General features: G+C 41.3%; 1 long non-coding RNA gene across 1 annotated transcript; it reads right to left on the reverse strand.

Annotated features, from left to right (window-relative positions):
- Positions 1 to 5255: 5255 nt before the first annotated feature.
- LOC133098970 (uncharacterized) lies at positions 5256 to 54366 on the reverse strand. Its single transcript, XR_009702277.1, has 4 exons — positions 54316 to 54366; positions 52353 to 52595; positions 48851 to 48937; positions 5256 to 5302 (listed from the first exon to the last, which is right to left on the reverse strand). It is a non-coding gene; the product is annotated as an uncharacterized LOC133098970 (long non-coding RNA).
- Positions 54367 to 72089: the final 17723 nt, after the last annotated feature.

The raw sequence follows: 72089 nt of genomic DNA on the forward strand, positions 1-72089 counted from the left end.
CCAAATATTTGTTCTCCCCCTTTCACAGTGCCCTGAGAAGTGACTGCCTGGTGTCTACATTTCCCAGCCCCACTTGCATCTGGGCAGAGCCATGGACTAGTTCTTACCAATGATCTGTTTGCAGTAGGCATGTCTATTCTTGGCCAGAGTGTTTAAGAAGATTTCTTCAACTGAAATCAGAGGACTTGAGCTTTTAGGATGCTAGAGCCACAATGTGGAAGGAGTCTGGGTCTCTGAAGTTCCACTGGAGTAAGGATGTCCACTCACCAAGATGCTTGTCTTATATATCACATGATTAAGAAATAAGAAGCTATTATCTTAAATCACTGAAATTTTATAGTTTGTCTAAATAGCAGGCATTACCCTAGCCTAGATAATAAATTCTGGTCCCTAATTCATTCTCAGTTGGCTGAACACTAATGCCCAGAGGTAAGTCAGGAGATTATGATCAAGCTTCCTCCCGCCAGAAGGATTGGTATTTTACTTGAGGCAACTGCCCACCCTTCTCCCCGGCAAAGAACACCATGTGCATGGCTGTACGCACTCAGCCCATGGGGTTGACCCCCCCCCCCCCACCATCATGACAAGGAGAAAGTAGTGCTGTTTGGAGTCAGAGTTCCTGGGTCTGAGTTCTAATAATTTAGTGCTTAGCTGGTCCTGAGCAGGTCACTTAACTTTCTGATCAGGAAAATGGGGGAGGGGATATATTGTCATGTTTAAGAAGTTGCGATCTCACAGTCCCCAGTTTGTGATCTACAAGATCTTGGCCAATTCCTTGCCCTTTTCAAGCCTTGGTTTTCTCATCTGCAAAACGCAGATAAGAACACTTTCCTCACAGGTTTGTTGACTCATTCATTCATTCACTCATTCATTTATTCATTCATTCAAAAAGTATTTACTGAGAACCTGCTTTGTGCCAAACACAACTCTCAGTGTGTTTACAGGGGATACAGCTGTGAATAAGACAAGGTCCTGTTTTGTATTTGAGGGGACATGGAGGATAGTAAACAATAGACCTCTATTCAGCTAGTGTGGCAAGGATGAAACAGGCTGATATCTATAAATTGCTTCTGCAATGCCTGATACATAGTAAACACTAAGAAATGGGAGCTATTATTATTAGCTATAAATATGAAAATGCATAAAATAGTAATTGCAATAGCATCTAATAGGGCTATTGTGAGGATTAGATGAAACGTGTATTTATGAGTTATTTATTATTATCTAATTACTTGATGATTAACTGAAGCAAATATAAAAAAGAATACATTAAGGTCCCGCTCACCATTTCTGTGAGGTTGGGATATTTTCTGTCAGCAGAAGCTGTTTGCATCTTGAGAGCAGAGAAACGAGTCACAATCCCCCCAATCCTCCCATGCTAATCTAAGTAATCTTACTGAACAGCCTTGCGGGGGATATATCTGACCTCCAGCAGAGATCATTAGCTTTGGTTAAGTTGAATGAGAGAAACCAGGGACGCTCAAATGGCCTCCACATTCTGTCATTGGCAAAAAGGAGACCAGCCCCTGGACCCTAAACGGAGGCTCTGACCTGGCTTGTACCAGTGTCCATCTGTTGGAGAGTGTCCCTCAAAACCCTAGTGTGGAAAAACTCTGTGCACTGGCCCTGAGTAAAAATTCATTTGAAATGTGTGTACAGGAAGAGAAGTGTGTGAGAACATGCAGGTAAAAATACGTGCAAGGCACACTCTGTTTTTAAAATTCTTATTGTGCTATTTTCCTCAAAACAGGTAAGCAGAGCACACTTTAGCTAATGGTTTGAGTTGCATAAGTAGGGTGACCATAAAATTTATCATCCAATCTGGGACACTTTTGAGAGTGAAAGGAGATAGTATTAATAATTATAAGCGGAACAGCAGGAGTAAATCAGGACTGTTCTAGGGGGCAAAACACTACACATGTTCACCCTGGGCACAGATTGCTAGGAATATTGTTTTTATTTATTTTAATGCTCATGTTTCTTTTGGAGGACAGGACTGTGTTTATAAAAATGTCTCAGGGGCTTCCCTGGTGGCGCAGTGGTTGAGAATCTGCCTGCCAATGCAGGGGACATGGGTTCGGGCCCTGGTCTGGGAGGATCCCACATGCCGCGGAGCGACTGGGCCCGTGAGCCACAATTACTGAGCCTGCGCGTCTGGAGCCTGTGCTCCGCAACAAGAGAGGCCGCGATAGTGAGAGGCCCGCGCACCGCGATGAAGAGTGGCCCCCACTTGCCGCAACTGGAGAAAGCCCTCACACAGAAACGAAGACCCAACACAGCCATAAATAAATAAATAAACCCAAAAGTTAAAAAAAAAAAAAGTCTCAGAAGTAACAATGGGCTAGTATTCCTCTGTAATGGTGACAGCAATATACCAAATATTTTGGATCCTCTCTGCATTATGTGAAAGCACTTGTACCAGGCCTTATGGGGGCTATGAGGTTGTCCAAGACATGACCCCAGGCCTCAAGGAACTTGTCATTTAGGAGACGAGAGAAGCCGTGTACGGTCAAGCTGGACAAAGGCTCATAGACGAAAAGCCCTGCTGGGATTAGGGAGTGACGAGCAGCTGAGTGCTGTTGGGTGGAAGTGTTTGTGGATGAGAATGAAGGTGGAGATACGGGTCAGGCCGGATGGTGGGCAGTTGTGAATGCCACAGCTTTGCACGTGGAGGATTTGGATTGCTTCCTGTCCCTGCGATCTCAGAGGATGGGTGAGGAAAGTTCTGCTACACGGCCCAGGGCAGGTCTTATGCCCAAGCAGACTATGTGGCCAAGTTTTCAGGAGGGTACCCATCCTGGTAGCACTGAAGATAATTTTCAGTCCAGACATGACATTAAAAGCAGATCCTTTTTCCTCTAAATGAGTTGGCTTTTACATAAGGATGCAAACATGGTGAGTGGGGAAAAATACAAGAGAGCCTTTTGATGCTTTGGATCCTCCAAAGACCTAGTGGAGAAGAAGGCGAGGTTCTAACCTGAGAGGGGAGTGAATGGTCATGGGTTATAATTTCTCACCACCAGCACAGGGATTAGCACGTAATGTTGGCATAGAAGGGGCATGAATAGAATATTCCCAGTAGGGTCCCCTGGAAACTGCACTGGATGAAGTACAGATCTTTTCATCTGAGAGGAACCAAAAGGGCATCCTGTTGCCTTGGGCTATTCCCGAATGGTCGCTATGCCGCCCTCTCTCTTATGGGGCTGGCTGTGGGTGGTCCTAACTCTTATCTGGAGGAGCCAGGTGTCTTAGTCTGGTTGTCCTGGAAACAGACTTGGAAATGGTGATTTGCATGCAGGAAGTTTATTGGGCTGTGCCCTAGATAGATGCCTGTGACGGAGCAAGAGCAGCAGGCTTGGGTGGAGGGAGGGGTTGAACAGCGATACAGTCATGACCAAGTCCTCAGTGGTTTCCATGGGGAGCTCTGGACTGGGATGGACCTTCAAAGTTGTCCCAAGTTAAGGAAAGGGGGTCAAGACTTTGGATGCCCCCTTCTTACCTCCATAGACCAATCAGGAATACAGGATACCCCAGAAAAGAAGTTTGACCTTGGATAAGGTGACTCTCTTCAGGAGAAGGACTCAGCTGAGAGCTGGCAGCTGCCAAACTCCCAGAGTTTGAGGGAATGAGTCCTGAAGTACTGTCCTGAAGGGGGAATCTGGGCCAGCTACCATGGCATACTCTACACCGTTGGTTCTCGAACTTTGACATGGTACATCAGAGTCATCTGGAGGGCTTGTTAAAATGCAGATTCCTGGGCTCCAACCCTAGAATTTCTGATCCATTAAGTCTGGAGTGGGGCCCAAGAATTTACACTGCTAGCGAGTTCCCTGGCAATGCTGGCCTGGAACCCCACTTTGAGAACCACTGCACTACATCAGTCATTCAGGGACTCCTGCTCAGGCACAGATAGCTCATCAATACTTTTAAAACATGTAGCGAACAGCCACTCAACTGGGCACATTTCAAAACTGAATCAGGCGGCTTTGATTATCTGTAACATCTCAGTTTTCTACTCATTTAGGTAACAGTTTGGTGACCAAATAAAAAAGTCCTGTTGCAACAAGACATGTATTTGGAGGGCTCTAGGTCTTCATGTCATGCATCTCCATTCTCTATAGACCAGCAGTTGCTATTTGAAATTGTCATTAGCAATTCATTCCTCTACTTCAAGAAAATAGACAGAATCTATCGGCCTACCTTACAAGACTTCTCCCCAAAGTCGTGCCTGTGCTACCTCCATCCATTCTTCTGGAGGTCCACTCCTCTTGCCCCTGCTGTCACCATGTAGTCCAGTTCAGAGGGATTGAGCCCTCGCTAAGCTCTAGCCACCACACCTGGTTGAAGGGTGAACAGGGGGCCCAACTGGACCCCCCTGAGTCCTTCCCCAGGACTTCTATTTGGAGCTGAGAGATAAGAGCCCCTTCCTCTCTGGAAATGAGGATATGAGCCTGTAGGTGCCAGTGACCATGGCTTTTGTGCAGTGAGGAAGCCTATAGGCAGAGGAAGGAGATGAGACCAATTGATAGAGAGAAATAGAGATGAGAGGCAATCGTCCTTAGCTACCTTCCTGCGCTTCTTGATTACAGAAGCCAATAAATGCCCCCTTTCCTTAGCTAATTCAAGTTAGGTTGCTGCCACTTGCAATCAAATGAGTCCTGTCTAATGCTCCCTTTAAATGCAAATGCCATGGGAAGGAGAATACATGGACCCAATCCTAACAACTTAACTGTCAAGGGCAGAGTAGCTAGAGTAGCCCTTGGTCAGGCCTGGGGAACACCTGCAGCAGGAACCCTTTGGAGCTAAGTTTGCTCAGAGACCACTGGGGAGTGGGATGGGGGTGAGATGGGAGGCAAATAGGCCACGGTGAATGCTCACTATGTACCAGGTGTCTTGCTACATGTGTAACATGCTTTATTCCATTTAGTCTGGCATGATAGGTAACACAGATAGCATGGTAGATAAGACAGATACCTCATTAGGTACAGAGAGGTTAAGTGCATTTCCCAAGGGCACAAAACTAGTAAGTGACAAAGCCATGATTCAAACAAAACCTCTTTCTGGTTGCAAGCAGTATGGACTTAACCAGTGCCTTATATATTACCTGTTCCAAAAGCAGAGGCTACAACAGAGGAAGGTGCGGGTTATAGTGGCAAGAAGGGAAAATTTACCCATTTCACAGCTTTGTTAAAGATTATCCCAGAGACTGAGATCTGGGACCCTTCCGATGATCCAAGAGCAATGTTGAGGGATCCAGGTACATTTCTTAAAAGTCATAAAATCCAGGAATCCAAGCTTAACCCTGAAGAACATTAGAGCAAAGCATATCATATTGAGGTTATATTTATATTGAAATTTACATTTATATTCTTTTGAGCAGTTCATCCAGAGATGAAATGATGGATTTCATCATTTTGTTGTTTGTTACCAAGATGTCCCACACTCCATGGTCAAGATACTCTACAGAACTCTTTCACTCAAACATCGTCAATTCATGCTCCATTAACTTGAGCTCTTTCTCTAATTCAGACAATGTCTATGTAATACTTATTTAGCAAAAGGTTTGAAATTTTATTTTATCAATTCCTGGATCTTCCTCTCAAGTAGAGAATGTAGTCTAAGAAAAGTATAGCTTTTACAAACAGGGACTCAGAAACGATGAATTTCTTCATGACACTTTCACCAATGCATCCAGTAACCAAGTCTTGAATATTAGAAAAGTTTTATGTTTAGGAGGCACTAATATATAGGACAAGCTGTGAATAATAACTTTTTCATGAATGCTCCTCATTTAATCTATTAGTACTCATTTATGTCTTCATTTATAGTATAGACAACACTTAAAAATATAAAACTCCATTTTTTTGAAAAGCATTCTGCAATTGAAGCTTTTCTCTAAGTCACAAAAGCCTTTCCACCATCTTTGAATCTGCCGGGCTTCACTCTTTGTTACCAATGTATTGAAATCAATTGGATGGTTTGGAAATAAGTCTTGCCTGAATTATCTAGACAAGCGGTTCCCTAATTTGCCTCATCATAAGATTTACCTCTAAGATTCTGATTCAGCAGGTCTTGATTAGAACCTGAGAAGTATTTTCAACAAGTATCCCAGGGGATTCTAACATAGGCAGTCCATGGGCTATGCTTTGAGAAACACAGAATTAGATGATACCAAAGTTCTTTATTTCCTTTAGACATGAGTGTGAACTAGGTCCAAAGAATGTAGTGCAGATAAAAGTACGTATTTATATTACCCCATATGTGAAGATATGTGTGGTTGACATGTAGCATATACTATGGTTAGAGACTTAGAGAAGAATTCTTTTGTAAAAAGGTACAATTCCTTTATACAGAGAGAATTTATGGTGATTTTTCTCATTCTTACTCATTTCTTTCAAGGTAAGATTTAATCTTCCATGACAATCATTTCATCAAGTGACACACACTCACAAACACATAATTTTCCTTTGAAAAATTCAATATACAGTTCACCTCTGGGGCCTTTTCTTTGCAGTGGAATGATTTGTATAATTTCACACCTTAGTTGCATTCTTTGAATTCTTATTGATAATTGCGTGTGATTTGTTACAAAGACAAACACACATTGATAGGAACATTGAGTTGTGTAAAACATAAACAAAGTAAAACAATTGTCTATCTCTGCTACCTTGTCTGCAAACACATTTTATATACCACTTCTTTGACTTTGAAAATGAAACTAGGTTTTAATCAATTATTCAGTCATTTTGAGACAGATTTGAATGTGGCCTTTCTTCAATTTATTAGTTTTGAAATTATAGTGCCAATTAAATAAAAATATTTTAAAAGACCACTGCCTCTTGCTCTCTAATTTTCATAGTACACAATTGCTATAGGAGAAGGTTATTAATGCCTCTTTGCCAATTCATAAACTTGCTCATTTTCCCCTGACACCTCTTGGTTTCTAACAAAAGTTTAATGAACAAATTTGGGAGGACTGTGCTTTTCTAAGATGAAAGGTTTACAAAATACACCACAAGACATTTACTAGGAAGCAATACATATTATCATTAGTAATTAAAACTACATTATCCTTGTCAAAATGAATGAAAAAGTGAGTCGTATGGTGTGGTACTCTTGTATTTTACCATGTTTGTTTCTCATCTGCCTATCGGGGTGTTCCATGGGGTCTCCCACTGCAGTTTCCACATAACCTGGTAGCAGTATTAGAGAGCAACATGAAAAAGTATAATAAATTCTTCCCTTGTTTATGCACCAGGGACCCACTGTGCAAAATCTCATAATCTGAGGTGGGTGTCCCCATTGTCATTAGTGAATAAGCAAAGTTCTGCTTTCCTTATCACTTTAGAAAATTTTTCAAATTTCTACTCTCTGCTTTCTTTCTCCTTCAATTTTTGTTGCACCTATATCTCTCCATCGTTCATGAGATGTTTTTCCTGAAAGGGATGGTGATGTAATGGAGGCAAAGAATATGGTAGGTAGTCTTTCCTTTCTATAATCATGCTTCCTATTTATTCAACCAATACTTACTGAGTATCTACCATGTGCCAAATGCTGGGTAGACAGGAGAGAGAGAAGATTAAAAGCAATAAGATAGTTCCCACCCTCCAGGAATTCACAGTCTACTTAAAAGACCAACACATACACAAATTTATTAAAATAGAATGTGGCAAAGGCAATGATATATACATGCAGCCCATACATAGGACACACCCCGTGACACACAGGCATGACAGTGCTAAAGTAGTGCACGGAGTTGGGGGGGTGTCTAACTCAAAAGATGTCCATGCCTAAAACTTCATGGTGTTACAGCCATTGAGTTGGGACTTGAAGTACAAGCAGAGAATAAAGAATAGAGTACATTGCAAGGCGAGGGAATCTGAAAAAGCATGGCTTATGGGGTTGGGCTGAGGTAGGCCCAGTGGCCAAATGTAAGGGGGATGGGGAAGAGAGTGACCATGCTGCAGAATGGGAAAAGCTCCATGTTATGCACTGAACTGTGTCCCCCCAACATTCATGGGTTGACATCCCTACCCCTACTGTGACTGTATTTGGAGACAGGGATTTTATGTAGGTAATTAAAGTTAAACGAGGTCTTAAAGATGGGGCTCTCATCCAATAGGGCTGGTGTCCTTATAAGAAGATGAAGAAACACCAGAGGTCTCTCTCCATGAGTACACAAAGCAGAGGTCTTGTGAGCCCACAGTGAGATGGCAACCACCTACTAGCCAAGAGGAGAGGCCTCAGAATGAAACCAACCTTACCATCACCTTGATCTTGGACGTCCCAACCTCCAGAATTGTGAGAAAATTAATTTCTGTAGCTTAAGCTACCCAGTCTATGGTATTTTGTTATGGCAGCCTGAGCAGACTTGTACACTCTGTGAGGTGGGATTAAAAGGGCTTTGCCTGCAGTGCTAAGGAGTTTGGACTAGAGGTGATAGATGGCTACTTAGCAGAGCAATGTCATGATCAGATTTGGGCTTTTGGAAGACTGCTGTGTCGGCAGTGGGAAGGGCAGGTGGGGGAAGACAGACTGAGGCCATAAAACATGCAAGGAACAAAAGCAGCAGGACCGATCAAAGAGCCCTGTCCCAGGAGCTGGCGGGGAGGGTGGGGCCGTATCTTAGTCCAGCTCTTCCACTACTAGCTACGTGGCCTTGGGGCAGTCGCGTCACCTTTCTGGGCCCCTGCTTCCACTTGTGTAAAATGAAGAGAGTTGACTCAAGGGTGGTCACTATCTGCCTCCTACTAGATATCTTTCTTTGAAAACTCTCTCTTCCCCTCCCCACACTGTGTTTGGACCTCATGACCCTGCCTCACAGGCTAGAGCAGAGTGGATCAAAGTGATCACCTGACTCAGACTGGATCAGTCCGGCTCCTTCTTTCAAACCTTTGGGCTGAGAGTCAGTCTGGGATTGGGAACCGAGTCACATTAACAGCAAGAGAAAGATTTTGAAATCCTACTCCTGCATCCCCAGAGCGGTCCCTGTTCTCCTTCTTTCTGAAACTTGATTGTTCAACTTTTTCTTGGTTCTCCTTGAGTTCTTGCCTCCGTATATTAATACTTAAAGTACTTTTTTTCCTTAGGCTAGATTATCAGTTTCCATTATTTATAACCAAAAATGTATCATCCAAACTACTCCCTGATCTAGCTTTTCCTGAGTCTGAGACAAGGACATGACACACGCTTGTAGCTGGTCTAGGGCCAGCCACATCCAGTCTAGGAAGGTGGAGTGGTTGTTGGGTTATTATAAGATCCTCAGTCCTCCTGTAAGATTTCTCCACTCATCTGCTGATGTGTCTGAAATTTCCATAGCCATGTCTATGGATAAGAATGTCTCTACAGGGTCAGTGTCAAAAACAGTCTTGGATAATCTGATTCACTAGTTATTCATCTATTGGTAGCTGTAGATATTTTTGAAGGGGAAGATTTTGAGGATGGAGAGAGTTAGAAAATATCTGGATCAAAAACAGGGCAAGAATGAGATTCCAGGGCTACTGGTGATAGTTATGAAGTCCAAATGACCCTAGAGGTGGGGAAGCCCACACCATCAGTGAAACCATCCAAAACATACTTTACCATTTTACTGTGGGTCAACCTTGGGCCTGTGAGGGGTTCTGTGAGTGTCTGGCTTGGGTCTTCTTCATGGTCTCCATGTCCTATCCAATTCGTATGAGTAGGGGGCCCTTCTAGAAAGCCTAACTGAGCAGGTTCCAGGCAAGGTTTTGGCAAGAGCATGTGCTTGAGTCTCCAGTGCTGGTTCTACCACTTACCGACCCTAAGGCTTTAGCCAAGCCACTTAACCTCCTGAATTCAGTTCCATTTCTTACAGGCTGTGAGCAGAAATTAAGTAGAGGCCATATAGAAAGATGTTTAGTAAATGTTCACACTGAAAGAAAAGAAAGATATCTGTAGCTACCAAATTGAAATCTTTCTCACAGGCAAAACCCTTCATCAAGATGCTGTTAAATAAGTGCAAATTAAGAAGTTTGTATAGCATAGATTTGTTAGATTTTATGTTTTGCTCCAAACTGTGATTTCAAGAATTCATCTGAGAATAGGCATATCTCAGAAAAGCTGTTGTACTGCTACCCTATCATTTTTATATCTCTGCCTACTGACATTTTATTGGTTATTTAAGCAAAGTGGCTGTGGCTCGAAACTCAGAGCATGTGTTAGAATTCATCACCTGCTGTGTACTTTGAAGCAGATGGTTGACCTCTCTGTGCTGTAGCTTCTTCTTCATGTCTGAAAACAGAGTCAAGGCTGCTGCACTATCTTATGGGTTCTCCGTGGGAAATAAGTAATAAAAGTGATACCTAAGCACTCTTCTGTCAATCAAGTGATAGGTAATTCAGTTCTAGATTTTTAACCATACAGTGTTTTTAACCAACCTGAGAAACAGACACTCACCTCCTCACTCAAGCTGATTAAAAATGTGCCAACAGAATGGAAAAGCGTGCTGATTCTGTTCATTTCTCTCATTAACTTGGTTCCACAAGGAAGACACTGGGTTGTTTACAAACGTGTGAGATCGTTTGAATGATATAGATACTTCCCTTCATTTAAAGAGGGTACTGTGCACAGTGGATAAAGTCATGTTCAGCCTGGTGCTTTTCATCTACACTTTTGTATAATTTTTAGGTGTTTAAGGAAGAACTCATTGACAAAAACAGGAATCATTTTATTTGCAAAGTGTGGTCGCACGCTGGCGCTACTGCTGTCCAATGCTCGCCAGCACCCCAGTACCCCAGCACCCCAGTACTCTCTCAGTTGCGTCAACAAAGTCCTGTCCATCCAGAGCCTCAAAGGCTTCCCCCTGGCATTGTGTTGCTCAGAAACACTGTGGTAACAACCGTCCAGGCTCTTCAGGGATGCTGAGTTGGCCACAGGTCTTTATCAAAACCTCGAGCACACCCAGCAGCCATCCTCCGGTGTTTGTATTCACAGAGGTGGCTATTGACCCTGGGCAGTGCTTCATGTGTCCTCCTTAGAACAGAGTGACAGCCCTGAGTAACTCATACCATGTCAGGATACAGAGGCAGAGTTAGGATCCAGTACTTCTGTGTCTCTGTTGATGTAATAAAGATCCTAGAGTCTAGTAGAAAGAGTTGGGCTCACTTCTCACAATGGACCTGATTGAAAATCCTAACTCAGTCACTAACTCCACTTTCACTCCATGACTGTGAGCAAATTGTTCAATCTTTCTGAGCCTCAGTTTCCTCACCAGTAAGACAGATAATTCAAAACAGGGTAGTAATAAATACATCGCCTGGCTCAAGTTAAGGGACTCAACAAATGTTCATTTTCTCATTAATTATAAAGCCATTAGATTTAGTCAGAGTTAGGTGCAGTTGCTAAGTTAGTTCTTTCCATGAAGCAAGTGACATTAACCACAGTAAAATGTTCTTCTTTATTGACTGGACAGAGATTCACTAACCTAGACAATGAAAGCACATTTGGGGGATGATCCTTGCCAAGTCCACTTTGATGTTTTTGTTATAAAAGAGCAAAGCCAGATGGAAGTGATAAAATGGCTAAGCTGGGTGCAAAAATATGAGACAGAGGTATGTTTTCCCCCACTGAAATATTCTGCACCCTCCCCAGGTTACAGGAGAAGAGTGCTTCTACTCAAAGTCTACAGATCACAGAGCCCCTAGCCAGACCCCAAAAGTCCTTCAGCAAAATCTGCCTTTGAGTTAAAAGTAGAAATAGATTCTGAGCATCTGCTTTGGAGGCCTCAGATAACACCCTTGCTTATCAAGCCTTGATCAGAGAGGATGCCAGAAACACATGGAAAGGTCTCACCCCTCTGACCTTTCCACCATAATATTTGGAAACGAGAGGACTGAGGGCACTTTAGGAGGGGCCTGGAAGAGCGGTTATGGTGCCTAAGCTTAGTTCCACACACATTTATCAAACCCATCCCTAGTGCCAGACGTGGCAGGAGCCAGGGTGGAATTAGGAACATCACAGAGACCAGAAGGCACTTAGCCTCTGCAGTCAGAATTGCTCCAGGGTACCAGCACCTTGGTAAATTCACATCAGACATTTGATTTCATGGTATGTTCTCTCTATATGTTGCAAAACTGGTCCAGCAAAAATACAGGCATTATTAATTTTTGTTGTTTTCTATGCACTGTGAACTTTCACAGTGTTCTAGACGTTCCACAGAACATAATCACCATACTTTCAAATTCAGTATTGCATCAGATCTGAGACCTCAGTTGCCCAGTTTAATAATAGTCTAAAGTATGTGATAAATAATGCTGCAGAAGATGATACATAGTAGAAATTTGTAATATCTGAATCGAGGGACTGATTTGAGGAGTAAATGGAACGATTCGTGAAAAGCACCTGATTTAGTGCCCAGCCCATTGTGGGTCCCTTGATTCACATCGGGCATCACCAAGATTTGTATCAAATCAGCAAATGGTTGCTCCAAACAAGCCTGCAAGATCATGAATATAGTTAGGCAATAATTGATAAACTTATTCAATCATTGGGTTGGAAGGGATTTTGAAAGTTCATCCAATCTCTCCTTAGAGCCTACCGAAATCTCTCAGCCTTAGTTGTAAACCTAGTTTTCTTGCCCTGTCTAAACATGTCTAGGATGAATCAACTTTTGATTGTATTCTTCATGAGTGCCTAAAATCAGAATTACACCTAGCATTATTGGTTTATTTATTTATTTTTCAAATAAGCTACATGTGCTCGCCAGGGAAAGATGTTTTTCCTCTAACTTCACAGGCAAACTTCAAACAGAAAGTGTCTTTATGGAAAGACTGGCCAGATGCAGGTATATATCTCTGGGAGTTGTCCTGGTTTCTTTTCAAATTAGGCAATGAATATACTTCTTGACATGCACACACAAGATTTGTGGCAAAAACACCTTTCTTTCATGTAACTGATTTTCCTTGAATCCCAACCTTAATGTAGATCATTCTTGATGCATAATCTCCAATGGGCTTTGAACTAGCGAATGCTAACTTTGAATAATGAAGAAAGAAATGACAGTTTACTTTATAGCTGGGTTTAGGAGACATGGGGTTGAGGGGCAATGGCGGTATAACTATTCACCTTTCACCTGGCACAAGCAGGTAAAGTGCTGAAAGGAAGTGATTAGGAAGACGTGACAATAAGTTAAAACCCTGAGGCTGAGTGTTCCTGATGCATTTGCATTCCTTGGTTTGTAAGGCCCTGTTTAAAATTAAAAAAAGTCACCAAGACAGGAAAACTGCTGTAGTTAGATCACAGCACACTGAGTTGCAAACCTTTTAATGAAAGACATAATTCTTGGGTTGTCTATGTCATACTATAGTCTCATGCAATACACTTGAATGCCTGGTATAAATAACTTTAGACTTTCTTAGCATTATTGCATTTATTTTTTAATATTATAATACCTCTATTTTATATTGATTTTTCTTGTCTCCTTATTCTTTTTAAAATTTATTTATTTATTTTATTTTTTGGCTGTGTTGGGTCTTTGTTTCTGTGCGAGGGCTTTCTCTAGTTGCGGCAAGCGGGAGCCACTCTTCATCGCGGTGCACAGGCCTCTCACTATCGCGGCCTCTCTTGCTGCGGAGCACAGGCTCCAGACGCGCAGGCTCAGTAGTTGTGGCTCACGGGCCCAGTTGCTCCGCGGCATGTGGGATCTTCCCAGACCAGGGCTCGAACCCGTGTCCCCTGCATTGGCAGGCAGACTCTCAACCACTGCACCACCAGGGAAGCCGTGTATTGCATTTTTTAATCATGGGTGTTCAGTTCGATTTTCCATTTGGAGTCCAGGAGAGCAATATCCAAATGAAGGCAGAGGAGTTCCCCTCCTGCAGCCTCGCCTTCTCTGGTCCTGCTCTCCTCCTTGCCCCCTTCTTTTCCTCCTCACCTCTCCTCTACCCACCCCATACCCACACCTCTAGGACAACTACAGTTCCTGGTACATGCTCAGTTAGAGGCTATAATCTGGTGCTTGGTCAGAAAAGTTAACAAATGCACCCTTTCCCTGGATGGGGCATTACATCATCAGAAATGCTGCAGCTCACCCTGCACCAGGTCTATCTGCAGAGAGATGAAGCTTGCCCCTCAGAGCTCTACCCTCTTCACGGCAGGGTATGTTAGAATGGTCACAAAGAATCTCCGCATACCCATCTACCTTCGGAGAAAGACACAGCTGCAGGAATTTTAAAATATTCATGCAAAATGCCAGGGTGTAGAGTAGGTGCACAGAATGTACTGCCTGCCTGACTCTGCACTGCTGCTGTGGTCGTCTCTCTAAAACACCAATTAGACCAAACCTTTTCTCGGCGTGTACCCCCCATCTTCCACTTCTCCTTCTAAGGCAGAATTAATCATTCATATATACCCCTACAGCACTGTCCATATACCTTCATTATAGCAAGTGACACAGCGAACTGTAGTTGGTGGACAACATCTTCCTTGACAATCTCTAAGCACTTCTGGGGCCCAGATTCATTCGCCTAAGAATCCCAGGGCATAGCACAGTGCTGGTACGTAATAGTAGGTGCTCAAAGTTTGCTGGATAAATAAATGATATGTCTTACGGAGAAAGATGTCAGATTTATACACTGCCATTTAAATCATGTATATTTTTGTTTCACAGTCTCCCAATTGTGTAATGAAAGTAGGAAATACCCTGTGTCTGGAAAATATGTAATGATAGTAAAACATTGCCATGTTTATCCATTTTTAATTCAGGAGATTGGCAACATGGCTGTATTTGAGATTTTGGGAGGGAGGGAGTGAACATTTAATATATCCTCTGCAGTATTCCCCTTTTTTCCCTAATGGAAAAAAGTGCAGCTTTTACTTATTTATCTATAACATTTTCAGGGCTCTATTTTTTCAGCTGGTTTTTCCTATTCAGGTTCAGCGTCTACACAGGGGGCTGGCCCAAGGTTAGCTAAGCACCGGATGAGATGAGTGTTGGCATCTGTCCCTGTGACTATTGATTCTGGGGCTCTGCCAGGTCCCTGGGGATTGGAAAGATTCCCTATCTGAGGCTACTTGGCTCCTGAAACCCTTTCTCCAGCCCTTGCCAACTAAAACACAGTAGGAACAAATGTTGTATGGCAACTGGGTATAAACACAACAGTTGGAATGCTTCAGAAAGAAGTCTGGATTTCCTGGTTAAGTGTATTCAATGTTAAAACAACAATAACAGTGTTAAAAACACATTTGGGGATTGTTAGAATGCCTTACCCACTGATTCTCATTATTACTCTTACAGACCCATTGGATGCACTGATGTCTCTGAGAAATATTTCCTCAGGGATTATCTTAGAAGCTATGTCTAAGCTTACCTTACACAGACAAGGTAAGGTGAAGATTAAAGCAGCCCTCCAAGTAAGGTAAATGCAATGTTTGTTAAACCAACACCTTACCTCATATTACTTGGAATAGTGAAAGGAGAGTAGAGACATGGGTTCTACTTTTGGCTGTGACTCTTCAAGCTCTGAAGTCTCAGGTACATCATGCATCTGGCTCTCAGCTTCCTTATCTGTAAAGTGGGTAGGTTGCTCATAGAGATCTCTGAAGTTATTGAAGCTTGGTGAGCATTGTTGCTCTCAGAAATTGAGCAAATGTCCTTAGCCCAGCATGGTTTATGTTTGAGTAGAGAGTGAAGGCTCTTAGTTTTTAAATTGAGGTGTTGGCACAAGGACAGAGAATCTCATGAATTTTGTACCCAGGGAGTACCTAGTGGGGAAGAACCCCTGGTATGGGTTGAATTACATCCCCTCAAAAAAGATGTTGAAGTTCTAACTCTCAATCTGAGAAATGTCACCTTATTTGGAAATAGGGCCTTTGCAGATTTAAGCGACTTAAGATGAGGTCATTAGGGTGCGCCCTAACACAGGAAGACCGGTGTCCTCATAACATGGAGAAATTTGGACACAGACAGATACAGAGCGAAGATGTGGGAAAAGACACAGGGAGAGCACTATGTGAAGATGGGGGCAGAGATTATGCTGCCTGAGCCAAGGAACGTCTGGGACCGTCGGAAGCTGGAAGATCCCTGCCCTACAGGTTTCAGAGGGCACGTGGCCCTGCCAACACTTTGACCTCAGACTTCCAGCCTCCAGAACCGGGAGCCGTGGCGCTACATTGCTACAGCAGCCCTAGGAAACGAATAGGCTCGCCTCAAATCTCCTGAGCCCGGGCCCCACCTGGCTTCTTTGCAGGAGGGAGTGGATATTTTGCCCTGTGCGTGTGTGTGTGTGTGTTATTTGACGTTTACCAGATGAAAGAATGGACAAAAGACGAGAAGAGAAGGGGAGAAAAAGGGAAAGAAGAAAAATTAAATGGTAACTTGTTTTGAAAATGGAGACGGCTGGGATCAGGGCTGATATTTAAGTGGTACACACAGGTACAGCCTAACAGCTAAAGTATTTCTGTGTAAATAGCCATTGCCCAAACCCCCTGGGTGGGCCATTGCCAGGTTGCCACCTGGTTGCTCTGTCCCTTCCCGGGGGCCCCTCCAGGATTTCCCCTCAGAGTCCAACAAGTGAAGGATTGACTTCTGGCCTGCAGGGGTCTCTGGATTCTGCCCCAGAGCTACCTCTGCCACAGACCCTTCTGACTGGTCAGTACCAGTCGGTAATAATATTTCTGATTGAGAGCCTTGTACATTTGAGTTGCGGCACTGGGCTCCTGCAAATGATGGGAGAACATGCAATGAAAGGAGGTGAAATCAGAGGCTGCTGGAAGGAGGTGAAGAGAAACAGACATATAAGAGATCAGAGCAGTAGGAGGAAAAACAGAGCCAGGTAAAGACGGTTTAGGGTATTTGTCAATTTGTGGCCCACAGATTTACATGTGACCTACCAGGAATATATTATGTCAGAGTTTTATATAGTAAAAGAGGCTGAGGAAGTTCATTATTAAACTTCTAAAGAGAAGTTAAAGCTTTAAATTTCACTTTCAGAGATGAAGAAGGCTGGACCTTCAAAGCTGCATTATGATTTGGAGTCTCAGACTCGAAACTGGACTCTGGGTTTCCAAGGCTCTGAAGGATTCACCCACTTTTTGTACAGTGACCACTGGGCCATGCTTTGCCAAGGATTAACACTCCAGGCTATACCCATCTCTTAAGTTACAACATCTCTACTGAGTCAGGCAATTAGAAAGGAAATGCTTATTGAATTTGACAAATAATTCACTTTGGAAGTACAATCACAGTAAGAACAGACTGAGAGTTAAGTATGGAGAAAAAATGAGAAATGAGAATTGATTTCCACTGCATTGCACTCACCTATCTCATCTTATAAAATAGAATAGGTGAAAGGGAAAATTGGAATTTTAATAAAAATGAAAGGTTGTAAGGTCTGTGATGACTCAAAGAGTAACAGTAAGAAGTTGTGTAATAATATTATTACCTATATAAATGCATTGAATGCAAGGTTGCCAAGATATCAGCTTCTCCCAAGTTGGCTGTTGGGTTCTGAGATGCACAAGTTCTACCCAATTCCTGTTTCATGTGGTGTAACAAGTTACAGTGCTGGGTTTTATTTGTCTCTGTATTTGGTATAACCTTAAAAATATTCAAAGAGCTTTCTTAAATAAAGTGAGGTCTGCATTTTTTCAGGAAAAAAAAAAAAAAACAGAGCCAGGAAGAGGGGGCCACTACAATTGTTTACTGTACCGTTGAGATATTACTTCACCTAAACATGTCTCTGGACTGCAGGTTCTTTTCCTAGCAACCCACTACTGATGCAGGAGGAGGAGAGAGGGGAGGAAGAAGGCACAGACGAGAAAGGCAGGGAAGGGCCAGCTGCTCACAGAGACACAGCTGAGGTGAGACTGGCCGGGACCTGACCTCAAACTTGCCCACTGGGCCAGCATGGATGCTGGGCAAGTCCCCACCTGTTTATGCTAATGGTGGAGGTTCAGGTGGGCTGGCAACACTCAGAAACAGGAAACTCTATGTCAGTCAGTCAAGCTGGCAGTGGGGTGGGAAGAGGCAGCACTCACAACAGCAATAACCCTTTCACCTCTCTATATGCCTCCCCTCACAAGGCCTCTAAAAAGTAGACATTATCATTAATTCTCATTTTACAGGTGGGGAATCTGAAATGCAGCAAAGTTAAATAATTTACCCAAAAGCCTATGGCCAGTAAGGAATGGAGCCAAGATTCAAACCCAGGTATATTTGTCTCCAACACTTGGACCCTTAGCCACTGGTCCATCAGCCTCCTGTAGAGAGGTTGTCTGGCCATGTGTAATTCAGAAGCTGCTCAGATCTAAGAGTGTATCACACGTATCATCACCAATCCGAATGTCCAACCAAGTAAAATCTTTTGACTAAGTCAAGATGACACATGTTCAGATGAAAATCCTCTAATAATGAACATTAATGGGTTGTCTTCCCACATTGTCAGAGACTTCTGTCCAAGTGACATCATTTAATACGTACTGGACATCCATCATGAGTTGAGCAGAGGCTGCACTATGGTCACACACTGGAATTTCTCAGTTTTCTATGCTGGAAACAAAATAGGAAATATTCTCCATGGTCAAGCAGTGATCTTGAGAGATTAGATGTTATTCCTATTCTAACCCCATCCGTACATTGATGGGATATAAAGGAGAATTTCCCAGATACAATTCAGATTTATGGGTAACATAAATCCAATTATTCTTAAATAAGATTTGCCTTTATCATCTGGCTGGCTCTGGAGCAATCTTAATTCTTCATCTATGTTTACCCCGTCAGCCCCATTTGGTAAACACCATCCAAGCATGCTCTCAAATACACCATCCTTTAGAAATCAATGTAAATGTAATTCTACCAACCTCAACAAAGCTAATAAGATCTGAAAGGTCATCATGGTACTAGACATGCTATGAATAATACCTGTGAATGCAGCTCAAACATGACAATGCAGATTCAAACATGACAATGAAGGTCCTGGGGAAAACCAGCTATTTAATTTTCTTGTATACTCTAGTATGTTCTCAAGCACCTTTAAATTTGGGAATGGTCCTCAGGCTCATTGTGTTATTACTGTATGCATTCTTGGAGCCTACAGAAGGAAAAGAAACTATAAAAGCAGAGGAACTTGATTTCACTGCTAAGTCCGGTATGGTCTCACTCTTTTGTCATAGAAAGACCCTAAATCATCAATGTGCATGTGTTACCTATTTCCTTTAAACTCACCTCAGCAAAGTCCATAAAGCAAGGCAAGCTTGGTGAATAAAAGGCCAGGTGGCTGGAACTGAGCAGATGAGGACAAGATAAGGTCACATTTAAGAATGTGCTTCTAAAACTGGAGTAAAGAGTTTGCATTTTGTTCTAAGAGCAATGAGATACCATCAGAGGGCTCTAAGCAAGGATGTAATATGACCTGACTTATGTTTCCAAAGGATAACTGTGGGTTTTTTGTGGCTTGAGCAGACGAGAAGTAGGGAAATGATCAGGACTAAACAGTAGCAGAGATGGACACAAGTCCAGATTTGGAATGTGCTTTAGAGATGGAGTCCACAGGGCTTATTAATTCGCTGGATATTCGGAATAAAAGAGAAAATGATACTAATATATTTCGCTTGAGCAACTGAATGGATTGTGGTGCATTTTAATGAGATGGGAAAGATTTGTGGACAAACAAATTTGGGGATGTGTAAATCACAAGTTTTCTTTCATTAAGATGCCCACAGGATAATCATGTGAAGATTTTACTAGGCAGTTCGCCATACAAGTCCTTGAATCTTTGTTTAAAACTAGTCTCATTCCTCATGCAATACAATCAGCTCTAGTCAAGACACATTTTCTATTTGGTAAATTTCCTCAGCCACTTCCTTGTGGACTTTTTTAGCTTTGCTTCCTGCTATTTCCCACTCAAGCATTCACCAAATATTTTCTAGTATTCATTACGTGAATGAGGACAATGCTGGCCTCTAACATACTGCAGACATAGTGGCTCTCTATGAATGTTTCTAGAATAGTTGAATGAATGAATACAGTGCTCAGGTCCTCTTGAGGCTTAAGTCTTCAAGGAGTGAATAGTCTAGGACAGGAAATAATAAATATATACTTTAATAACTAAAATACAAGGTAAAAAGCGGTGAGTTGAACAGGAAAGGTACTAATAAAGGATTGCGGGAGTTCAGAAGAAGATACGGAATTCAGGAAATGTGGAATATTCACATGACGGAATACCATTCAGTAATGACAATGAAGAAACTATACGCAACAACATGAATAAATTTCACCAACATAATATTGAGCAGAATAAGCCACACAGGAGAATACACACTGTCTGATTCCATTTGTCTAAAGTTCAAGAAAGGCAGAACTAACCTCTGGTGTTAGAAGTCAGGGTAGAGGTTACCTGTGTTGGGGTTGTGACTGGTAGGGAGCAGGAGGGGAATTCTGAGATTCTGGTTACATTGTTTCTTGGGTTTTATTTATGTGAATGTGTTCACTTCATAAAAATTTACCCATCTGCACACTTAGGATCTGTGCACCATTTTAATGTATCATATGTCAAGAACTGTGATGGGTCGGAGATCTGTCCTCGTTGCAAGCCTGCCACGGTTTCGTGGATGCTGGCGGGAGACCTGATATCCCTGGGTCAGAGACAAAGGAATTGATTACTCACAGCTCGGCCAGCAGCATGAGCTTTGTGTTTGCTCTGGTTTCCCTTGCTCCCCCGGCTCAAAGTTGCCCAGGGGAGGCTCAGATGGATGCTGCACACACAATGGGTTTGTGTCAGCTGAGGAACCCCAAGCTTAGGGAACCCAAATCTTTCATACAGTATGGAATACAAGCAAACCTGCCCCACGTTTGGCATGGAGGGAGACAATATCTTCATTATAGTAGATAGTACACAAGCCTGTCCTCCACTTGGGAGGGAGACACTATCTTCCAAGGCTGTTCTCTTCATAATCATCCTTGCAAAGATAGTCGAGAACAAAAGTTATTGGTGCCTCTCTACTCATAAGATAGGCAGAAACGTGAGACCCCCCCCAGAGCGTTATCTCGCAACATGGCATACTTCAACAAAAAGCTTACATTTAAAATTATGTGGTATTTTAGCTAGGTCTTCTTTGAGCAGGATCAGATTGAGGGGAAATGAGTTTTGTGTAAGGAACAGGGAGCAGCTGAGCTTGAGTAGAGCATAGGTTTTCCCTACCTCAGAAGTCTTCCAACATAGGACGGTGAGTAAAATGAAATTCAAATGGCCAATTTTACTGTCTTTTTTACTGCTCAGATAAAGATTTGTAGAAGGGGAAGAAATCACATTAAAGAGTGAAACAAGATTTTGAGGAATCATCTGCAGATCTGACGTATCCCTTCCCTCCCCCCACAACTGTGCAAGAGTTTGGATTATGTAGAGCTGAGATTTACAAAATATTTCCATCATTATATGTGCATAGTTCAGTAGATTTTATTTTGAAAATAAACTAAGAAATATAGAAAATAATAAACTCAAATGCCCTTAAAAGTTTTTTATTTCCATAATTGAAAATTTTAAACCAAAATTATATTGGTCCTAATTAACTTCACTTTGAAAGACAAATCTCCAAATTTCTCATTTTATTTACAATAAATCTAGATGAGCCAATAGTGTTTAAGCACGAATGTGATATACCTAATGCTTAATATTTTCTTAACATTTTATGTCTGAAACATTTATTTTTATGTTACCTAGGTAAGAGTGTGGATGTGAATATTAAAATCCCATAACCATATTTTGGTGCTGATGCTGCACTTTCTCGTTTTATGGTCTATCTTGAGCTGTTTGATTGAACGGCAGCCTGCTGTTTAATCAAGAGCCATGTGTTATTCTATATAAGTGTACTGCATTATAAAAGCGAATGTAAAATTAATTTCAGGATATGTATGTTTAATTACATAGCCTCATGTTACATATCTGAATCAAATTGTGCATTGCCTCTTAAAAGCTTGAAAAAGTTTGGAATTAATTTAAGCAATGAATCTTGAGATCTTTTTAAGGAGGTTCTTCTCAGATCATAACTCAGTTCTTGAAGTTGGGTCCTATGTGGTTTTTCCAATTTAGCCACTTGGGTGGCGAAGTAAAGTATGTAACATTTATTGAACGTTTGTTTAGCACCAGGCTGTGCAAGTAGATGGTTTTCAGATATCACCTCATTTTAAAGCCTAACAAAATTCCATGAGTGTAATTATTCCCATTTTATACATGAACAAACAAATCAATAGTAAATTACTGGAGGTCACACCATGAGTAAGTGGTGGAACCAGGATTTGAATCCAGAGCTGTCTGTCTCCACAGTAAAATTACTTTTTAAAAATAGGACTTGCATATGGGTAGGAAAAAAAAAAAAGACTAGAACGATCAATATATACTACTATGTAAGCAGTGGTGGGATTAGAGGTAATTTTAATTCTTCATTTTTGTCATTCTGTATTTTCTGAATTTCTGATGATGTACAAGTATATGTATTTATTTAAATGTAGTATAAGACCTGAATTGACCTTGAGAAGTCATTCAGGTTGAAACTATTAATGGCAAGGGCTCCCATGGGCTCTATCCTTATAATGTCTCTTTACAAGGGAAATTTGAGTCTGGTAGTCTTCTGAAAGCCCAAGCTCTAAGGTTGTTGCTGGGGACCTAATAATCATGGGCTGTGAGTATGCCTCCCACAGAGACCTTAAAGGTCAAGTTTGGTCTGAAAGATAACCAATTCAGGGTTCCACTCCAAGCTGGAGCAATTTTAGTGGGTGGACCTTAGATGGCTTGATTATTACTAGGTCATGTAAGCAAAATCATGGAGTCACTTCACTTACCTCTCTAATAAAGTATGGTGTTACTGCTTACTTAATAATTAGCCCTTTAGAATGTAAATTGGTACAGCCACTATGGAAAATAGTATGGAGGTTCCTCAAAAAACTAAAAACAGAGTTGCCATATGATCCTGTAATTCCATTCCTGGGCATATATCCAGAGAAAACTATAATTTGAAAAGATACATGCACCCCAATGTTCATTGCAGCACTATTCACAATAGCCAAGACATGGGAACAACCTAAAATTCCATCAACAGATGAATAGATAAAAAAGATGTGGTAGGTATATACAGTGGAATACTACTCAGCCGTAAAAAAAGAATGAAATAATGCCACTTTCAGCAACATGGATGGACCTAGAGATTATCATACTAAGTGAAGTAAATCAGAAAAAGACAAATACCATATGATATCACTTATATGTGGAATCTAAAATGTGATACAAATGAACCTATCTACGAAACAGAAACAGACTCACAGACATAGAGAATAGACTTATGGTTGCCACAGGGGATGGGGAGTGGGGGAGGGATGGATTGGGAGTTTGGGATTAGCAGTTGTAAACTATTATATAGAGAATGGATAAACAACAAGGTCCTACTGTATAGCACAGAGAACTATATTCAATATCCTATGACAAACCATAATGGGAAAGAATATGAAAAAGAATGTATACATATGTATAACTGAATCACTTTGCTGTACAGTAGAAATTAATACAACATTGTCAATCAACTATACTTCAATAAAATAAATTTATTGTCAATCAACTATACTTCAGTAAAATAAATTTCCTCCTTTTGGATCATGGTGTCATTCCCTGCAGCTGCCAGGAGTGCTGTCTGCTGGCGGCTCATGGTTGAGACTCTCCTCAGGAATTGCCCTGACCAAAGGAAGCTGCCTTACCCAAGGTTACCTGTCTTCCTTGGAGACAACCCACATCTAATGCCTGGACTATAAGTGGGTACAAAGCCCAGCATCCTTGCCTCAATTTGGGGGGCGTCTCTGAATCAGGCCATCCTAGCTCCAGACCTCCGTAAAGGCTCATCTGAGACTCCTGTTGCAACCTCATCACAGCTCAACTTCCCCTTCTGCCCAGTCCTCCTTCCCTTACTCCCTTACAGGTGTGGCTCTCGAGCTCTCACCAATGAGCCCTCTCCATGTAAGTTGCTGTCTCTGAGTCTCTTTCTCAGAGAACCGTACCTAAGACTCACCTACATTTCCTATGGCCTCCACTCCACCATTCTCCCCAAGGTGAGCTATGGAAAGAGGAGCATCCAAAGGTGACTAACACAGTTATGCTACCAGGCAGATCCCTGGGTGGATCTCTTTTCTTCTTGGAGGGATTGAGCATCACACAGACTCCCACAGCAAGTTTGCTCGGAAAGGGTCTCTAAATCCTGCTCTTTAAGCTCTGGAGTCAAGAGCTATACTGCCTGTCAGCTTCTTACTGCCAACAGTCTCTATGGGGTGTGAATAAAGTGAGCACTGGTGTCAACCCAAGCTCAAAGACAGACTGACTGGGAGCTTCCCTGGTGGCGCAGTGGTTGGGAGTCTGCCTGCCAGTGCGTGGGACATGGGTTCGAGCCCTGGTCTGGGAGGATCCCACGTGCTGCGGAGCAGCTAGGCCCGTGCGCCGCAGCTTCTGGGCCTGCGCTCTAGAGCCCGCGAGCCACAGCTGCTGAGCCTGCGTGCTGCAGCTGCTGAAGCCCGTGCGCCTGGAGCCCGTGCTCCGCTGCGGGAGAGGCCACCGCGGTGAGAGGCCCGCGCATTGCAGCGAGGAGTGGCCCCCGCTTGCCGCAGCTAGAGGGAGCCCGCGCGAGGCGGCAAGGACCCAACGCAGCCAAGGATAAATAAATTAAATAGGTAAATGAATGGATAAAGAAAAAAAAAAAAAAAGACTGACTGACTTCCTGGACTTTGGAAGCCGTGGTGTGCACTGACCAGTCAGAGCTGAGAGTGTCCTGCAGTAGCAGTGGTAAAACTCAGGTCTCTAGTTTAGGATGCAGCAAAGATGCCACTTTGTAGGTGACCCTCTGTGATCCAACACCTGACTCTTGGGCTGGGCATCCCTGTTAATCACATATGAGGAATAACGGAGTTGAAATAGACACTGCCTGCTCTGGGTTTTGTGACTGTGTGACTTTGCATCCTTTCTTGGATTTGCAAACACTACCATGAAGCCCACAAAAGCCAACAAAGTTAGATAAGATAGCCTCAGAGGACAGCACAAAGACAGCACAAAGAAATGTGCTATCTCTTTGTAGCAACTCTCTTTATGAAAAATATACTTGAACAGCTTGCAGCATCGTCTGACTTGGTCAATAAAGACTTCGGGATTTAGTCTCCCACATAGGGAAACGTTCCCTTTAACATCAGTGAGCTATTTTCCCCAGTACTACAATGATTGTTACACAGTTTGTAGACCCTCGAGAACTCTCTCTAGATGGGATCTGCCAACCACCATCCACACAACTGCAAACGATTGCTTGACTTCAGTGGAAAAAGACTCCAGGAGAAAAATCTTTACATTATCATCGTGAATGCTGGGGGTCCCTATCCTGCTAAACTTGTTTCTCTACGCCTCAGATAGAATTTCCTCACTTTAGTATTCAAAAAGAATTTACAGTATGAAATAATTTCATTCGACCAGTACATTAATTTAATTTCATGGAGATAAAACTTGCAGCAACCTCCTCTGGTTCAGCAGGATGCAGTGCTGCTCAAGACCAGATCACTAAAATATTTTTTTAATGATCTAAATAGTCAACCAGTAACCCTTACTGTTAGCATTATGTTTGTCAGAACTGAAACAAAGCTATAAAACTTAACAGGTTGCTGTCTTGCTTTGACTACTATTTTAAGGCTGATGCGCAGGAGGCAGGTAAATCATTAGTAATTAATAAGTGGGCAACAAAGAGAAGATATTCAAGTTCAACATCTTTCCAAAGACCAAAATTTGATGATGAGTGGCTGAATGTGGATTATATATCCACCATAGAAAGGAAAACAGTCTCTTCAAGATGGAATGTATTTTCCAAAACTGAATAGATCCGTGCCTCAAGTAGTTCCATCAGACAAATTGTGCCCTAAATCTTCTTTGAACTGCTGGGCTTTAATCAAATTTAGATATAAAAGGTTTCATTTTACATAACCTATATTTTAAGCTTCTATTGAGTCTTCAAAATGATTTGCTGCAGTGCATGTGTTTTTGGTGTGAGTCCAACTTCTTAACCTGTCTAGACTTTCAGTGATAAAAGTTCATATGAACTTAAATAATATGCCAGCATTGAACGCTTTCAGGCTACTTATTGATATTCTCCTTGTCTCCAGTATAGTCAGATAAGATGAACTGAATCTTTATAAAAACTGACATTAATTGGTATGATTCCCTACATCAATACCTCCATCAATTTTAAATATCCTTCAGTATTCTGTGTATGTTGGAATCTGAGATAATGAAATGTTTATGTCAAGATAGCATGGGCTCTGATATGGTAAAAATATAACCCTGGAGTCCCAGTTACTTAACACAATAACGGTTTATTTCTTATTCCTGCTAAGTCCTCATGTTAGTCAGTTAACTCTTCTGGGGAGCTGCCCTCCTTGCTGTGACACAGAGATCCAGGCTGTTTGTATCATATGGATCCTCCATCTCAGTACATGCTCTTCTTTGTATAATGGCAGGAGAAAAGAGAGTCAGAGCATTGCACACTGATTCCTGAATGCTTCAGCCCAGGAGTGCCTCTTGTTCATGGCCCATTGCCCAGATGCAATCACACAGGATGGGGACACATGGATATTCAGTGAACAGCACCTGCCTGATTCAGGGAGTTTTCAGCATTCTGAGGGAGTGTTGCAAACTTATTGCATCTGATTCTGTGAAAATACAGGCTCTTTCAATGTTACTATTTTTTTTAAAAGCTCCTGTTTAATGGGACATATTTAAATGTATACATAACATCCATGCTTATGATTAGACATATAAAAGCAGAATATAACTCATAAAATAATTCCTTCTCCCTCATTTTTTATAAGTTATTCTTGTTGTATGGATATTAAGATTACTTTTTGGTAAAGGTATTGTTTAACTGTTTGGGTGATAAAGGTCAAAGACATACCGCATGTAGGCAGGAAGTAGGGTTTCACTTGAGTAAGAGGCTTTTCATGGTGCCAAGCATAAGATTCTAGGAATATTCTGAGGAAGAAGCAAACCTCTCCTTTCCAAAGGGAATCCAGGGTTGAGAGGCATTTTGCTCAGGGAGGCAGCAGAATTCTCTTCTCGAAGTGGGTGAGACTATCAAGAGATAATCTCTTGTGTGGGGAGGAAGGACAATACCCAGACTAAGGCCTGGGGAGCAATGCTCCTAGACAAGGGCTTGGTTTACCTTTGAGACAATTTTTAGAAAGGAAGCAGGAAATCTTGTTAAATTAGATGGAGATTGGAATAAAGGAAATGGGAAGACCCCCCCAGTGGAAGGCTATACTCTGGAAGACAAAGGCAGTGTGCAAGTGGTTGAGCCTGGCTGTAATGATACTTCAGGGGGTAGGAGGAGTAGGAGATGAGGTTGGGGAAATGGACAGTGGCCAGATCTTAGATTTGCTTCCAGAGTCAATGTAGAGTCATCATGGGATTCATTTCAGGACAATACATTATTAGATTTTCATCTTAGAAACCTCACCGGGGAAGCGATTGCAGTCCAGAGATGATGATTTGGGAATTATGGCAGTGGTGAGGATAGTGATCAAATACTTGGCAATAGGCTCTACAGTACTTGGTGAGCTATTGATAGTGGGGTAGAGAGTTGTAAGTGAATGGTGATGACTTCCAGGTTTCAGGCTTGGGAGATGGTGATAATGGGGCCATATTCACTGGGAGAGAGCAAGAGAAGGCTGAGTGTGGAGGAGGCAATGGGGCTGTACTGTGCACGGTGAATTTGAGCTAGTTGTGGCATAGAACAGGCACTCAATAACTACTAAATATGTGAATTCCTTACTCCTTCAGAAGGAAAAGCAATGACTATTTCCCAATATCTGGGCCCCACACAGAAAGAGTGTATCCATTAGAATTAAGGTAATAGAGGATCAATTTTTTTTTTAAACATATTTATTGGAGTATAATTGCTTTACAATGGTGTGTTAGTTTCTGCTTTATAACAAAGTGAATCAGTTATACATATACATATGTCCCCATATCTCTTCTCTCTTGTGTCTCCCTCCCTCCCACCCTCCCTATCCCACCCCTCTAGGTGGTCACAAAGCACCGAGCTGATCTTCCTGTGCTTTGCAGCTGCTTCCCACTAGCTATCTATTTTACGTTTGGTAGTGTTTATATGTATATGCCACTCTCTCACTTTGTCCCAGCTTACCCTTCCCCCTCCCCGTATCCTGAAGTCCATTCTCTAATAGGTCTGTGTCTTTATTCCTGTCTTGCCCCTAGGTTCTTCATGACCATTTTTTTTTTTTTTTTTTTTTAGAGTCCATATATATGTGTTAGCATATGGTATTTGTTTTTCTCTTTCTGACTTACTTCACTCTGTATGACAGACTCTAGGTCCATCCACCTCATTACAAATAACTAACTCAATTTTGTTTCTTTTTATGGCTGAGTAATATTCCATTGTATATATGTGCCACATCTTCTTTATCCATTCATCTGTTGATGGACACTTAGGTTGCTTCCATGTCCTGGCAATTGTAAATAGAGCTGCAATGAACATTTTGGTACATGACTCTTTTTAAATTATGGTTTTCTCAGGGTATATGCCCAGTAGTGGGATTGCTGGGTCATATGGTAGTTCTATTTTTAGTTTTTTAAGGAACCTCCATACTGTTCTCCATAGTGGCTGTATCAATTTCCATTCCCACCAACAGTGCAAGAGGGTTCCCTTTTCTCCACACCCTCTGCAGCATTTATTGTTTCTAGATTTTTTGATGATGGCCATTCTGACCGGTGTGAGATGATATGTCATTGTAGTTTTCATTAGCATTTCTCTAATGATTAATGATGTTGAGCATTCTTTCATGTGTTTGTTGGCAATCTGTATATCTTCTTTGGAGAAATGTCTATTTAGGTCTTCTGCCCATTTTTGGATTGGGTTGTTTGTTTTTTTGATATTGAGCTTCATGAGCTGCTTGTAAATTTTGGAGATTAATCCTTTGTCAGTTGCTTCATTTGCAAATATTTTCTCCCATTCTGAAGGTTGTCTTTTCGTCTTGTTTATGGTTTCCTTTGCTGTGCAAAAGCTTTGAAGTTTCATTAGGTCCCATTTGTTTATTTGTGTTTTTATTTCCATTTCTCTAGGAGGTGGGTCAAAAAGGATCTTGCTGTGATTTATGTCATAGAGTGTTCTGCCATGTTTTCCTCTAAGACTTTGATAGTGTCTGGCCTTACATTTAGGGCTTTAATCCATTTTGAGTTTATTTGTGTGTATGGTGTTAAGGAGTGTTCTAATTTCATTCTTTTACATGTAGCTGTCCAGTTTTCCCAGCACCACTTATTGAAGAGGCTGTTTTTCTCCACTGTATATTCTTGCCTCCTTTATCAAGGATAAGGTGACCATATGTGCATGGGTTTATCTCTGGGCTTTCTATCCTGTTCCATTGATCTATATTTCTGTTTTTGTGCCAGTACCATACTGTCTTGATTACTGTAGCTTTGTAGTATAGTCTGAAGTCAGGGAGCCTGATTCCTCCAGCTCCATTTTTCTTTCTCAAGATTGCTCTGGCTATTCGGGGTCTTTTTTGTTTCCATACAAATTGTGAAATTTTTTGTTCTAGTTCTGTGAAAAATGCCAGTGGTAGTTTGATAGGGTTTGCATTGAATCTGTAGATTACTTTGGGTAGTATAGTCATTTTCACAATGTTGATTCTTCCAATCCAAGAACATGGTATATCTCTCCATCTATTTGTATCATCATTAATTTCTTTCATCAGTGTCTTATAATTTTCTGCATACAGGTCTTTTGTATCCTTAGGTAGGTTTATTCCCAGGTATTTTATTCTTTTTGTTGCAATGGTAAATGGGTGTGTTTTCTTAATTTCTCTTTCAGATTTTTTATCATTAGTGTATAGGAATTCAAGAGGTTTCTGTGCATTAATTTTGTATGCTGCAACTTTACCAAATTCATTGCTTAGCTCTAGTAGTTTGCTGGTAGCATCTTTGGGATTCTCTATGTATAGTATCATGTCATCTGCAAACAGTGACAGCTTTACTTCTTCTTTTCCGATTTGGATTCCTTCTTCTTCTCTGATTGCTGTGGCTAAAACTTCCAAAACTACGTTGAATAACAGTGGTGAGGGTGGGCAACCTTGTCTTGTTCCTGATCTTAGTGGAAATGGTTTCAATTTTTCACCATTGAGGACGATGTTGGCTGTGGGTTTGTCATATATGGCCTTTATTATGTTGAGGAAAGTTCCCTCTGTGCCTACTTTCTGGAGGGTTTTTATCATAAATGGGTGTTGAATTTTGTTGAAAGCTTTCTCTGCATCTATTGAGATGATCATATGGTTTTTCTCCTTCAATTTGTTAATATGGTGTATCACATTGATTGATTTGCGTATATTGAAGAATCCTTGCATTCCTGGGATAAACCCCACTTGATCACGGTGTACGATTCTTTTAATGTGCTGTTGGATTCTGTTTGCTAGTATTTTGTTGAGGATTTTTGCATCTATGTTCATCAGTGATATTGGCCTGTAGTTTTCTTTCTTTGTGACATCTTTGCCTGGTTTTGGTATCAGGGTGATGGTGGCCTCATAGAATGAGTTTGGGAGTGTTCCTCCCTCTGCTATATTCTGGAAGAGCTTGAGAAGGATAGGTGTTAGCTCTTCTCTAAATGTTTGATAGAATTCGCCTGTGAAGCCATCTGGTCCTGGGCTTTTGTTTGTTGGAAGATTTTTAATCACAGTTTCAATTTCAGTGCTTGTGATTGGTCTGTTCATATTTTCTGTTACTTCCTGGTTCAGTCTCAGAAGGTTGTGCACTTCTAAGAATTTGTCCATTTCTTCCAGGTTGTACATTTTATTGGCATATAGTTGCTTGTAGTAATCTCTCATGATCCTTTGTATTTCTGCAGTGTCAGTTGTTACTTCCCCTTTTTCATGTCTAATTCTATTGATTTGAGTCCTCTCCCTTTTTCCCTTGATGAGTCTGGCTAATGGTTTATCAATTTTGTTTATCTTCTCAAAGAACCAGCTTTTAGTTTTATTGATCTTTGCTATCGTTTCCTTCATTTTTATTTTTTCATTTATTTCTGATCTGATCTTTATGCTTTCTTTCCTTCTGCTAACTTTGGGGTTTTTTTGTTCTTCTTTCTCTAATTGCTTTAGGTGTAAGGTTAGGTTGTTTATTTGAGATGTTTCTTTTTTCTTAAGGTAGGATTGCATTGCTATAAAATTCCCTCTTAGAACTGATTTTGCTGCATCCCATAGGTTTTGGGTCATCGTGTTTTCATTGTCATTTGTTTCTAGGTATTTTTCGATTTCCTCTTTGATTTCTTCAGTGATCTCTTGGTTATTAAGTAGTGTATTGTTTAGCCTCCATGTGTTTGTATTTTTTCCAGATATTTCGTGTAATTGATATCTAGTCTCATAGCGTGGTGGTCGGAAATGATACTTGATATGATTTCAATTTTCTTAAATTTACCAAGGCTTGATTTGTGACCCAAACTATGATGTATCCTGGAGAATGTTCCATGAGCACTTGAGAAGAACGTGTATTCTGTTGTTTTTGGATGGAATGTCCTATAAATATCAATTAAGTCCATCTTGCTTAATGTATCATTTAAAGCTTGTGTTTCCTTATATATTTTCATTTTGGATGATCTGTCCATTGGTGAAAGTGGGGTGTTAAAGTCCCCTACTATGATTGTGTTACTGTCGATTTCCCCTTTTATGGTTGTTAGTATTTGCCTTATGTATTGAGGTACTCCTATGTTGGGTGCATAAATATTTACAATTGTTATATCTTCTTCTTGGATTGATCCCTTGATCATTATGTAGTGTCCTTCTTTGTCTCTTGTAATAGTCTTTGTTTTAGTCTATTTTGTCTGATATGAGAATTGCTACTCCAGCTTTCTTTTGATTTCCATTTGCATGGAATATCTTTTTCCATCCCCTCACTTTCAGTCTGTATGTGTCCCTAGGTCTGAGGTGGGTCTCTTGTAGACAGCGTATATATGGGTCTTGTTTTTGTATCCATTCAGCCAGTCCATGTCTTTTGGTGGGAGCATTTAATCCATTTACATTTAAGGTAGTTATCGTTATGTACGTTCCTGTTACCATTTTCTTAATTGTTTTGGGTTTGTGACTGTAGGTCTTTTCCTTCTCTTGTGTTTCCTAGCTAGAGAAGTTCCTTTAGCATTTGTTGTAAAGCTGGTTTGGTGGTGCTGAATTCTCTTAGCTTTTGCTTGTCTGTAAAGGTTTTAATTTCTCCATCAAATCTGAATGAGATCCTTGCTGGGTAGAGTAATCTTGGTTGTAGGTTTTTCTCCTTCATCACTTTAAATATGTCCTGCCACTCCCTTCTGGCTTGCAGAGTTTCTGCTGAAAGATCAGCTGTTAACCTTATGGGGATTCCCTTGTGTGTTATTTGTTGTTTTCCCTTGTTGCTTTTAATATTTTTTCTTTGTATTTAATTTTTGATAGTTTGATTAATATGTGTCTTGGTTTGTTTCTCCTTTGATTTATCCTGTATGGGACTCTCTGTGCTTCCTGGACTTGATTAACTGTTTCCTTTCCCATATTAGGGAAGTTTTCAACTATAATCTCTTCAAATATTTTCTCAGTCCCTTTTTCTCTTCTTCTTCTGGGACCCCTATAATTCGAATGTTGGTGTGTTTAATGTTGTCCCAGAAGTCTCTGAGACTGTCCTCAATTCTTTTCATTCTTTTTTCTTTATTCTGCTCTGCAGTAGTTATTTCCACTATGTTATCTTCCAGGTCACTTATCCGTTCTTCTGCCTCAGTTATTCTGCTATTGATCCCTTCTAGAGAATTTTTAATTTCATTTATTGTGTTGTTCATCACTGTTTGTTTGCTCTTTAGTTCTTCTAGGTCCTTGTTAAACGTTTCTTGTATTTTCTGCATTCTATTTCCAAGATTTTGGATCTTTACTATCATTACTCTGAATTCTTTTTCAGGTAGACTGCCTATTTCCTCTTCATTTGTTAGGTCTGGTGGGTTTTTGCCTTGCTCCTTCAACTGCTTTGTGTTTCTCTGTCTTCTCATTTTGCTTAACTTACTGTGTTTGGGGTCTCCTTTTCGCAGGCCACTGGTTCCTAATTCCCGTTGTTTTTGGTGTCTGTCCCCAGTGGGTAAGGTTGGTTCAGTGGGTTGTGTAGGCTTCCTGGTGGAGGGGACTGGTGCCTGTGTTCTGGTGGATGAGGCTGTATCTTGTCTTTCTGGTGGGCAGGTCCACGTCTGGTGGTGTGTTTTGGGGTGTCTGTGGCCTTATGATGATTTTAGGCAGCCTCTCTGCTAATGGGTGGGGTTGTGTTCCTGTCTTGCTAGTTGTTTGGCATAGGGTGTCCTGTTCTGGAGCGTGCTGGTCGGAGAGTGGAGCTGGGTCTTGGCGTTGAGATGGCGATCTCTGGGAGATTTTCGCCGTTTGATATTACGTGGAGCTGAGAGGTCTCTTGTGGACCAGTGTCCTGAACTTGGCTCTCCCACCTCAGAGGCACAGCCCTGACGCCTGGCTGGAGCACCAAGAGCCTGCCATCCACACAGCTCAGAATAAAAGGGAGAAAGAAAAAGAAAGAAAGAAGAAGATAAAATAAAATAAAGTAAAATAAAATAAAATAAAGTTATTAAAATAAAAATAATTATTAAAAAAAATTTTTTTAAGTAATAAAAAAATTTAAAAAATAGAAAGAAAGAAAGAAGAGAGTAACAAAACCAAAAAACAAATCCAGCAATGATAACAAGTGCTAAAAACTATACTAAAAAAAAAAAAAACCGGACAGACAGAACCCTAGGACAAATGGTAAAAGCAAAGCTATACAGCCAAAATCACACAGAAGCATACACATACACAGTCACAAAAAGAGAAAAAGGGAAAAAAATATATATATCGTTGCTCCCAAAGTCCACCTCCTCAATTTGGGATGATTCGTTGTCTATTCGGCTATTCCACAGATGCAGGGTACATCTAGTGGATTGTGGAGATTTAATCCACTGCTCCTGAGGCTGCTGGGAGAAATTTCCCTTTCTCTTCTTTGTTCACACAGCTCCTGTGGTTCAGCTTTGGATTTGGACCCGCCTCTGCATGTAGGTCACATGAGGGCGTCTGTTCTTCACTCACACAGGACGGGGTTAAAGGAGCAGCTGATTCGGGGGCTCTGGCTCAGTCAGGCCGGAGGGAGGGAGGGGTACGGAGTTTGGGGCGAGCCTGCGGCGGCAGAGGCCAGCGTGACGTTGCACCAGCCTGAGGCATGCCGTGCGTTCTCCCGGGGAAGTTGTCCCTGGATCACGGGACCCTGGCAGTGGCGGGCTGCACAGGCTCCCAGGAGGGGAGGTGTGGATAGTGACCTGTGCTTGCACACAGGCTTCTTGGTGGCTGCAGCAGCAGCCTTAGCGTCTCATAAGGCTCAATTTTTATTCAAAGTTGTCCTCCACTAAGAGTCAGAGGTACTCATTATTACTCAGGTCTTGATACAGTGTTCTGCCCTTTGGGTTAGACCTCCTGGTTCTGACTGCTTGAAACATAGGCAAGTTTCCTAGATCTTCTGGACTCTGTGCCTACACCAGCATCTACCAGCTGGCTTTGGCACCCACAATACCCACCCAATGAGCAAGTCGTCTTCTCCCTGTCCTCAGCCAGCTTCCCATCTGTTCCACCTAAGATCTTGCAGTGCTAACAGTCATCTGACTGTCTTCCTATAGCAATGATACAGACACTGCCTCTGGGCATTCCTAGATGATCACTGTGTAGTTGCAAATCACTCATACTAAAGTAATGTTCATCAACCACACTAGGGCTATCAAAATAAATTATTGTTCTCCTCCCCCAAACTTCACAGACACCCCAAATTCAGTGCTTGGTATATGAAAAGTATTCATTCAATACTGAGTGACTGAATGGACGATGAATAAATTCAAAGGGGGGCTATCAGAAAAATATACCTCTTACTAGTCTGTCGACACACCTTGTGCTCACACACTTGTGATTTCTCAATAGCCCTCACGCCAGTGATGCACATACCTTATCACACATATAGTGGTGAACACAAATTTCACTAATAACTGACTGGAAATAGCTAAACTCATCCTACATCTACAGCCTAAGAGTTCCACATACACGTATCAAAGGAGAGGAGTAGGTAGGTCAACAGCCTTTGTGACACAACCTCCTGAAAGAAGTATAATAAAGCATCTTTTTCCAGAGATGGCAAACACGGCAGGAAAAGGAGTAACACATTTTTAATTGGAGACATTCAGATTTGCCCTTAATTTAATTCAGCAGCCCAGCAGCCATGATTAGATTTGCATCATGATGTATCTTCAATACTATCTATTTTCATAAATAAGAACTTTCCTGAATATGGTTCTGATGGATCCTGACATTTTAAAATATGTCCTATTGTCCTTTTCTGTGCAGTAGACCAAGCATAGAGTGTTCACTCCTATATCACTGTCACTGTACTATCAGACCAGACGGCTACTTCATCACAGAATCAAGAGTTAGGGATAATTTATGCTATTCCTTGCTCTAGAATGTGAAAACAGAAAGCATTTGCTGCACTCAACCCAGCAGTAACAGCCTTGTCAGAGGGCATTTGGTGCTATGGCTGTACTGCCTTCAGGAATGAGATTTCATTTCGTGGAGTCCTAAGCTCTCAGGTTGCAGAGAAAATTGTTGAAGCACGTGAGTTGATGCTTCATTCAGTTAACCAAATTAAGGCTAGAGTGCCTCTTTGTTAAGGAAAACAAAATGCAATAAAACAGTTCTAAAATGGGAAAGATTATATCTGGACCCTCCATTGTTTCATAGTCAAGGATTTCTCCCCTTCATAGGAAAAAAAAATACGAATGTTGGCTTAATATTCAGAGCAGTTGTTTTTGTGTCTGTGAACATTATGTGTTAGAAACGGAAGAGCTATTTATCCTCAGCCTGCTGAAGAGAACAGTGGAAATTTCTCCTTATTGGTCTATAAATAAGCCAAGTCTAAACACACCCTTTATTGGGAGAAGAGCCATGGCTGCTCATCTCACAAGCCAACAGGCCCGTCAGGATTACCTCATTTGATATTGCCATGAGCACGCCGAGGAAGACACAGACAAAAGATTGTCCTCTCAAACTATCAAACTTATTTAACCCGAGAGCAACTAGTATTCCCTAGGTGAAAGAAAGATGCATATAAAATCATAAACATTTATGGCTAACAGGTGTTATTGTTTAGGAAAAGCTTGGTGAATCAGTGACGTGTCATTTAACACAAGCTCAGAAGTGATAAATCAAATGGCCGTCGGTTCCTTTCTTTTATAATCACATATTATCAACAAAGACATGTAGGGCTTTGGAGCTTTGTCTACATAGTACCAAAATCAACTGGTTAATTCAGAAAAAAAGAAAAAAACTCCCCCCAAGTATCAGTTAAGATGCCTGTTTGAATTATACAGACAGAAGATTGGGTTGCATTAATTTTTTTATATATCAATTATTTGTGGTTGTGAACACGTAAAAAAGCCACTGAAAATGTCTCAATTATATGGGCAATATAATCCATCCTTTCTATTTGAATCTGTTTAATTTGTTCATGTGTATTAACTTTTTCAGATTAGATATCCTGTGAAAACAGACAGCTCCACTAGGGGAATTTAGTTGTGCAGGCAAAATTAAAAGGCTATCAGTGTGAAAAGTGAGAACAGACAGAAAGCTTAACAAATTGGAAAGAACAACAGGCAGCTAGCAATAATCGTGTTCCTTTTCCAAGGAAGGAACTGTGTCTGCCTGTTCTCTGTACATGATTTGAGGCTTATACGCATATTAATGATGATACCTCTTCCATCAATATCTTGGATTATTACCAGTGTCTGGGAGAAATTTTATTGGCTGCTGCAGTTCATTGAGAATTAATTGATATGACACGCTTACTCTACGTGAACTTGGAAAAAAGTCTATCGAGTGAGTGATTTAATTCACTTTATGTTAATTATAAATTATGCCAGGAAACACTATTAAGGGTGGACTTGTTTCCAGCTCTTGGACTGCACATGTGAGCAGTTTGTACTTCCGACATTCTGGATACCCTGACTTTGACTGGCTGGCTAACACCTTAGGAAAGGCATTAATTTGGCATTCCCACCAATACTTGTGATGTGGCAGGTTCTTAAACAAATTAGGCCAGAAGGAGGCAGCAAAACAGCCCACTTATCTTTATTTGTAATTTAAGCAACAGGATGAGAGACAACCTCCAAATTGGATAATTAAAAATATTTACCCACACTCTGTATGTTTTAAATAACCTAAGTGTTTAATAAAACTGGAAAGGAAGGGGGTGGGGTGACCGGCTGACAAACCAAATGGAAAATGAAAGATGACTTTGGAAAGAGAATGTAAAGAGTTACTGGCCGCATTCTAGAGAACTCTTTATTTTCATTTCCTGTTCGATGTTGCTGATGAGTAGATTCCTCATGATTCTTCCTCTCGGTGAGCATGCACTAGTACTTTTATTAAAAGAAGTCCACCAGGGTAGTTGTTATGCAGGAGTGGTAACTCACATAATGGGGGATGGCATTTCTTTTCACTTGTGCTGCTCCGCTGGTTCTAATAGCGACCTGGAGCTCAATTTCCTCCTCAAGAACATTGCATTTCATGTGGAATGTCAATTATTAAAATGCAGTGTCCCGTGTCTTACTTCTCACTAGATGAATTCATTTGCAAAATTTGCTAATTTATGCAAATGATCCTTAACCTGTAACTGCCTGGAATCTATTTTATCGTTTCTGGCTTTTGGCAGCTTGGAGTGTAGGTGCAAGAAGGAAATCCATTAATGCAGAATTTGTCAGTTCTGTCATCATTATATTGGTGATTGAGTTGTTACTGTCCCCCCCCCCAAAAAAAAAACCCACCATCACCAATAACAACAGATAAAAATGTGTTATTAAGCGGAAGCCAGCTGACAGCCGGAGCTGAGAAATCTAGAGATTAAATGAAAGATAAACTAGGATGAGAGGATCTGGTACCTGCATGTCTTGACACCCTGAGTAATGTTAGAAGCTAATCGTCTCCTTTTTGGGAGAAACTAACTGGTTAATAACCCAAGGAGGGCCTATCAGCTACTGACTAAGACAGATACAGATAGTAGCCAGGTAAGAAGTTTCTTCCTGAGAGTAAAAATTAAACTGGCCTAGGTTTTAGTAAATACAAAGCACAATTTTTAATTTTGGGCCATGGTTACATGTAAGACAAGGCAGCAAAAAAGGGATGTTTGTCAAGAAGGGGCTCGCTGCATATGTGTGTGTGTGCACGGGTCTGCGCATGTGTACGCGTTCAGATCTGGGGGTACAAGTGGACCTGCCTGATGTCTCTGTGTCTGAATGTGTGTTCCCACAGGTACCGCATACATCAGATCTTGAGGCGTTACTCCGGATGAGTTGGAGTTTGTACGTTCGTACATCAATGGTACCATGTTTTAATCAACTGTTCTGAAAAGACATGCTGCAATTTTGCCCCCACTGGCCCTGATGGTTACACAGTCTCTTTTTATAAACAGTGTTGAAAAAGAGCTTTCTGCAAACCTCAGAGTTGCTTTTCCTTTTTTTTTTTTTAGGTCATGGAAAGGATTCACATTCCCGGCCTGGCTTCTGAATCCACAGGAGATGGGATACAGCACATCGTTTTTATTGTGTTCTTCATTCTGGTAAGTTTCCAAAGCCCACTGCGTTCAGCAGTTGAGCAAGCTGGATTGGATCAGCCAGGGAGACTTGACCAGGGAAGCAGACGGTCACAGTGTTTGTGTGTGTGCGTGTGTGTGTGGGATAAGCATAGGTGAGCTCTAGTCTGGACACCCTCCCTGGGCGACTGATGCAGAATCTACCCATCAAGCAGTGCCTCCACCCCAGACTCCTTCATCGCACAGACCACTTTCCACTGTCCTCCATGATTTCTTTTGCTTGGCCTTTGACTTATCTGAATCCATGCTACACGTACATGGCCACAAGCTGTCCTTGTAACCTGCTCTTCCGACTGCTGGGTTGTATTTTCCTCTTTCAAGTGTACCAGTAGTTGCAAAGTGGATGGGGGCATTTGCTGTGGATATTGGAATGGATTCTTTCAACTCCACAAGGGATTTCAATTAAAGAGAAAAAAGAGAATCTGCCCTTGGTAAAATGGACAATCACCACTTGAAGGAACCTGTCCTAACTCTAGAAGGATAATATGAGAGGACACATTTAATCACTCACTTTGCTCCTGTTTCTTTCAGAATCATGTCTCTTTAAATCTACGGAGGGAGATATTCCTTCTGGCCCACAGGATGCCAAAATGACTTGATGATTTATTTATGCAGCACTTGGCAGCCCATAGTCCAGATTGTGGCTGGAGCTGAATTTTACGAGCCTTCCCCTAGTGAGTATATTTTAACATTGTATCAAAAATATATTTTTTGAAAACCTCAGTCATGTTTGGCTCAGCCTCAGGCCCTGAGAAAGACAGTGACAGAAGTGAGGAATTAATATTGCTAAGGACTTAGCTAGTGAAATTTTTATTGTAGGAGATTAGAAAAGTGTAAAGTTTTTATTTGGGGAAGGGAAAAATGGTATTAAGACCTAAATGCTTTAGTGATATCGAATGTGACCTTTTCTATTTATAGCAATTCATCTGGTCAGTAAACAATTTATTGGGCTTCTACTATGTTCCGGGAAGTATTCTAGGCCTAGAGGACTGTGGCGAAAAAGACAAGCACTGCCTCTTCTCTTCTGGAACAGACATATCAGAGAAAGGAGATGGATAATAAACAGGTAAATAAATACTATAGGTGAACAGAATGGTTTCAAATCACAATAACAGTAAGTCCCATATAATAAAGAGGAACTTTGAGCTGAGACTTGGCCTGGGGTGCAGAGAATTTCTACATTCGCCCAAGAAGATAGCTTCTGTAATGTCAAATCAGAAAAGTAGAAGATCTGACAAAATAATTTCCTGGACAGTTTTGCTTCTTCAAAATCTAGCTCAAAATAAAAATATATTGTCAAACTCAAATGAAAGGGTTTAGACCCTGAAGAAACCAAGATGGTCAGGCAGCATGGTTCTAGAAGTAGCTTTGTAGTTTAGCATCGTGGACTTAAGTTCAAAGATGTAGTTTGGCTCTTATTGCTGATACAGTGGAGACAGATTTCACTTCACTTAAATTACTACTGAAAAGTGAAGGTCAAAGGAAAGCCTGGGATTGTGTCTAAGTCTAAGCCAGAAGATATCAGGGGTCTTGTTATTTTTAAAAACCATAGCCAAGAACAATCACTAAAGCTGAGACTCAGATGTGAGCAATTATAATCTAGACCTTTGCTTCTTAGGAACTGCTGGCCAAGGAATGAAAACTCAGTAAACTCACTGAAATCATATTAGTATTTCTTTTTAGTAAACAAAGATCTTTTCTCAGAACAAAATTTCAAGGGATTCATCACTCATAAAGGAATAGATATAATTATTACCATGTAACATTAATTGTCAAAAGCATTTTAATTAATTTATTGGGTACTAATAATGTATAAGGATACTGCATAGAACATGCAATTAGATGCTTTTCTGCCTATTAAATGTCTAATCATAATTTAACAGATAGACACAGTTCGACATTCTTAAGCTGAAGTGAATCTATCACCAGCAAATTGCTAGTGATCACCTTTAAAGAAAAAAATCGTTATTGTAACTTCTCCACAATGTAGTCTTCAATGCCTGTGCCAGTCGATTGAGATTGCTTTATGAGAAACTTATGTGTATGTCAGTGTATGTTTCACTGAAGGTACTCAAGCATACACTTGAGTTAGGATTACAGTAATTTTGTTGTCCAAAGTATCAAGGGAGAGAAGGTTTGATCTAATAGGAGTCCCTCCCGAACTGTCATGTACACAACTATGTGCTATAATGAGCTGACTGTTAGGGAAACCTTGGGTATGGTCAGGCTCCATATTCTTCAGAATGTGGAAGGATCCTCCTGCTCTATTCCAGTCAGGGCTCATGGTACTTCTTGAGGTGACAATAACAGATAAATTCTGGACTCCACTCAGGCCATAACTCACAACCTGAAGCAAACTTGGATAATCCAGTTCATCTACTTTCCAGGGGAGTTCCTCAATTGGTTAAATGTCTAGATCTCCTCGGACTTTATAAAAAATGTTCTCACAGAGAACCAAAACCCTTTGGTTCTTTCTCTACCTCTTGGTACTATACTGAATCAATCTCACCCCTCTTCTACATGATGGCTGGCTTCTTTGGTTATTCTAGAAAATTCTAAGTCAAAGCTCTAGTGAGGCTAACACTCTTAAGCAAGGGATACCATAGTACTGATGGAAAGGTATAGCTTTAGGGTCAGCTAGAACTGAAGTTGAATGTCACACTTTCTGTGTGAACTTGGGCAGATATACACTACTCCTTGAGCCTGAGTTTCCTTATTTGTAAAATGGGAATGATCATACCTACTTTACAGGACGCTGTGAGGATTAAATGAGAAAACAGCCCAAAACCAAGCATCTAGTAGTTGCTCAAAACTGCAAGCCCCCTTACCTTTCGACTCTCAAGTACCTGCCTTATAAATATACCTCCATCTCATACATCATTTCACGTCACAGGTATTCAAAGTGGATTTTATGCCTCAGTTTCATCTGGCTGCATATTTCATCTGAAATTTCTAAGTACTTCACTGGTATAGTGAAGTCCTCTAACGTCTAGAGTCGTTGTATAAATGGAAAAGGGTAGAACAGTATTAATTTCCTTCGAATAGGGTTTAAGTTTAACTCATCTTATATTGCATATAGCATAATGGGGAATGGGGCCACCATTTATTATCCTCCAAGGCGATATTAAATTCCATTTTGCAGTTAGGACTTAGGATCTTTGTCATAGTAAAGTCACATTTCAAAAAGTAAAAAATGTGGACCAACATTTGCTGAGTTATGTTCTCAGTACCAAGGGAACCAATCAAGTTGATTTAATTAATTCATTAATTTCCCATCAAGGGCAGCCTTGTCACTTTCACAGGGCAGGGATTTGGGCCCTTTTAATTAATGTGACTTCTTAGACACAAGGTTCTGGATAGAATCTGTGAGTCCTATGGCACAGCCTATTTTCCTCACAGTTATCTAGACAGGATCAGTGTTGCTACTTCAAGAGTTATACAATGGAATGGGGGGAGTTATAGGTAATCCCTTCTTCTGAACTAGCTTGAAATAAAAATTAAATGGGCCTTGAGCGTTTGTGAATTGCAGTGTTTCATTGGGGCCATGGAACACTAAGTGAGGCTCAGAAACAGGGTGTTAATTCAGGCCTAATCATTTAATTCCACTCTGTTATGTGCCGTATTTATTGCCCTCCTGGATCTGTTTTCTATGGCCTGATAAAGAGACAGTGATTCTCTGCAACTCAGTCAGGGACCATTTTATTTATAACGTTAGTTAGTCCAATAAAAGCACTGGCTTCAGATTCCTGCTGTTACTTTCTGTTTTGTAGCCCTGTCGTTAACTATGAAAATGCTGATGGGGTTTTCATCTTTTGGGCTGGAGTTGCTTTGCAGTTGAATGAGGGACTTGTAAGGAGAGGGGATGGTCCAGACCATATTGATAGTAGAAAAGTCCAGTTTGGTGTAACCAGATAGATATGCAAATTGACTGGGAGTCAACTCAGGTTTTAGCAGCAAATGTGATCTTGCCTTTGTTAAATGTGTTGGTGTGAACATTTGATCGACATTTTTTAGCGTGAACTTAGACCTGTTTAGGCTGTGATTCTGTTTGTGAACCAGACAGGTTAAAAATTTTTTTTAATCAAAAACTTGCTGTAATTCTCTCCAAAGTGAAAACAGTTCTAATTTCACACAAAAGGAAATGGAATGTAGCTCTATCTAAAGTTGTTTGCATATATCGAGCAAAGAAGAAGTGATGAAAAACAGACAAACAAAAAATGCAATAGATCACACTTCAGATCCTCTTTTCTAAAAATAGTTTTAACTGTGTAGTTCAAGTGATTAATTGATTGTTTTCCTAACAGTCTGTAAAGTGCTGTAAAGAGGCCCAGAATGAGGAAATGATGGTGGAAACAGATTTATAGAGGTCACTTGAATTAATGATATGGCAATCAGATGATAACACAGGTGCATTAACGTAACATACTGTGTAATTACCAGTGTTTCCAATGGAGTTAATGTGTAGTTATGCATGTAATAATAGACATTATTTCATAGTAGATACGCAATTAGCTCGTGTCATTGGTGTGTAGTGCACAAATGAAGCAAATCATTATTGTTGTTTCAACGCTAAAAGCTGAGAACATTTTGAGGACCAAGGGGCCTCTCGATCAGACAGATCATCTTTTTAAGTTTGTCTAAAGCATACATTCAGCAATGAAATGTGAAAAGTACTAACAGTCAACGGTTTCTGTACCTATGCCGATATTTAGATGTTTGGAGCAGTTAGCACTGAAGAAAGTTGTATTTGAGGAATGTGGTTGAAATAACATGAGCAGATGTGCTTGGAAGTGTAAATATAAATAACCAAAAGTTATTATATTCTCATTGAAAGATAAGAAATAAGTATTCATTCATTTTGCCAACAAGGATTTGTTTACCATTTTCTATGGGAGAAAGACAGCTAAAGATTTAGGTCATACCTCCAAGCACCGGGTAGAACCTGATGATTCCAGAAATCCTGCCAGTTCCAATACGGTAGAAGGAGGTGGCAGAAATTTCCACAACCCAAAAAGCCATCTGAGGGGGATACAATGAACAATCTGTCAAATTCTCTTAAATACAGAGAGATATATCCTTGAATTGTGAAACACCTTTTTTAGAGTATTTGCTAAGTCCTCATGGATGGGGTGGGGGAGACAGGAGGGCTGTGCTGTGTACAGGGACATCTGACATGGTAACAGCACTTAGTGCTTTAGAATTTATGAATCACTTTCTTATGAATGATCACATTTGATGTTCAAAACAAACTTGTGGAGCAGGTAGGCGAGGTATCTCCATTTCACAGATGTGGTAACTGAGTCTCATAGAGCTCATATGGCTGGCCCAAGGTCAGCTGTGGAGAAGATGGTAGAGTCAGGTCTTCTCATCCTTAATCCAGTACAATTCCACTGAATCAAGATTGAGAGGAGCTGTGTAAAAGGCTAATAAATGGCCCCAGTCATGTCCCTGCCCATTCTAAAACTTTTCATCTTCTGTGGTAAATGTTAAATTGTGGATTTTAGACAGGAAAGGAGCTTAGATAATCAAAAAAAGATTTCAAAGAAGATGTGGGGAGTGCATGGGAGGGGGTCTGGAGAGAATGGTAGAGACGCTGGAGGCTGATGGAATGGAAGATGCTGGATGGAGGGTGCAGCATCCTGGGGATCAGAGGATGTGGCAGCCATGGAGGGTTTGCAAAAGGAAGCAATAGGAAATGTGTACTGAACGGTAGGCAGTACCCAAATGACAGAGTCCTTGAATGCAAGCTCGAGAGTTTGTTTGGAAGAATGTGAGGAACCACTGAAAGTTTTGAGTAGGAGAATGATGTCATAAAAATGACCTTTATGGGGATTAGCCTAGTGGTACTCAAGAATAAGTAGCTATTGTTGGCAAAGTCACAGCTATGAGACCACAGCAATTGTCCAAACATGAGAAAGAAACTAATACTGCTCAAGAGGGTATACAATCACAAGGATTTAATAATTCTCCGGTGAATTAGAAAAACAATTTTCAAATGTTCTAAAGTAGTTAAATAAATCAGTCACAGCTGCTCCTCATTTTTGAGAAATAACTCCAAATTAAGCTCCGCTTTCAGAAGACATGAAAAGCAAAATTAGGCAATCATCTAAAATCTGGGACAATACTCTATACTTAATAAGTGCTCAATAAATTTTTCTTATAATTTTGATGAAAATAGTATCCAATTCAATCAAGAAAAATCATAGTTCTCTAGATGGCCAGCTTTTAAAGATACCAATATTTTTGTTAAAATATGACTTATAAAGCTGCTTTAACTTTTCTATGTATTTTAAATGTACAGATGTAGAGAAAATGAATACTAAATTTGGAGGCAAATAGAGAACGCTTTTTTCTTTATGAGCTGAGTGACACTGAATAGGACAGTAGTAGGAAAAATAAATAAATTTAACGTTTTGAATTGAATCTAGAATCTTTATTTATTTTTAAAGTTTTTTTTGATGAGGACCATTTTTAAAGTCTTTACTGAATTTGTTACACTATTGCTTCTGTTTTCTGTTTTGGTTTTTGGACCCTGAGGCATGTGGGATCTTAGCTCCCCGACCAGGGATCGAACCCGCACCCGCTGCACTGGAAGGCGAAGTCTTAACCACTGGACCGCCAAGGAAGTCCCTAGAATCTGTATTACAGAGAATTCCATAAAACTTTGGTATTTGCTAAGGGACACAATTTCAATTAATTGAACTACATGGCCTTAAGATCAGTAAATTCTATTATTCCTAGAAAGCCTTGGACTAAATTATGGACTAAGATAAATTAGCTTTTGGAGATACCTGATTCTTCCGTATAAATAGTCACACTGGCTGGATACACTTGATGAGCAGGTTCTGTAACATCTCTGGGTCTCCGTTTTCTCATCTGGGAAATGGGGATGATAATAGTAGTGGCAGTGCTTTCTCTCACAGATGAACTATACAAATGTTAGCCACTTTACTGAATCTTTCCCTGATCCCTTCTGTGTGCTCCCTGCACCCTGTCACGACCTGTGCCCTCATGATATCTTCTGGGCAACACTTCATTCTCCCCTCACCCATAGGAAAGGTTACCTGTCCTGAGTTCCAGCTCATCCTACTCAGTACACTGATTTTGGTTACTTGATAATCTGCTGCAGGCCAAGATGTTAATGAATGTGAATATATCTATTTACCAGCCATTCCTGACACCTTGTTTGCATTTTGTCAGGGCTTAAAAGCCTTAGGCCAAACAATGAAAATGGTATTAATTTTAGTTTCTTCAATTGGCTAATGAGGAAGATTCTGGAGGGGAGAGATGGAAGGAGGGCCTAACTCTGGCTACACATAAGGCAGACTCTGGGGAGAGCCTGGCTTCGGGGCGGTCCCTTAGTGGCTCCATAATCAACACCCAATATTGTGGCTGTTCCAGCCATAAGCCTATTTCCCCTCCAGGTCGGTCCCGTGCGCCAGGAAGAGTTTTCTAGTTAATAAAATGTGCTGCCATCCCTTTCACCTTTAGAAAACATGAAGGATGCCCTTGTTGAGTTCAGCATCTACGCTTCCTGTAGGTTTTACGGCAAGGGGCTGCGTCCCGGTGTCCCATGTTCCAGCTACAGTAAGGGCCCAGTGGGTCTTCCTCCTGCGTTTACAAAAAGGGGCCTTTAACCCACAGCCATGCTCCCAGTTGCTGGAGAAATGCGGCCCTGCATCCCTGAACGACGGGCTCTTTCCACTCAAACCAATTGTGGCACTTGCTTCCCTCGGCCCTGGAGCCTACCTACAGCTGTGTTTACTGAAGTGCGACTGTAATTTGCTACAGGATGCCAGAGTATTAATAGACAATTATTTATTGCAAATCTGGACCATTTATACTGTTTACTGGCTGACACAATGTAAAATTTTGATCCAAATGTTAATGTGTCCATGACATTGCATAATTCTGTTCCATGCCATGGTTTTTTCTCTTCTAAATGAATCGAATTTGCAGTACAAGGAAATGGCATTTTTAATGGATGGGTGATTTACAGCCTCAAACTTATAAGGCTATTATTTGTGTAAGTAAGGGAGAGTTGACTAATTGCAATAACACAGCAAATTAGACAAATTTAGGATTGTACTGGGAATAAATTCATGGGGAGAAAATGAAAATAACTCACAAAGTTCTTAAAGGGTAACTGAATAAATCTCACTTTAGCTGTACAGGGCGATTGTATTTTGGGGGGAGATCAGGCACCTTTGAGGCCAAACAGACTTATAAATATTCAATTGAGTAGAACATAGATAAAAATTACCTCTTCATAAATAACCGTATGTGTAGGAGAGAGCACTTCCAATTCTCCAAATGTTTACTGAAATTGCCCACACAAATGTTTTCAGCAGTTGGGTGAAAACAAAGAGCTTTATAGTTATGCGCTATTTTCATGAAAAAGACACCAATTTTCGCATATTTACCTTCTATTTGTTGAGCATGCAACACAATGCCAAGGAAGAATGATTTCCTAATGGAGATCTTCATGATTTTTCAAAATAAAACTTGTGCATCAGCAAAAATAATATTTCTTTCTTTCGGAGGTATTCCACTTAGGTTGTTTATATTGATTCCTGTTATTCTGTTACTTCTGCCCACAGAGAGATTGTTAAGATAAAAAGTGCCTCAATGCAGCTCTAATTAAATCTCTGAGAACTAAACTGTGATGCCTAAACACAAGGATATTCAAAATGAAGATTCCTTCAGTATTTTAGTCCAGGTGGCTCCCACAAATTAACGAAGAGAGAAAACAGATGTGGGGGGCTCTAAGAATAACGATAAAATATGTGTGTGTCCTTCCAAATTACATACAAAATGGCCTTCTCTTCTCCAGAAGCCAAGATCCTCCCTCTCCCCGGCCTTACTCATCACTTCCTTGGTTTCCCTTCCTGCCTCCAGTCTTATCCCCTTCCTTTCTGTTCTCCACAATCTAGCTGCTCATCTTGCTAAACTGTATGCCTGTCTTGCTTCTCCCCTGCTAAAAACCGTCCCCAGAATGGCCAGGATAAAGAACAAGTGCTTTAGCATGGGGCACTTGGTCCTTCTGAACCTCTACACTACCCCTCCTGCTGGTCCCCCTCTGCCCCTGCCTTCCCCTCCCACAGCAGCCCCCTCACCCCACATGTGAACAGTAAGCTCCAGACGACTTGGGATTCTTGGAACAGGCCATCCACATGCTTATCTCTGACTGGGGGGGCCTTTGCACATCCCTGTTTGTTCCCTCTGCTTGTGATGTCCTCCCTACTCTGCCCGGCTCTTAGGCTGCAGAAGTGGGTTCAGATGACATCTCTGGGAAACCTTTGCTGAGCCCTCCAGCTAGACGTCTGCCCCTGCTTCCCCTATTAGAGCACATCCACACCCAGGTGAGAGCCTTGCTTCTTTAACCGCCTTCTCCACTGGGGTGGAAGCTCCTGGAGGGCATGGCTTGTCCTCTTTACTAGACTTGGCCACAGAGTAAACACCCAGTAAATATATGAGGAATAAATGAAATACCTATTGAATATCTACTTTGCCTCAGGCACTTAACAAGGCCTGTGAAGAATGTAACAAATGGTCTGCACATGCTCCCCTCTCCCAAATAGAGTAGCTTATAATTAAGTAAGGGTGATATAAGAAGATCAGGGCTTCCCTGGTGGCTCAGTGGGTGAGAATCTGCCTGCCAATGCAGGGGACACGGGTTTGAGCCCTGGTCTGGGAAGATCCCACATGCCGCGGAGCAACTAGGCCCGTGAGCCACAACTACTGAGCCTGCGCGACTGGAGCCTGTGCTCCGCAACAAGAGAGGCCGCGATAGTGAGAGGCCCGCGCACAGCGATGAAGAGTGGCCCCCACTTGCCACAACTAGAGAAAGCCCTCGCACAGAAACGAAGACCCAACACAGCCAAAAATAAATAAATTAATTAATTAAAAAAAAAAGAAGATCAGAAATAACAAAGCAGAATTTGATATGGACCACAGTAAAGGCAAAACTTGCTACAGGGTTTCAGAATAGTGAGATTCATTCTTTAAAAATCATTATCTATGTGACTATTAAAAATCCTCCTCCTCCTCCATCCCATCTATTCAGTCAGTCACTAAAGATTGATGTTATTTGTATGAGTTGACTGATTCTACCCTCTCTTCATGGCTACTAACACCACCAGGTTTATGCCATCATAGCTCACCTGTACCACGGCAACAGCTCTACTGGTCTCTTGCTCCCAGCTTTCTCCTCTTCAAATCCAACCTCCACACAGCACTGGAGAAAGGGCCTATTTAAAACAAAAACCGGCAATCAACTGCTTGTAGTTCCTACACACATAACACGCTGTGTGTTCCCTGTGTCTGCAATGCCATTCTGACCCACTACATTTTCTTTCCCACTCCTCCTTTAAAACCCAGTTCAGGTTGTTTAATGGGTACAGAGTTTCTGTTTGTCATGATGAGAAAGTTCTGGAAATAGATAGTGATGATGGTTGTACAACATTGTGAAGTATTTAATGCCACTGAATTGTATACTCAAAACTGGTTAAAATAGTAAATTTTATGTTATGTATATTACACCACAATTAAAAAAGAGGATAGTGACTATTAAAAAAAAAAAATCATTATCTTCTCTTTGCTTCTCTCTCATGTTCTCTGAGATCAAGCAGACCAGGAATTAAATCCTCATTCAACAACTTATTAACAATGTGATGTTAGATGGTTTACTTTACCTGAGCCTCAATTTCCTCATCTGCAAAATGAAGACAATATTATTTACGTTACAGGGTTCTGTGACGATTAAGAGAGGGCTAGTGCCCAGAAAAGGCTCAGCAAATGGTGCTGGGAATATTTCAAGAGGATGTGCTACTTGTTTTCTCAGGCCTGCTCTACTGTACTTCAGGCTTTATTATTCAGCATCTCATAGTTTACCTGTTGGGGTAGGAGCCTTATCTGCTTATTGGCATATAGCCCATAGCTCATTTTCAAATTTGGACACAATATACTCAGCTCCTTTCAAAACTGATTGTAAATTAACACTTGGAAGGGCTGCCTTACTACTAATAGGCTTTCATTTGGGATTTTTGAAATTTTATCGACTCAGGAACAGAAATCATAGCTTACACTCTGCAGGTAGTCAAAGACTTTTTGTTGAATTTGATTGGAGAACTTAAAAATCTGAATTATTTGTTCAGCACATATTTACTAAGTTCTTGGATAGACCTTCTTGCTGTATCCATCTTTCCTTCCACGGACTTTTATGTAGAATGGAGAAATGTCAGGGGGAAATGGAAAGCAGTTAGCAACTGCAGCAAGGTAGACAACAGTGATGTAATGACCGGTTGAAATTGAATCAGACTTTAATATTAATTGTAGTGTCCATGTTGGATTGAAGGACCAAACACCACTGCTGTAATTTACATGGTAAAGGAAGCCAAGACTACTGGCCACCATATTAATAGTAGACCCAGGGCTATACAGTGATCAAGAATTTGGGTTGCAAAATCAGACAGGCCTACACAGCTGTGTGACTGTACAAATTACCTGATCTTTTTAAACTCCAGATTCTTCAGCCATTTCATAGGGATTGTAAAACCTACTTTGGGAGATTACTTTGTGACTTAATTGAGACAATGCATATAAAACACTTAACACAGTAAGAACTCAATGCATGGATATTTTTATTACCATTTTGAAGATAAGTCATGGAATCTGTGGCATTTTGAAATACATTAAGTTAAGGATGCCTGTTTGAGAGAGAAGATTTTTACATTACTCTTACTCAGCTGAATGCCCAGCCTATAATTATTAGACAGTGCAACCTTGCCTTCCTCCAGACTGCCAAAGAATGAGGCAGGTGTTAAACACACATGGAAGAAAAAAGATCAATAGACCCCAAGGTCCTAAATAAATCAATGCAAATAGAAATTTTGCATTACTTGTTGAATATACTCAGCTACCACCTTCAGTACATGTGACATTGCTTAGTCTTGCTTTCTTTGCCATCATGCAAGATTAGAATGTGGAAATATTAAAGAAATTAAAAAGGAAAGAAACATTTTTTAAGCTTTATCTCGGAGAAGCCTGGAGAGCAGTTTGGCTCAGGCCTCTGCATTCAGGAAGAGCCTTCAGTTAGTCTTTGAACATCTTTTCTAATCTGTAACCACCCACAAAGACACACTGACAGAGTTAAAGAAAACACACGTCAGACAAAATTCAACCTGGGTCCCCATGTTGGATCACAAGGCTTGCAACAACTATTAAGGAATATTATTTACATGTTATTTAAATACGTTTAGAACAACAGTTATCTTGTCTGAAATATTTTGTGGTAAAGGCATGAAATCTGTTTATTAATTGAAAATATATGCCACAAGCTTTGTAACCCTGTTTAGATGTTTCTTCACTTCGTAATACTTAGAACTTCTAAAAACAGAAGTAGCCCGGGCCACTACCTTGACATGTAAGGGGTCACGCCCTTCCTAACGCACGCATCTGATTAATGCCTGATTCTGATCAACAGGGGGAAACTACCCTTTTCCCTATTAAACGTATCTATTTTACTTTCACATCACATCCAAGAAGAGAAGCCACAAACAGGAATATATTGGTTAAGAGCCAGTTTTTAATTGTGTCTAATGGAAGAATTCTTTGGGAGTTGCGTAGGGCTGTTCATCACTGGTGAATATCAAGGGGAATTCAGATTTTATATTATTTGTTCTAAACCAGAACATTTTACTTATTGTTCATAATACACGTTGAAAGCAGACACCAAAATGGCTCATTTGGAGCCTTTCTGTGCTCACCCGCTAATGCACATTAACGCCAGTACACATTCCGTATTACAGATCCATAAAATGCATTTGCATAATATTGAAATTATAATCCCAAATGTGTAGTAAAAACCTTTATGAAAAATTGTTACTGCTCAGCTACTATACAGTGGCTAATTTTTAATCTTCAGCCTCTCAGCTGCAAGTAAAGATGGGGTATTCTTTAAATAAAAACCTCAAGAGTAGGAGCCTGGAACTGAGGTCTCCTTTCTTTTAAGTACGATATTTTTAGGCGGAGGAATATTATCTCTAGCATGCTAAACAGTTGCCTGCACAGTGATTCTGGCCTTTTGTGGACTGGTGTCTTGACTTTTTAGATTTGGTTGAGGAGTATCGCTAACTTACCAGCCTAGTGTCCGCAATGGGATGAGGGTCTCTCTCGTGACCCCACTAGAGGGTCTCTGCCTCATCCATGAAGGAGCCGGCTGGGAAAGAGTCAGAGTGGCTGAGGTGGCAAGTATTTTGGCAGAGAACCCACTGGCCATCGTCTTTTGATCCAGTCTCTGTGCTCAGCACTGTGGCAGACTCTTGATTAGATTATAACAAAGAGCCCTCGTATTAATTCAGTGAGGTGGATATATATCCCTTATGATGAAACAGCCTAGAATGGTTGCACACTTTCATCTCTCATCTCTCAGAGGTAGGCCCATACCTGTTAACTACCATATTCCAACTGCTGCACTCAACTGTAGTGTTAAGTACAGATGCTTGATTCTTCCTTCAAGTGATTCCACAACTGTGTTTTTAAATAATTTTCGGAGAGTTCTAGCTGAGACTTTCCAGAATTAATGTTGCTGAGTTACATTTCTACCAGGCTTTATCAACACAGAGCTTAATAAAGGGAACCCCAATGGTTGGGCTGAATACTCACCTTGTGCCTAGTGGGGCCTGGTCAGAGTGTTTCCTCTATGGAAGTGGTCACCTCTTGGCCATTGGCCCCTCTAGCCTTTTCCCATGGTCCTAGCAGAAGTTTAGCCCTCTGTGCAACCTCAGGAAGCTCTACTCAATTCATGTTTATATGGCAACCAAATTGTGAAGCAAGGACATGTTCTCTAGTGTCCTCTCACCAGGCTCTGCCACCTTCTTCCTCTTCTCTCTCTTCTGAAATTTAAAGCTGCAGGAAGGAGAAGAGAAAACCAGAGTCAAACAGGCCTGTCCTCACTGGATGCCACCTTATACTAGGGGCTTCCTGACAAAGATGGAGGGAGAACAGAAATGACACAGAATAAATCTCCTACTTTATTTGGGGGATTTTAGCTTGGAAAAAAGGTTTTCTTATTTCCCTAGTCATTTATTTTGGTTTATTTAATTTTAATAAGTATACAATGCAAATCCAAAAGGTATAATAGTTCAAAAGTTATTTTTTATACTGTGAAAAGTCTCTTTTCTACTTCTTAAAACCAACAGGAGCATATTATACATGATATTCTAATCTTTTCATTTATTAGTATCTTTGAGATCCTTTTTACAGGGACATATAGAGCTGCCTCTTTCTTTTAACACATATGTGCCTTAACTTATTTAATCAGTCTTCTTTTGATGGATATTTAAGTTGTTCCCCATTATTTGCTATTACAAACACTGCTGTGGTAAATCACTAATTCGTAGGTCCTTTTGAAACGTGTGACTAGATCTGTAAGATAAAGTCCTGGAAATGTAATTGTAGGAACAGAGAGGTATACACTTTAATTTTGGTGGATTTTGAAAAACTATCCACCATGGAGACTGCACCAATTTACAGTCCCCCCTTCCCCAACCCACCAACACCACATGAGAATTCTTTAGCTTAACCTTTTCTATCAGGAGGGTCTGGTAAGCGATGGCTAGGACCTGAGGGAAGATGGCTTCAGAGGAAGGCTGTATAGAGGCCTGGCTTGGTGGATGGCAGCTGGACTGTAGCCTGTTCCTAGGCATGTGACAAAATGAGAAAGACTGGGAAACTCCTGATGAGCCCATTCTATTCATTTCAAACTAGGCTGAAATAAACCCAAACATATGGGTCTCCTGTCTGCTGCTAAAAATCTCCAGGAGGTAAATTCCACAGCCTTCTTGGGTAAACTATTTGGACTTCTCACAACTCTTCTGAAAGTCAGGACATTTTTCCTTATGTGTAATATAAATCTTTCCTGCACTCATCCACTTGTGAAAAACGTGTGCTAACATTTCCCCAAAGCAATGCAAGTTCAACTAGCTAGACAACATGATGCTATAATTTCATGGCTAGAGTATGTATCCTCCTTTTTTTAAAAATAGCATACATCCCCTAAATCATTGTAGAAATCTTTAATGCATACACAAGGGATAGCATGAGTGTTTTCTTTTAAATCTGTTTTTAACCTGGCTATGGACTTTATATAGAGACTGTGTGTATGTGTGTGTGCATTTAAAATTTTGCTATGGTCTCTTGTTTTATTCTTCTTATATATTATAATCATAGAATTATCTTACTTTCTCGTTAGATGCTGATTAATATATAGCTTTCTTAATAACACTTCCGATATCACTTCTGCTGAATGAGAAAATGTCGCTGTAACTGAGAGGTTTGTAGGTTATTTCTGAGTGTGTCTTTCTTCCTCTGTTGAGATATAATAACTATTTCAGGAACATTTGGCATCCAAAAAATCTCAGCATTGTGCAAATTAAAACATCTGCTTATACTTTGACACCCTCATTCTTCAAAGGTTAGTTGGATTTGCGGTTGCTTTGTTCAAGACTGCTCTTAGAGCCCAAGGATGCACATTTAATTATTGGGAAGATATGTTTGACAGAGCTGTGAGGGGAAAATCACCCTTCATATTCAGACCAGCATTAACATTTTTATAGAATGAGATTACCTGAGAGTCAAAGAAGGGGGTAACTCCAGGAAAATAAATACGAATCTATTTGGTCACTGGTCTTCTTCTGTTGATTTACAAGACTCCAGCCAACGACTTTTTGCTCCATTGCATAGAACTCATCAGTTTGCTCTCAAGCTGGTATTGCTGATTTCTGCTGAGGTTAAAGACAGCAAAGTAAACTCTGCTTCCAACAATAAATAACAGAGGGAGTTATTCTTTTTCACTCAAACAGGCTTTAGATCGCAGCAGACAGCTACAACCAGGTGCATTTAGCTACATTTGTCATTGCCACGAATGCAAAACATGTAAAGCATCTGCTGCAAATGGGTCTCTAGCCAGCCCTTTTCCACCTTAAATATTCTTCCATCCCCAACTGTGGTTGAGCCGCGGTCACCCAACACCAGCAGGAAGGGCCAAGGTGCCTGTAGTAACAGCAGCATATCCTGACTGGTTTGTTGATTTACACAGGTCACTGGTGCCAGCTAGCAGATTGTACACTGGAAGTCTTTCTGTGTCTCCGGCCAAAGACTGGTAATCTCCCTGGGCAATGCCGAGATAACACACGTCAAGAGGCAGCAGTGGCTGGTAAGCCAACTCATCACTCACCTCGCCCTACCGCCCCGCCTGGCCTGCTCTTGCTGCAGCCTTTTCGTTGCCATTCCAGAAGCCGACAGACCTTAGCTGTTGGACTGGGAGGGAAGGGAGAGAAGGGGGAATACAGAACACAGGCAGCAAGAGGGATTTGGTGAGTCAGGAACCAGCAGGTGAACAGTGACTCATTTGGAAACGTGCAGCTGGGTGTGTGTTATTTGCATATCAGGGACCCTTTGTTAAAGTGGCTTGCCCAGCTGTGTGGGCGCATCCGCATGAGGGCTGATGTGGGGCGGGAGATGAATTCTCAGGAGAGCGGAGTTACTTCCTATCTAATTTGTGCACAAGTTGGGGGAAGGCGCTCTCATCCGGGATCTGCTGCAGAAAAGCTTCGAGGTCCTGAGATTTATTTTCCTTCTGCCAAGTATATTATTTCCAAACTCGCCTTTTCAATATCTTGCAAATTCCCTTGAAAAATGATTTAACAATTTAATGAAAACAACAGTGAAACAAAAGCCACGTTGATGAGGAACAGAGGTAGGGTTGGGTTGGAAATGAGTGGTGAACCTCGTAATGAGGTGTGCAGCTTTGTATATTAAGCAATTTCTCTGAGGTACTTTTCCAGATGTGATGGAATACATTTATTTTTGTGCTCATCTGAACTGAAATAATACAAATGAGATACTAAAAAGATATGATTACGTGCAGAAGTAGGCGAAGAATTTAGAATCCCAATTCCATACGTTAACAGCTGTGCGTGAAGCAGTTCAAAACTGCTTTGAGTCTGCAGGTTGCCCGGGAACCTCTGTCAAGCTTGTATGGACCAGTGATGATCAACGTGTGAATCCTGCATGTTGATAGTTCAAGGCGACTTTATTTCAGGCAAAAATAAATAGCTGGTAGTAAGAAGTCCTTCCTCACCTGAAAGTCTGCAGTACGGCTGAATACAGCCACTGCGGTAGTGCAATAAAACGGGATGAGTTTTAAATTACCAGATGGTACCCTGTACAGTGCCTGAAATAAAATGGAGAATTAGGGTGCCCTAAGGTGTGCACAGGAAAGGCAATTACATGAAATAAATGGGCCCCAGGCCTACAGGATGCTCAAGTATGCTACACAGGAGACAAATAGTACATCTGGTGAACAGATTTTATCACACACTGGAAAGCCATAAAGCATGACGTCGAATATCAGATCCCCATCTCACAGTGACATTTTACCTGTGTTGGTATTCAGCGCTGTTTATGTTAAAAGGTGCTGTAATCTCAATGATGTGTTTTAAAAGCCTACTTAACATTGTTTTCAACTACATACTATTTTTGTGGGGACAGATTGATACAACGCAATAAGATTTTGTGGACAAGTAGCCACTCCGGTCTCAGGGGATCCTGTTTTTATTTCATTTATCTCATTGCTGATGTGATTTTAGTAATAGGATTATACTTGTCAGCACTCCCTGTTTGGGAAAATGCCAGCGTGTTTTTAATGCTAGTTCCCACATCTCCATTTCATTGTCTGTCACAGCACTAGAGCTCCCCTCCACACCCCATCCCCTTTTCCTTAACGTCAAAGAAAAAGCAATTTTAGGTGGTGAGGGTTTGCAAGGAGAATTCACTGGCCCAAAGCCCTTTCTTATTTCTTCTCCACAAATGCAAATCTGTTTTCTGTTTGAAAATTATGTGTTCCTTTTCTATTGTAAAAAAAAAATACTGAGGAACCCATAACATTCATTATTGTTTTAAGAGTTGCTGTAATAAAATCCTCTCAGTACTTAAAGATAGTTTTAGTACCCCTCCTAGGATTCATTCTAGCTTTGATAATTGGGTAATTGCATCCCCTCCCCCACCAAGAAATATTTTCACCCAATTAAGTTTAAAACTATAATAAATTTTAAAGAATTATAGTCTAAAACTTCATACCCTAGAACCAGTATTAAGTAGGAATATTAATCTTAAGCCGTGGAGCAGTGCAGCCTGTTTATATGCTTCTCTGCCTTCTGTGCAGTGTCCTAGCTCCTGAGAGCTGCCACTGGCAGTGTGGCTTCCCTGAGTGCTGGGCATGAGCTGCAGGGGCCCAGAAACTAGTGCCCTTCACTGCCTGTACGATCCCTTGACTTCCACGTTCCAGTCCTTCTTTGTTTCCAGATAGCATTATTCAACCCTTCACCCATTCATTCATTCATTCATTCCTGTCCTGTAGCTTCTAATTGAGTGGTAAGGCCCAAGCCTGGAGCTGAGGCTGGGCGTGGAAGGCGCACAGGATCCACAAGGTTCGTGCAGGGCTCACACTCGACTCCATCCCATCTGCTCCACAAACCAATGTGTCCAGATCAACTTTCCAGGGCTGTATTACAAGGTAAACCCTCTGTTGCATATACTCTCAATGCTAAAGGGCAACCTAGTGACCCAGGGCACTAACCACATCATTCGCATGTGTAGTAAATGGGGAGCAGCACCCAGAAGGCAGCCCAGGAGTTCACATTTTAAGCTCCAGCCCACTAGAGACACACAAACCACCTGTTCCCTCCTTAACAAAATAGAACTGCAGTCACAGCCCCCAAAGCCAGTAGCTTTTGGCAACAGTAACGCTTGGGGCCCTGGAGCCAGCAGCAGGGACAAAAGGACACCACTGGCACAGCCGAAGGCAAGGTCTGGGAGAAAGGAAAAGAGCAGGAGAGACTTAGTGCAGCCACAGCAGGAGAGAGTGAGGCAGGGAACTGATTACCAGGGGAAGAAAGAGAACCAAAAGGAGAAACTCAGTAGGCCCAGCTGGCGGAGAGGAGAGACCAGATCCTGGACTCTGGGGACAGGCAAACCGTGAGAGTGTTGTCGGGCTCCTGTCTTCCCTCCACCATCACTTGCTTCAGACCTGCTGATTCCTTTCATCCACTCAGCCCCCTCCTCCTAAGCCACGGGTTCTAACACGCCGCCCCCAAATGCCCAGATGTGCTCTTCCCTGGTCCCCGCTGCTTCCTCCGTTAGCCATCTCTGTCCCGTTCCCACTTACTATGATGCAGGGAAAGCACATGGTGACACTGGATGCCCAGGTAATTGTACTTCAAATGAAAAGTGGTGAGAGAACAATGGCCTTGAAAACACAAAAGCAGTGGTGCTAAATCTCCAGGCTAGCGTGGTTTTAGGTGCTGAATTCTATTAAGGAAGACCATGCCAGTGACACAATTAAGTTGGTGGAAAAATTGTAAGATACGTAGAAAAACTTTAGCTTCTAAAGCCCTATATAAATTTCAAGAATTTCTGAGCACATCATCAGTGAAGTGGTTTTAAAATCAGGATTATAATACTTGAAAAAAAAATCAGAATCTAGTAACCTTTGCTCTTCAAAACCCTTCTGATAGGTGGCGGGGTTGGTGGTGGCAATTGAGGTTTACAGGGAGGAAATATCCTAAATTTTGAAGTTCAACAGCTGAGCTGGGGCTAAAACCAATCTGATATTTAGCTCGTGACATCAAATGCAGAACTGGTCATGATGATAGCAATAATACATGATGTTTTATTCACTTTCAAATACTTCAGTTGATTTTGAAAATTTCATTTGGGGAAATAAAAGTAATGCATTTAAGAATATAACCTATTTAAGCAAAGGGCAGGAAAAGATGACAGGAAAGAATGTGCAGGGAATCTCTTTTGTGTCTGGATTCAATTTTTACTGTATTCAGCTTTTTCATCAGTTCTTGATAAGCAGTCCAGTTAATAAGTTGCAGGCAAGGGTTGCATCAAGGGGGATGATGTGGAGAGTTGTACATTTCTAGGAGGCTGTGAAAGAAAAGTGTGAAAGAAAAGGCAGGTCTTGTTAGGAAGTATGTAAGTCTGTTTCAATGCTGTTTCTCCAAGGGCAAGTTGGACCACAGGTGGCTGCTTGCTGCCTAACGTTTCTTGGTGTGTCCCCTGTCCTGAGGCAGGTTAGCTGAAGAAGGGATCAGACTAGAATTAGACAAGGTTGCAGGGAGCCCCTCCCCCCCACCTCGCAGCTGGAAGTCGCCTGAGCAGGTGTGGAGAAAGGTCATTTCCATGGCAGCCGTCACTGGGTGCTCTGCCAGGGAGGCTGGTTGGGACTTAGTGGACTGGGGGCAAGATGTCCGCATCTCTGTCCTGTGCTGCTGCACCAGCAATCAGTGAGTCGCCCCCGGCTGCACAGTGCAAGGCCTTCCAGCACGACAGACCCAACAGGAGTGCATGGTCCCATGCCTGCTGCTGTTGTTTTCTAGCTCTGTAAACTCGGGCAAGTTATTTCATCTAAAAGCCTCAGTTCTCCACTCTATAAAGTGGACATGAAAATAGTAGTACCTTCCTCATAAAACCATAATGAAGAGTAAACGAGATAATCCAAATAAAATGCAAAGTCCATTGCCTGGCTCACAGTAAGAGCTCAACAATTTTTAGCTATTCTTACAAATAATAACTCTGTAGACAAGGAGAAATGAATCAGAGGTGTAGAGAGAAGGAGATGGAAATGAGGCTTTCTTTGGGGTGCTATAGAAAAGCATCGGAAGGCACATAAGAGAAAAAAAGACTTGGAGGATGGCATAGTGGGGTAGAGGACATGCAGGTGGTGAGGAATAGAATTAGATTGGACTCCCTCTCCATCTGATGTTGCAGGGCTCCTAAGGCTCCTTAGCATCCCCACTAAGGAGCCTTATACAAGGAATGGGAATCCTTTGGGATAAATAGAGGAAAGTGGTGGATGTGGGAGAGTAAATCAGAAACTATGCTAGAAGCTGGCTTGTTGACAATAATAATTATATGGCAACTTACCCAGTAGTTGTTGGATGTGGTAAGAATTGGGCCATAGCTATCATGGTACATGTGGGTATAAAGGCAGGAGAAAGGGGGAGATGGTTCCTGAGGCTAACTGTTGGCTGCTAGGAAGGAAACCAAAGTGAGGACAACTCCAGACTGTCTCACAGGGTTATTGCCAATGCTGTTAGAAGGTCCTTAGAGACCATAGGACCTGCAGAGTCTCAACATGCAGATGAAGGTGATGCAAGTGGAAAGGTTTTGTGCTTGCAGGAAATTGGTGACATTGAGGAAAAGGAGAGAATAAAAGGTTCTGAATGAATGTAAATGGTATTAGAATCTGGCATTCAATTTTTTTAAGGTGACAGAGTAAAATGCGTTTTAATTTGCAGGGGAAATAAGAAATGTATTGAAAATATGAGACTTGAATTGACCTAGAGATAATTCCAAAATGTTCTGAAGATGAAAAGGACTGAAAAAAATAGCTGATGTGTCAGAACGCATCAGCAGTAATACTGGATAAAGCAAAAATGAAACTAGACTGTAGAAATATTTCGATGCCAATCCTATTAACTAAACAAATACGAGACTTGTAAGGCTTACAGACCAGCAAAGACCTTGTTGGTTTGTTTGTTTATTTTTTACTGAAGTATAATTGATTTACAATGTTGTGTTAGTTTTAGGTGTACCACATAGTGATTCAATATTTTTATACATTATGAAATGACCACCATGATAAGTCTAGTTACCACCTACCATCATACAGAGTTATTAAAACATTATTGAATATATTCCCTATGCTGTACGTTACATCCCCATGACTTATTTTATAACTGGAAGTTTATACCACTTAATCCCCTTCCCCTGTTTTGCCTATCCCCCCATCTCCCTCCCCTCTGGCAACCACCAGCAAAGACCTTATTATATATATAGCTGCCTTTTCAGTGCTGGATAGGAGAATGAGAAATGGGATTTCTCTAGGCTATAGACAGAAGAGAAATAGGAAGAGAGAAGCTAGTAGTACATGAGAACAACCTCCGTAAATAAAAACTCCATACATGTATATCATATTTTTGTAATATCATTTTGTACAGACTTCTATTTTCTCACCACCCTTTCTCACCTTACTGTCTTAATTCTGAGTTGTCTCTTTGACTCCATTAACTTTCCCCTTTCAAAGATCAATTGCCAAATTCACTTATTGTGTCCAAATACTCATTTACTCAATGCATATTTACCAAGCATCAGCTACATTTAGGGCCCTCTGCTACATATTGAGTGATATGATCCCTGCCTTCAGAGAGCTTACAATCTGGATAAAAGGCAGCTGTACTCAGATAAATAAATATAGAACAAGACAGGAGATCAATATTATGAGTTCTAAAAAGACAGTGTTTTGAGGATATGGTATAGGAGGCAGGAGCTATGAATTTTCAGAGTTTAGGATTTTAACAATGAGAGCAGGGATGTGAGAGGGTGTTCAAGGATGTGAGAGGGACAGGAATGAGCCAAGATGTTTTCAGGAAATGACAGGAAGTGGGGAGGTCAGGAGAATGGAAGAAGCACCGTCCAATTGCGGAAGGCCCAGTTTGCCATACGATTGGTTCTACATCTTACAAAGATATTGCTCTCGGCAATGTGGGTGAACGGAGAGACAAATAGTCCCGGGGGGAGATGACAATGGCCTGAATGGAGGCTGTAGCAGAGGGAATGGAAAGGAGGGGCTGGGTTTGAGACACTGTGGAGGTGGAATCAACAAGACAGAAAGATCTGTTCAGTGAAGGAGAGGTTGGAACACAAGATTCTCTTCAGAGTTCTCATTCTCTGTAACCTTTCTTTTCCCCATGACACTGTTCACTACTCCCGGCTTCTTGAAGCTCTCTTCTGTTTCATTTAATGAGGCAGCACTACCTTGCTTCTCCTTCTGGTCATGAGCAAAAACTTAATGACCTTCTGTAAGACATTTGGCTTTTCATTCCAACACTCATCTCTCTAAAAGATTAAGTGATTTATGTGACTCGGGTCAAGTTGGAGTTAAGTGGTAGATCTGAGACCCTAAGACTTATCTACCAGACTGAGTTCCATCCCCCGGGGAGGAGAAAAGGGGAAGAGGTTTGGTTGCAGGTGTGTACAGATGTAAGCCTAGAGAATTGAAATGTTCCTAGGACTCTCTTGGCTGGGGAACTTAATGCTTCATACTGGCAGGCAAAAACAGTTTAAAGTTCATTCCCAAGATAGTGAGTTTTAAATAGATATATGATTTGGAATAGTCGACATATAAATCTTCTTCCCAGGCTTCAGCATGAAGGACAAGTTTGATCCAACAGACAGCAATGAGTCTTTAAGAGCTGTAATGGCCCATCATGTCAGAGGATATTTATGGATTTACAGAGTCTTCAGATATCTGGATCTTGTGCAAGCAAGATAAAAAACCCTCTGAATTTTTTTTCACAAATAAATGAGTGCTTAGCTAGCTGTGTTTCTTAAATTAAATGACTCAGCCGTTGTTCACTTGTAAAATACCCAAGGGTCCTTGTCTACATTTTGGAGGAATGTGCTGCTACATTTCTGTTGGAAGAAAAAAGCAGTTGGGGGCTGTAGGAAATCACTAACTTCTATTTTTGTTTTTCACACTGCTAACTTAATAAGAAATATGTTGCTGCGTTCAAGTTTTCATGACAGGCATTTCTTAGGTCATATCTCCAGTGACAAACAGGGGTGACAGGAACAAAACAGTCCTGTATTAAAAAAACTGATTTGGGACATAGGTCAATAATCTTAGGAACCATTTTGCTAGACTCTTAACTGATTGGATCTACAAGCTAATGGTTCTGCAAATGGAAATCCTGCGGTCAAATCATTGAGTTCTCCCATTCCTAGCAAGTAGTTGAAGAACTTTTTTACTATTTCACAAGCCCTTTTCTTGGATAAGGAGAAAAATTAATGTTATTCTCTGTTTCTTTATGAAATGCTTGCCATGATATGGAATTAAAGTACTCCCTTTCATTCAATGTTTGAAACAAAACATTTGATAAATAAAGCTTTTCAATAAGTAGCTGGTACTAAAACAGTCAGCTCTGCCAGAAGACACTCAGACTCCCAAGGTCTTCTTTTTTTGGTTAACAGTGAACATCTTTATTTATTTATTTATTTTTATTGGGGTATAGTTGTTTTACAATGTTGTATTATGTTAGTTTCTACTGTACAGCGAAGTCCCAGAGTCTTCTGTGTACCAGAAGCCAAGGTGCTTTGGCTTACTCAAAACCAGGGATCAAAGTTTTCCTGATTTGTGTCAGGCAGGTAAATCTGGTCCCACAAGGATCATTTCTTTTTAAAAATGCTTTCCCAATCTATACATTTTGTGAGACCAATATTGAGGAAGGGCTGGATATAATGTTTCCCTCTTGGTTTGGGGTATTGAAATGGGAACATATCATACAACGGTGGCCCTGTCTGGAACAAAGTCAGAGGGCCTGAGGAAGACTGCTACAACCATCGTCTCTGCTGTAGCCCTCCAGGAAATCTCCTAAATCCACAGGAGGGAGGCAGAGTTCTCCAGTTTGTTGATGTGGGGACTAGGGGATTGAAAAACATGCGGGAAAGAACAGGTACTTTCTACCTCTGCCAAAGTGATCTGTCTTGCCTTTGAGTCAAGTCCTCCTGGGTTTGAAGGAGTTGTTGCTTTACTTATCAAAGAAAAACTCAGTTTTTCTGAAGATGAGCAACCTCAACTTCTATTTATACATGATTTAAGTGACTATTCAGAGAACACTAAAAAGCCATATGTAATGAAGTCTCCCCTAGGAATTACATAGAATTCCAACCAGATATACAAGCACACATTTAAAGAAAAGTAGATGGCTGGACATTAGAGGCACTGGGGCAGCAGAGATGAAGACTTCATTCCAAAGGGAAAAAGGAATCAATTTTAAAAGCTGAGTCCCAAGTCCTCTATAGTGGATCTTCAGGGAGACTCTAGAATCAACGTTAGGGACTGAACAGCTTTTCAGGTATATGAAGCTATAAACATTTCCTTGGTTGTGAAAACATTTAATCTCCAGGCAAGGGGAGAAATTCATGTGTGTCTCCCCTTAAGATTTCTCTAATCCAGATCACTGGGTGAACACTTAGAGGGAGTGATGAAAAGTCTTCCTTGAGTTTTCCAACCTCTTGCTAGCACTGTCCTCTAGTGCAAGACCACCAACTCCACCTGGGGGCCAAGGCTTAAGGGATTGGCAATGGATAGGTCTAAGGCGTTATCCTTTGGTTCTGGCCACTAGACTTACCTGGGTAAGCAATGGACACCAGCAAAGACCACTGAGCAGAGAAGGGGCATGACTGGAACTCTGTTCTAGAAAGATCATTCCTGCAGCAGTATGGAGGAATGAATTAGAGCAGGAAGAGAATGATGGCAGGGAGCAGAGTCATAGCTTTTCATACCCTTCAAGTGAGAGATGATGAAAATTTGAAGGAGGACAGCGGCAATTACATTGACCCACCTGTGACTACAGTTTTTGCTGTCAAGAGAAACCATGGGCCTAACAAACCTCCACATGACCCCAGACCATGTCAGGTGTACCCTAATGGCCTCAGGCCTATGCCTACTTTCTCCCACGCAATCTTCCACACCTTCCTCAGACATGAGTGTACATTTCATAAGCATGCCTGCCTCTAATAGGTTTTAATGGGCATTTTTTACCATAAGAGACTTGTGGCGAATTTATGGTTTTGGCACAGGGCCATTTCCTCATCCTGCTCATAACTAAACCCAGAAGGATCTCCTTTGCCTCTGTCATATTTAACTTCTGATCACAAAGACAGGCGAGGCAGGGATGGGCACATGGTGACAGCCCAATAAACAGCCTCTCTCCTTCAGGATGAGTAAGGTCAGGAGGGGACTCTAAAGCTGAGATCAGCGTGGACTCACAGACTAATAATAAACGAATAATTATTACAGCTTTGTACTGAGCAGTTCCTTTGTACCAGACTCTGGGCTGTGTTGTATATATATTTTGTCATTTAATTCTCACAAAAACCCTATGACGTGGGTAGTTAGTATTCATATTAAACAAAGAGGAAAACCAAGGCTTAAGTAAAATTTAAGAAACCTTAAATACACATTAAACTTGTACATTGTTATATGTCAATTATATCCCAATAATACTGGGACAAAAATACACAGTCTATGACACACACACCAAAAAAGAAAGCTTACAATTTCATAGGTAGTAGGTGGCAGAGCATGGAATCAAATCCAGGTCTGTCTTATTCCTGAGCTCAAGCTCCATGACCTCGTGCCAAGAAGACACTGGCACCTCGCCATCGCCTGCACAGATGCTAATCTATTTCTGTACAACCCCATGGTGTAAGGTCAAACTAAACCAAACAGCAGGCATTTCTTCCAGTCTAATTCAATATAGGAAGAAGAGTCTGTCCCAAGTCATGAGAGACTCTCTTAGATTTCATCCAGTACTTGGAACCTGGTCCTTGGCAGAAGGACATTTATCAAAGGATCCAGACCAGATGAACCCTCAGACCCACTACAGCATGGGTCCAATCTTTCCTATGTGAAAGGAACAGAATGCATCCAGCACCCACCATGTCCTTCCTTCCAGGGTTGGTCATTAGACTCATCTCAGTCACCTTGCAGGAACTTACTGGCATGGACTCAATTCATAAAACTTATAAACCAGTAGACAGTCTTGGCAGACTTACAAAAAGGCTCAGGTGAGGTTTTGTACCTGGGCACTGATGATTTGTAACCTCAATGAGCACTAGGTCGCCGTATCTGCCAAGGGAAGTGGGTCTATCAGCCAGGTCTCCAAGATCAAGCCTTCACCTGCCACTGTGAATTGTCAGCTAAAAAAGTCACTCAGTCCCAAATGGAGAAGCTGCTCCTGGCCATCACTTAAGAGCGCATTACAAAGAACCTCTAAAAAGTCTGATGGCATAGAAAAAGTAAACAGAAGATTAATATCCAACATTTATATACAAGTAATACATCATTAATGATCATTATGGAGAACTTGCTTAGTTCAAATGAGGTTCCAGAAGACTGGAAGCATTTCACTGTAGCACCGGTATTTATAATAGCCACCCTGGGGAACAGCAGGCCCATCAACTTGACAGAACTAATATGCAAGGTAATGGAAATAAGCAGAGGTGAAACGGAGCCACACGGACACTGAATTATCTTGGGAGCCAAACTCCATGCAGAGACTGCCCTGTTTATTAGCAAAGGGGAGAGGACATTCCTCAGACACCTTAGGTCACACTTGAATTTACCGTTTGAAACTGGCACATCAAGTCACCCTGCTGCTTAAAAATCACAGCAAAGAACATTTTGAGGAAATTTGAGGACGGAGTTTGTCCATGGGGTTCGGGAAGCAGCATGCTGTTGGAGAAGAGGGTGATCTCCCAAGAGACTCACTGTGCAGCATTTTTCAATTCACTTAACCTACCCTTTTATTACTTTCCTCAACTATAAAATGTGGATAGTATTGCCTAACCTCCTGTCTTACAGTTTGTGCAAAACAAAATAGAAGAGCCTCTTTGAAAGTGCTTGGTAGTGTGTAAGACAGGAGAGGGAAATGCAAATGGCTCAGTGGACGACAGGAGGGCACAGCAGGGATTTTGCAAACAGGTGATACACACCCCCGGAAAGGGCCCTTCAGCTCTTGCCCAGGGCTGCCTTGCAGGATGCAGGCCCCATGTCACAGGTCCTCCTATTTTAAAGCAAAATTGGAAATACCTTTTGTGTATGTGAGAAATCTCCCAATTTTAAAATGCAGCAACTAAAACAAAAATTTCTAAAAGTCTATTCATGCAGATGGCATCCTATTCATGGACTATTAGTTTGCAGCCTCTCCCTAATGGATCATCTAGTATAAGAGCAACTGGGAATTTCATTAGTTGATAATAATAATAATTGCTAACATTTACAGAATACTTACTAAGCACTAGGTACTCTTCTAAAAATTATATGAAGTAGTCCCAAGAAGCCCACGAGACAGGTAATTTCATAATCCCCATTTTACACACGTGGAAACGGGGTGAGATTATCACTGGCTAAAGTTATCTGAATTTTATGGAAGCTTTGATTTTTTTTTAATTCAGCAGAGTGTAATGTAGAATTCCCCTGCTCTCAACTTCTCTTAACAAAACCCTTCTCTGTGACTGTTCCAAGGAAATATTTTCTTAAAGCATGATTAATTGTAGATATTGCCTATAAATAAAGACAGAATTTGTCCACATTTCCTCTTATACTTTTCTTTAGCTTACCCTGACTTGTGGAGTTAGTAAACGAAATAAAACTAACAATTCATTTTTATTTTGTCGAACAATAATCAATATCGAGGCTGCAAAGAACAAAGAGCTTTATTTGGGGGTCTTAAGAACTGCAATTCAGAAAACACAGATTCAGGTAAAACTGAAAGAGTATTCTGGGAAAGAGAAAAAGTCTTTAACAAGGTTGTTAAAGTTGCCAGGCGAGAATTGTGATTGACTCTGATGCAGGTCGGGAGATACTTGTCCTTTAAGGAATCACAAGTTATTTTAGGGTAAGGGTTTGATAAGTAGATAGGCTGTCACGTTATTTTAGGGTAAGGATCCAAAAGGTATCTTGAGTAGGACAATGAGTGGTCAAAACGTCAGATTTTGTGCACACTGAGACGTGCAGAAGTCCCACTTCCTCAATGGCCGCCCAGCTCCATGTTAGAGAGCTCTCTTAGCCACATCGACTTGATTTTGATTGTCCTTTCAGTTTACCTGGGCAAGTGGCCAGGGGAGGCAGTGTTTAGCCTGACTTAGCTACTAGAGCTGAACATGGAGTGGAAGAGGTGAGCTGCACAGCATCCGTTTTGTGCCAACTTCCAACACAAGGGCACTGAGTCCAGAGGTGGCACAACAATGTTTCATCTTCTTGTTATTGTGAATTAAAGACTCCAGCAGAAGTCCTTCATCTGGAAAATAATATCTCGAGGGGGTCTTCAAGTTCAAGAAAGGTATTTCCAAGAAGACGTAGGAATAAAGAGAGAGGACGCGGACTGCAGAGGAGAGGCCTCTGTTTCTGTGTGAGCAGCCAAGGGGTCAGGTGGGCATCGGAACGATGCGACTCCCTCATCCGGTCTCCTTCTTCCTTGGTCGGCCTTTGTCAATATCTTCGCTAATTAGCATGACTGCCAGAGAGTACATGGAAGAACACTTGAAAAGCAATGTTCCTTGTGGGACAATTAGCAGAAAATGATCATTTGTTGTGATTGTTTGCAAAGGGCTAACGGTGAAAGACATTTCCTGATGACCTAAAATCCCGAAGTATGCAGGAGCCTATTGTTTTTCAGTCTGAGTTGGTATTCCTCCCCTCCTAGCACTCCCATTTTCCATACTTCGGTTTTCTCGGCCCAGCCATTGCCAGTATTCTCTTGCAGCACGGGCGTGAAGGACTCCAAGATGGTAGAAGGCTGTTAAAAAGATAAGGAGCTGGCCAAGGAAGGTCACAGTGAAGGGAAGTAAGAAATGGAATCTTACCAAGGGTCAGTGGGTGGCACTCGGAAGATTCCGGTGCACATGAGTGACAGACTTGGGCAAAAGAGAAGACCAAGTGGGCAGCACAGACTCAGAGGAGCCTCAGCTCTGTCCGTGGGGCTCCGGGCCTGCACCCCTCCTCTTCCCGTCCGTCACAGGCTGAGTGCTTCCCCAAGGAACGGGGGAATTAGAACAGGATGTGTGTAACCCCCAAGGGAATCTGAAACAAAAGCAAAACAAAAAAGAAACTTCCCTTCACGTGCCCTTCACCAAAAGGGCATTCATTCTGAGAGGCAGAGAGAGTTCTCTTAAAATGGCATTTCCTTGGCCTGTGAGAGGGAACTAGTCAGTGAATTCTCAGAAGCAACGATAAAGGTAGTCTTGGGATTATGACAACTTGTAGGTATCCTTGATATTAATCATGAAAGGAAATATCAACCATTAGAACCTTCCCAAGAATAGGTTATACTGGGACAGAGGGGAGAACACTACTAATTTTTTTTTAAAGGAGCCACACGCCTCCCCCTGCACCACCCCCAAAATGCAGCCTGTGGGTCTTAAGCCTTTTGCAACACATTCAATTGTGTATGCATTTACAGAGCTTTGGTACATGCCTAGGACTGTGCTAGGTGTTTCTTTGCATGGCCATTAAGAGAAGGCTTTTTTCATTAAGCAAAGGCATCACACTGGGGATGGAGCTAGTGGGGTCAGGAGTGGTTTTCATGCTCCTCAAGCTTAATGGGGAATTTATGTCCCGGTCCTTGATTTGAGAAGGGAGAACTGTCTTCTGCAAGTTCCAGAAGTGGGCATCTCAGAAGGTGAGGGCATCTCGGGTATGGAAGAAATCATGGGGCTTTCAGACAACATGCAGCCCATTGCAGGCCCAAACCTAATGCTCTGTGGCGAACTAGACCCCATTAATCTGAGGGACTGCTTTGCAAGTGCCAAGTTTCCTGCAACTTGCGATGGATTTGGAATGAGGAGTAGAGGCAGGCCCAGAGCAAAATGAGCTGAGTCGGGAAAGGGGAAAATAGATTCAGAATGTAAAAGCAGGGTTCTTTGATGGGCTGAGGAACTGACACATGGAAAATGTAATGCATTATTGACAAACATGTATGCTGGCTGCAAAAATAATTAACACAAGCAGAAAAGAAATAGGAATGAAATGGAGCAGAAAGACTTTGAAAGATTGTGAAGTGGCCACTGAAATTGCCAAGCTAATGTCAGAGAGATGATTAAAATTTTCCAATAGAACAGGTGACTAGGTAGTTAGGAAAGTGGGATGTAAACCGAGAGAGAGTGGATCGTTCTATGAATCTACACTGAGGTACTAATCAGCATTTTATGTGAAACTCTTCAGTGCACATTTTAGCAGATGGAGGAAGGTCTTAAAAGCTGATAGCAAAACCGAGTCTGACTGCCTTTCTGTTTCATAATAACCGTCCTTGGAATGGAAACTTGCTCCTTGTGAGCACTGCAGGACCAGTTCTTCGAATAGAATTCCAGACATATCAATATGCTCACAAAGGCAAGGTATCTGCAAAACTCCAGGACCAAGGGAGAGGAAGGGGAAGCAATGAGAGGCTTCAGTCTTCCTAAGTAGAGATGCCTGGATGAACAGGCTCTAAACAGGTAAGCTGAAGGCTCAGTAATCAGAACTCAAAATGAAGATCAAGTAGCAACAAGGAGAGATTCATCTGCAGGCCAAACTACATGCACACACGTAGGCACGCACATACACATTCTTGTAGAAACTGTATTGCTGCCATAACAAAAACAATTAGATGGTGGATTGTGGGTATGTTAAAAGGGAATAATTGTTCATGATCAGAATGACTTTTTCGCTCACTCAACAGAAAAAGACACATTTTTTATTTGTTGGCAAAGCCAAATTAGAAAAAATATATATCTTTATGACAATAGGAGACAAATGAGTGATACCAAATATCACTAAAAATGTTATTAATCTACAGTGATATAAAATTACCATCTCAGCACAAAAAAAGCCTATATAATCTGAATTTTTCTAGCATCATAAAAACGAATGAGAAGTGAAATTGAGAGTAAGTAGGCTTTTGAGATGCCATTAAGAGTTACATGCATTGTTAACAAATGTGGCTAGACAGACTGGTGATTTACCTTGAGAAACAAATCTACAGAGACACAGAAAACTTCCAGATGAGACCAACTCATTGCACTTCTCGTTGGTTGATGACACCTTTGAGGGTGTTATTCTCCTTTCTTAGATATTTAAGTGTGGCTAACTAGCCATTGACTTTAGGGATTATTTCCCTCTGTTTTCATTTGCTCATTTTCTGCACATTTCAGAAGCCAAAAGTAGTTTGGGGTGGGGTGAGGGTGCGGCAAGGAAGGGAATACAGGTCAGGGGTTTCTGCCTCAGGGACCAGAGGAGCCTGAGTGACCCCACTGGGTGGCCAGTGAGGAACATGAAGCACTGATGGCTCCATCACTAGGGGACCCTCCCTAAATCTGAACAAGGTCAACCCTCTGTTACTCTTCCACCATCTCTTGCCCAGACTGAGGGAATGGAATAACAGCCCAATTCCAGGATGCTTCACAAGCCTCTGGAAGAGCCGGAAGATGATAATAGCCAGGTCAGAATCCAACAGGGAATAGAGGCAGTGACACTGGGTTATTGATGGTGTGGAAGGCTAATGAGGGTGTGGAAGGCTAATGAGGATGTGGAAGAGGAAGGGTTGAGTAAGGTAAAAAGACAGAGAAATGGGAACAGGAGGGAAATGAGTGTTTCCACTTCTTCCATATATAAAAAAAGAAAAAGAAAAAAGGAAACTCACCACCACCACAACCAACAACAACACTTTGAGGAAATTTAGAATTTAGAAATTTAAAAAGGGAGTGACAGTTTTCAATTGGTCTCAAGGGTGGTGTGGCGACAGCATAGTAAGGTGGTAAAGCTTTACCAAGATGCTACCAGTAACCTCAGTTTGCTGCCAGCCAGAGGAATATGCAAGGAGTGAGACCAGGCTATTTCCTTTTTGTTGGCCATCTTCTTCTACAAAGGTTTTAACATTTATATTGTAGTACTACACGCAGGAAGGACATCCCTATGAGATGAGGAGGGGCTCTTATTTAGAATCCCATTTTATTAATGGGAAACTATGGTCACAGAGCATTACAGTCTCCCAGGGGCACATAATTAGAACAAAGTTAATCCAGAAATAGAATTGAAGTCCCACTCCAGTCCATTGTTCTTTCCATGAGACTGAACTAGGCACTGATTCCTAACATCCCTGTCGGCAGAGATATCCCCTGAGAACACAGGGATACTGGGCATGGCCTTTTGTGTCCCAGCAGAAGTTCCAGAAACAGATCTTCATTTGTGGCACCTGAAGCTTAAACTTATGGGGCACTCTTTCACAGTACGAAATTTTCACAGTATGAAAATTCTTTTTCTTAAAAGAATTTTAAAAGATGAATGCAAAATCAGGTATGAATGAGAAAATTAATTTGAATGAGTAAAGAAATGGCATCAAATCAGAAATTTTATAAAACTGACAAATGTCAAATAACACTATATTTTTATTGTCTGATACAGTTCTATAATGCTGGTTCCCCTACATTTTTTGACTTCATACTCTTTGATTGCCTCTTTCTATGATAACGATTTTGTAATATTTTCTAGAAAGAAGATGGACAAGTAATTCATTCTTTCCTCTAGCATGGTTGATCAAAATGCATTTATTATTGATGGTTTCAAAAAGTGACTTTTTGCTTCAGCCTTTTATTGGCAATGCCATATCTGTAAAGTCCTTATCAGTTTTTTTGCCTGAGAGGTCATTCTTACCTGAGGCCATAGCTTTTGGAGACTGTAGCCTCTCTACTACCCACAGTCTTAGGTCCTCACCTTCTTCTTCCTCTCCA

The sequence above is a fragment of the Eubalaena glacialis genome, chromosome 1, assembly GCF_028564815.1.
Source record: "Eubalaena glacialis isolate mEubGla1 chromosome 1, mEubGla1.1.hap2.+ XY, whole genome shotgun sequence".
Lineage (NCBI taxonomy): Eukaryota > Metazoa > Chordata > Mammalia > Artiodactyla > Balaenidae > Eubalaena > Eubalaena glacialis.